This window comes from Malus domestica, chromosome 13, assembly GCF_042453785.1.
Source record: "Malus domestica chromosome 13, GDT2T_hap1".
NCBI lineage: Eukaryota > Viridiplantae > Streptophyta > Magnoliopsida > Rosales > Rosaceae > Malus > Malus domestica.
This window is the reverse complement of record NC_091673.1, coordinates 10,877,681-10,949,769: the sequence shown is the minus strand read 5'-3', so window position 1 is coordinate 10,949,769 and position 72,089 is coordinate 10,877,681. Positions and strand designations below refer to the sequence as shown.

The window sequence follows — 72,089 nt, the reverse complement described above, 5'->3', positions numbered from 1 at the left end:
GAGATCCAGCATGATCTCCGCAGACTCCTTCATGTATTTTCCGAATGACAGTTTCCGCATCCGCGGGTGTAAGGCATCTTAGGTATGGTAGGTTAAAACCCCGCTTGTAGAGTTGGTCATTAATGATCAAGTAACGGGTAGCTTGTATCGAATCTGCTTAGCTTGGACTTTGTCATTTAGAAGGGTGACATGAGCAAAGAATCTATAAATCGGGGTAATCCAACTATCCTCCTGTTGTAAGTTGCTCGAGGCATTTGGGTGATCTGGTAGTGGAAGTGTTTGAGCAACAATTGTGTTTATGCCAGATATGCTGCCATGGAGCTATCCTTAGCGTCAAAGTTGTTGGTTACCTGGTTAACCACCAATTGGGAGTCACTGAAGATATCAATTTGTTTAACCCCTAAGGTGTTTGGCCAAACGTAAGCCTGCTATGAGGGCTTCATATTCGGCCTCATTGTTCGACGCCTTGAATTGAAACGAATAGCATACTCCATCGCCACTTTGTCAGGGGTCATAAGGACTAGTCCTGCTCCACAACCCTGTTGGTTGGACGAGCCATCAACATATAGACTCCATGTTGGGGCTGTTGGTTCTATTTTTTGAGCTTCCAAGGGTAATGAAACCATTTTTTTAGGCATAGAAACAATGTCAACAGGATATGTGAAGTCGGCGATGAAGTCTGCCACTGCTTGGCCCTTCTCAGCTAGCTTTGGTTGGTAGGAGATGTTAAACTCACCCAATGTTATTGCCCATTTGATCATTCACCCCAAAGTGTCAGGACTTTAGAGTATCTGTTGAAGATGATGATTGGTAAGCACGATGATGAAGTGTGCTTGGAAGTAAGGATGAAGTTTTCAAGCAGACATGACCAATGCTAGAGCCAATTTCTCAATGTTGGAAGTATCGTGTCTCTGCATCTTGTAAGGCCTTACTAGCGTAGTAGACAGGTCTTACTCTCATTCGACATTACTATCCTTTCGAATGAGAACGGAACTTACTGCTGAAGCCGATACCGACAGATAGATAATGAAAGTGTCACCAACCTCAGGTTTGGAGAGCAGATAGGCTTTACTCATGTAGTCTTTGAGGTTCTTGAATGCCTCGGCACATTCACCAGTCCATGTAATGTACTTCTTACTTCCCTTAAGTGCTTTGAAGAAAGGAGTACATATTTCTATGGCGTTAAAGATGAACCTAGTTAAGCCTGCCACCTTGCCAGTAAGGCTCTGGATGTCTTTTGAAATTACCGGTTCCTTCATGTCGAAGACTGCTTTGATCTTCTCGGGATTAGCCTCAATGCCTCGTTGGTTTATCATGAAGCCTAAGAATTTGCCAGAGCCTACGCCGAAGGCACATTTGTTGGGGTTCAACCTCATTCGATACCTCTTCAGAATGGTGAAAGTTTCAAATAGGTTGGTGATGTGTTGGTCAACATGTTTGCTCTTGACTAGCATATCATCAACGTAAACTTCCATGCTCTTCCCAATCTGTTCAGCAAACATTGAATTGACCAGTCTTTGATAAGTCGCTCCAACATTCTTTAGGCCGAAGGGCATGACTTTATAGCAATATAGTCCCCTGTCAGTAATGAAGGTTGTGTGTTCTTGGTCCGGAGGGTTCATGAGGATTTGGTTGTATCCTGAGTAAGCATCCATAAAGTTCAGGAGTTCACACCCTGCTGTAGAGTCTATAAGTCTGTTTATGAGAGGAAAAGGAAAGCTATCATTCGGGCATCCTTTGTTTAGGTTGGTGTAATCGACACACATTCTCCACAAGACCTTTTGGAGCAGGAGACTTTCCTTGGTCGGATTCTTCTTAACAAGGACAACATTTGCTACCCAAGTTGGATAATTGACTTCGCGGATGAAGCCTATGCCTTTGAGTTTTTCAACTTCTGCCTTCATTGCCTCATACCGTTCAATGTCATACGATCTTCGCTTTTGTCCCACTGGTTTGGTCTTGGGGTCAATACTTAAGCAATGACAGATGATATCGGGAGAGATGCCTGGCATGTCCTCGTATGACCAGGCGAAGACCTCAGTGTTTTCTTGTAAAAAAGATATCAATGCCAACCGAATAGGTGCTGACAATGTGGTGCCAATCTTCACCATGCGATCTGGATAATTGTTTGAGATAGAAACCTTCTCCAACTCTTTAGTGGGTTGTGCTTGTTGGGTGAAAGAGTGATATCGAGGATCGTTAGGTTGACTGTTGCCATCGTGAAGATCCAAGTTAGCTTCGTTCAGGCTGGTCTTTATGACTTGGTCATGTATAGAAAAGGTTTCCTTGGGCACAGGCAGGTGTTGTTGCTTGACCGAAGTGTTGTAACATGATCGTGCACTAAGTTGATCACATCTGATGTAACCATTGTCATAGGGGGTTGGAAATTTCATCAACAACATATGTGTGGATACCATGGCCTTGAGATCATTGATGCATGTGCGTCCAAAGATGACATTGTATGCTGTTGGACAATCAACCACCAGGAAGTTAGTGGTAATGGTAGCTGTGTAAGGGCCTGTACCAATGGTGAAAGGTAAGTGTATGCTCCCTAAAGGTTGCACGATATCACCGGAGAAGCTTATCAGAGGAGAAATCGAGCGATCGAGCAAGTGTTCAGCTATATTAAGTGACCTGAAAGCTTCAGCAAACATGATATTGACCGAAGCCCCCGTGTCTACCAGGATTCATCGTACTTCAAAGTTAGCTATGTGAGCTTCCACGATCAGTGGGTCGTTGTAAGGGTAAATGATACCTCTTTCTTTCTCAGGGTAGAAACATATTGGATCCCAGTTAGGCTTTTGATACTTGCCTCCCCTGATGTCTTCCACGTGAAACACTTGGTGGCCAGGCCTTAAAGCTCGTTTGCTGTTTTTCATGGCCCTGTTGGAAGATTTAGATATGGGTGTGCCGCCACTTATGGAATACATCACATTCACCTGGCATTGGTTACGGTTACCCCTTGGAAGGTGAAGGAAGAATTGATTAATTTTTCCTTCACGTGCCAAAGCTTCAATATGATCATAAAGGGTGATACACTTCTCGCCGTCATGGCCGTTATGCTCATGGTAGCAGCAAAACATGTCCGTGTTCTTCATGGGCTTGTAATTTGGGTGCCTCGGCTTTGGCTTCGGTATCAGGTGTGTTATGCTGAGGTAAATGGCCACGCATGTGGCGTTCAAAAGTGTGTATGCCTTATACCTTGGGGTATGACATGTCCTGACACGTGCTTGACCCACTATATTGACTGCCTGGGGTCGGGGATTATCATAGCGATACCCTTGGTTATCGCGGTAGTGTCCCTTACTCCTTTTACTAAAATGAGACTGGTGAGGATGTAAATCTTTCCTTTTGCCCTGAGATTGATATGTCTGTTGACCTGGCAAAGTATTTAGTAAGGTAGGGGGAGGTACCGCTGCTGTTTGGAAGATTGAGGTCTTCTCATTTGGGTGGGTCTAGCTTCCACTCCCCACTTGCTGATAGGGGATGGTGGTTGGTGGTAGGCATAAAAGCACACCACAAAGTAGCACACAAATATCCTATTGATTTTCCTTATTAACACTAATTATTAGACTAAGGGTCTTTCCCGCAGAAGATTGTTTTATCCAAATACTTAAAATGTCACAAAAACAGGGTGGCTGTCTCCACTGACCAGCCACCGAACAATAATTATTAGACTAACTTACACTTATCCAAATGCAACGAAATTTTATACACATAAACTAGACACACCAAGCTATGCTCACACAAATTTTTGGGATTTTTGGAGTTGATTAGCTATTTAAATTAAATCGGACAAAACAGGACCTCAACAAGTTTTAAATAATACCAATAGATTTTAATTCACAAGTTAAGAAAACGAGTTAGGGGAAATGCTATCCACCACCAAATAATCATGCAAACATGTTATGTTTCATTCAAATTCCTTTTATTTTTGGATGAAGATGCTCAAGTTGGCTCAATGTTAGAACACAACCTATTACTCTTTCTTACGTAGTATGTTAAGAGAATGACGTTTTCAACTTAACGTAGTCCCTAGCATGCAATCTAGAATGGCGTTTTCATAGATTTAACAAGTAGAAATCATTAAGAACGAAAAGAGTTTGAGTCATCACAAGGCATGGTAAGTACTGACGTTGTCTTACTTATCCTAGAAATCGGTTCACATGTTAACCACAATTAACAAGTGCTACTCTAGAACATATGTAGGTCCTCATTCAACAAGGGCAGGTAAACATATATTCATAGCATTAAAATCCTAGATATGCTCACTATGTATGCATCCATAGAAACACATAAAGAATTTATCAATGACATAAGTAGTGAAACAATTTTCATCATTTCATAAAAGTAATTCAAACAAAATATCACAACAAACTTGCAATCATATTTGGGGCTTCAAAACAGCCCCTAACTACTAAAAATTAGTTACACATTATTCTCAAATTAAACCAAAAGTAAAACATGGGTTTGAGAAGATAAAACCCTTTTCTTCTGTCGCTCTCTGCCCTCTCCCGTCAGTCTCTCCTATTTTTTTCTGTTTTCTTTTTCTGTTCTGCCTTCTCTCTGTGTCTGTCTTCTGTCTTCTCTTTTTTTTTTCTGTTTTATTCCCGCACTCCCTGTCCGTCTCTCCTCTCGCCCCCTTTTCTATTAATTCCGTTTTTTTCTTCCTTTTCTGCCGTGTGCTCTGCTGCTTCCGTGCCTCTGTCTTTTATTCCTCTCTCAGTGTGCCATCCACTTCTTCTTATTCTTCTTTTCTTTCTTTTTGCCACCAGTCCGTGTCTCCACTCTGCTTCATTTATTTTCTGTCAGTCCCCGTGTCCTGCACTCTGTTTTCTCAGTGTCTCCCCCACTTTTGTCTCCCACTTCCTAGTGCTCATTTTATTCCTTTTCTTTTCTTTTGTCCTTCCACTTTCAATTCTTTTCTTTAATCTTTCCCCACAGTCAGTGTTGTACTCCCTTCTTCTTAAGCCTTAAGATGTACTTTATTGTAGTGGTCTGCAACTTTGGATAAAGATAATTGAAACCGGTATATTTTGGACCCATCTGCACATAATAACGGACTGGATTAGGTTCAATTATACAAAACACAAAGTGTCTTGTCTCTTTCTTTTTATTTTTCTCCACTTTGCTTTGAAATTAATCTTAAAGCAAATTTAATTACACATTAACACAAGGTAAGGTAAAGTGCCACAATTTTAACACAAAAACATCACAAAGACTTTAGAAATTGATGGTATAAATGCATGAAATATATGAGTGATCAAATACCCCCAAACTTACATTTTTGCTAGTCCTCTAGTAAAACAAAACACAAAACAAAACCACTCAACTAAAACTAGACTCAACAACTTAGTAGCCAACTTCTAAATTTCGATTTCAGAGATAAGTGCTAATCATGATACAAACAACCAAGAACTAATCAAGAGCTCAAAACATCATCCAATAGTTAACCAAATTTCCTTCAAACAAAACGTTGAAATGCCATGTGTGAGCTAGCCATGTCAATGCAATTCCAAGCTCCTTTAAATCATCATATGCAAACATGTGAGTTTCTCACAAGACATACGCTCATTCACTCATAAGTTTTGGTTAATGTATTTCACTCAAGTGATCTCATTGTACATGCCGCCATATGCTTGCTTGTCCACCTAACTCGCTTATCAATATTTAAGTAATACCTTGGATCAATAGGACTTTATTACGGTTGTAATGGGGCTAAAGGTGGTAGGCTAATGAAAGAAATGATATGGAAATCAAAAATTTTGAGAAAGTACACTTTGGTAGTTTTCCAACACCTCAATATCACAACACCTCAAATTGAAAGCAAAATAATAAAACCTCGAGCACCTGTTACTCCCCAAAGTTAACTTCAAAAGGAAATTTATACTCTGCAGACACATTTTCAACAAATCAACACTCTCCAATTTTCATATATTTCAATTTTTTTTTAATTTTTTTAATGAAAGAAACAAATTTGCAAAAGCTACATCACCCATTAAATTCACATTTCATTGTAATACACATGCTTCATCCATCTTTCTACATAAATGAAAGCCCCAAAAGCACAACCCATGTAATACTTTCTCAAAACAATAAGGAATCGATTTTTGTGTATGGGCTCAACTCCAATATTGGAGCAAGGTAAAGAGATGTGGCTAACAAAGAAATGGCTTAGTTAAAAGCTCAATGGGCTACTACGGATAAACATAGCATATAAGGTAGGCATGAAAGGTTCAGACGATCCAAAGATGGCCTATATCACTTCCAAGTTATTACATGAATTGATTAATGAATCGAGTAGTATAAAGCAAGTTCTAGAGATACATGTACAGTGAGATCATACGCATAAGAAGGAATGAGATTGATGCATAATGGTTCAATCATGTATAGGCTCAAAAACTCACAAGGTTTACATAATCTCACATGATTCACATATGAAACGCTAAATCATGCTCAAGTTTCACATTGACAAGACTAGGCACATTTATTTTTCAAGTTGATTTCTGGCGCCGTTGCCGGGGATTAGCAACTTTGCTAATCCCCCATTGTTTCTTTTGATTTCTTTTTCGTGTCTTTTGTTTTAGTTACTGACTTTATTTCTTTTCTTGTCTTTTGTTTTTAGTTTCTGTTTTTGTTTTGTTTTGTTTATTTTACTTTTGATATTTGATTTAGTTTTCTTTCTTTGATTTTAGGTACTAGAGAAGTAAGACATGGATTTTGCTAGCATTCAAGCTCAATTGGCAAATCTTACTTCTCAAATGTCGCAGTATGCCGAAAGGACCACAATGCAAAATGTCCCTATATTTGGTGCATCTTATAGGCAAGGATATCAAGCCAATCAATGTTCACAAAAAGATTGGAGTGATCATTCAAACTCTATGTGGTGGGAAGCTCAACAAGTTCAACATGAAGGATATTGGCAGCCATATGAGGAGTTCTATTCAGGACCTATGCAGCCACCACAACCTCATATACAATATGCCCAATCAAACTCAGATTCGTCAATAGATTACAATCAAATTTTTGATGAATTAAATTCTTTGGTGCAGGGCTCACAAAATCAAGCCAAGGAGGCTCAACAAGATGGATATTGGCAGCAATCTGAGGAGTTTTATTTAACGCCTATGCAGCCACCACCGCATACCCCACAACAATTCCAATCAAATTCAAGTATGTCCATGGATAGTGATCAAATTCTTCAAGTACTAACCTCTTTGACGCAGGACCAACAAAATCAAGACAAGAAGTTGGATAAATTGATGAGTCAAATGGGAGAGATTATGGAATTCATGGTACAAATCCAAGAGCAAAGTGAACTCTCCAGCTCAACTGTTGAAAATTCGAAGGAAGATTTTGAAATCCACGATGCTATCACTTTGGAAGGTAACATGAAGGATGAAGCTGTCCCAGAACTATCCAAACACAGCCCGAACATGGATGAATTGCTGCTGCAAGCAGAAGAGGAGGAGGACGACCTGGGCAGTTTAGAAGAATTCTTGCTGCAAGCTCCTCAAATCCCTATGTCATCCAACTCAGGTGAGGAAGTTCTAAATTCACTTCATTCTAACATTATTCCACCGAATGTCCTTTGTCCTTGCAGGTTTTTGATTCCAAATATCAAAGAGAGTGAAAAAGACATTGTGGAAGCTCTTCCAAAGGTGCAAAGTGATATCCCAATTCTTGGTGCACCAAAACAAGTTCCCGATGGTATTGAAACGTTCAAAGAACCTTGCACACCAAGAAAAGGGATTCAAGAGAATGAAGTGATTGAAGCATATCAAGAATACATCCAAGAGGTTGTGCATGAGACAATCAAGCCCAAAGCAGTTGAGTTTGATGACACAGGACAAGCCACAACCATCATAGTAAACCTGGCCCAGTTCAAAGTCCCGGAAATGTTCAAAGATGTGGTGTTTGTCATTGAGTTTGTGTCGGAAAAAGAAAGTAAACCATCTTCTCCAATTTCAATTTTAATTTATACTAACATGTTTCTGATTTTGATGATTCAGGCACCCACTCTTGAATTTAAACCATTGCCGAATCATTTCAAGTATCACCTCCCATTAAAAGATAAATTCCATGCTTTGGAGCCGAGTGGAGTTTAAAGGAAAGATTCGTCCGGCTAAAGACGTTAAATCAAGCGTTTCTTGGGAGGCAACCCAAGCATTCAACGAAGGGAGACTTTGGAATCGCTAACCAAATCAGATTTGCATTCTTACACCCTTATCTTTACTGCTTTCATTTTGTTTTGTTCAGTTAGTTGTGTTATTTGGTTGATTTCTGTGAGTTTGTGTTATTTAGTTTAAGTGTGGGGGAAGGTTAAACAAAGTCTTTTTACATTGATTTAAAAAAAAAAAAAAAAAAAAAAAAAACACACACACCTAAAAAAAAAAAAAATAAATAAAAAAAAATAAAAAAAAAATAAAAATAAAATAAAATAAAATAAAAAATAAGCAAGTGATATTTTACAATGATGTGTAAACTAATAGCATTCATTGGTCAGGTGGTGCTTCAGTAGTCGGCGGAGCTTCAGCAGTCGGCGGGGCCACGGAAGGAGGAGGTATCGGAGGTTGATCAGTTGGAGCTTCACTACGCGGTGCCGCCCCAGAAGACGAAGGCAGATGCGGTTGAAACAAACCCACAAACCTCCGGTGATCAAGTAAAATCTGACCATCATTTTCCTGCAGCTGGTCAATTTTCCTCTTCATGTTTGTGGCATAATTGTATGCAAGCTTGTGCAATTGTTTATTTTCATGCTTGAATCCTCTAATCTCCTCTTTGAGACTCTGTATTTCAGCCACCAACGATTCGACGTGACGGGTTCGAGCAAATAGGCGTTGGGCCATGTTGGACACAGAACCCGCACACTGCACGCTAAGAGCCAGAGACTCCTTAACCGCCAATTCATCAGACCATCTAGCGAGCAGTCTGTTATCTCTGGGGGTGACAAGGTTCCGGGCCACCACCGCAGCGGTCATGTCATTTTTCATCACCGAATCCCCCACGGTAAGGGGACCGGTAGGGGATATGAAGGATGGGCGCCATATGTTGTCTGGTGAAGGCGGAGCTGCCTCTTCACCAATGTTCAAGTCAAAACGACGATCGGAAGGGCCAGACATTTTTCAGAATGGTAAAGAAAGAAGAGATCGGACAGATTCAGATTTCGGAAGTGCAAGAAGGGAGTGTTTACAGGAGGGAGTTCAAGTGTGTTGTGGAACAAAATTAACGCCTCTATAAAAAGAAGAAATCAAAGAGGCGCTCCTCAGAGAAGCGTCCTCTCGCAAATCGAAGAGTCGGGGCTCCTTTCTCAAAAGTCGGATTCTTTTCTCAAAAGAGGCGTTTCATTTCTTAAAGGCTGGGCTTGCTCAGAAACCACGAGCCGAACCCCGGATTTCAAAAGATCAAGTTGTCCAGACGTGTCGTCACTTGTCACATGCAACTGGCAGCTTTGCGGAAATTACGGGCAGCTTTGTCAGAAAGCGCGTAATTTATACTATTCATCCATCCACCGGCTGCCGACAATGAGTGAGGGAATAGTTCCGGTTGTGAAGAAAAGTCCTATAAGTATCTACCTTCGCCTTCCACAGCAAAGGCACACCCTCTCAACACTTCTTCATCTTCGAGAAATGGCTTTCCAACAAACCCTCTCAAGTCACTCTGTATTTTTCATCCCCTGGGATACCCCTGCAAACAACCCATTCAAAGCAAAAGTGTTTCATATCATAAAGGTTGAAAGCAAGAGTATCTCATATCATGCTTTCTCCCTGTCTTTTTCCTTGTCTTTGTTTTACGACAAGGAGAAAGAGAGCAATCAGCCAGCATTTGGTATCAATCTTCCAATCTTGAGCCAACTGCCTGGAACCCCTTCCTGATTGCTTACCTAGCCTTGCTCTCGAGTACTCATCTTCATCATTTTGTGCTTTCTCTTCGTCTACCACATCTGCCTGGGGGACAGTAAGGGAAGTGAAAATGATACCTCGAAGCATGTATAGACAATTCAGCTAGGGACAAGGAGAAAGAAAGCAAGAGGTGGGCACTTGGAAAGATTGAAGAAAGAATCAGACCAACACAGCTACCTCGTGCCCGCCCGTCGTGCAGAAGAAACAAGCAGAGAAGAATGCAGCTTGCACAATCAACCCAGCATAAGGAGTCTGAGTTGAAGAACTAGAGAAGCTGCCACATCTGCTTGGAGAACAAATAAGGAACTGCAACATCACCAAAGAGCAAAGCTTCGCCATACAATATCATCAAATCATCACTTGCAAGTAAAAAGCTAAGTGTCACCCCGTTCAAGAGGAAAGCTGTGGAAAGTCAACAAGCACGACCAATGATCACTTATTAGTTCTATTCATTGTCTTTTATAGTGATTTTCAATTTTTCGTTTGTTTTTTACATTTTCTTGCGTTACTTAACTGAATTATTTCTTTTCTTTGCAGGAACTTTTGGTTATTTCCACCCTTGAAGTTGATTGCAGAATTTTAGCTTGGGGGGTCATCGCTTGGTTTTACTGCAAACTAGGGAAGTTTTCAGTCCAATTGCTTTATTTTGTTTCTTATTATTTATTTATTTTATTTTTATTTGCATTATAGTGTTTTCTGACATTGGGGACAATGTCCAGTTTAAGTTTGGGGGTAAAGAGTATAAAAATGACCAAATTGAAATTTTTTTTTTGTACCTTCAACTACGAACGAGTTTCATTTGTTTCCATGTTGTTGCTTTTTGTTTTCTTAATTAGTTTTGTTTTCTTTTAAAAAAAAAAAATTTAAAAAAATTGGAAAATTTAAAAATCCAAAAATATTGTCTTGTTTCCCTTATTGTTATGAATTAGATTTTTGTTAGTTTCCCGACCCAATGATATAATTGGATCAAATTTGAACCATGATCATCAAGAACTTAGTTAACATGTGTTTTGTGAAATTCCTAATTCTCTTGTTAGTTTTGTACATGTTTGACCATCTTTGAAAAACCAAATGCACATAGCCTTGTTAATGTGAAACTAAAGTATGACTTAAAGCTTCATATGTGAATTTAGTGACCATATACATCCTATGTGAGTTTTTGAGCCGATTGAAAGTGTGTGCATTTTTCATACACTCCTATTCTTTCATGTGTGATGAACTTATGTGAGATACATCTCTAGAACTTGCGTAACGATCTTTCGAAATGCTTGTCATTGATTGCATGAACTTGGAAATGATAGAGGCATTAGGTTTACCACTATGGCCCAAATAACCATGTTTCCCAAATAAAAATGATATCATTAGATTGCCAATTTGAGCCGTGTATGTTAAGCCTTTTATTTCTTATCACCAGATATGTCTACCCTTATACCTGAAACATTTTTCCTTACCCTTTCCAAGCAAGCTAGTGAGCAATGTGAGATTGTCTTATGAGAAATGTTTGTGAAGTACTTTGAAGGTGTTTGGCAAAAGAATAAGTGTGGGGGTATTTCATGTTTGTATTTAAAAAAAAAAAAAAAAAAAAGAGAAAAAAAAAGAAAAGAAAAAGAAAGATTGTATACAAAGAAAATAAAAAGTTTTTCAAGTTTCAGTTAAGGGTGTGGTTGGAGGTGCTAGAAGAATCGCTGGAAAGATTGAGTTCTTATAAATCTAAACAAAAGAATTGCTTGCAATGTAGCTTGGAACTTGTGTTTTCCTATTCTATCGTTTCAATAACCCTATCCCTAAACCTCATTACAACCAATAAAAGTCCTCTTGATTTAAGTTTTGCAATTATGACTGTGGAGAAGTGATCTTTATGTAAGCTTATGGTAGAAATTTCACATTTGATTTTTTTTTTTTTTGAGCGAAACACATTAAAACTAAACACATGTGTGATTGAGTGCATATCCCGTGAGAAGGTCGCTAGTTTGCATATGATGATTTTAAAAATAAAAACTTAAAATTGCATTAGCATGGCTATCTCACACACTACACTTTAAGGATGATTTAAAGATTACTGCTTATATTTGAATAAGGAAGATGAACTTGGATTAGCTTGTTTGGTGCTAGCTATGGTTCTTGTTGATTTGTGTTCTCAAATGAAATTCTATGAGGGTCACATAGGGGGAAGCTAATGTTTTTCTTGTTACTACTTGTTCTTGTTTTCTTTGTTTTGCTCGAGGACTAGCAAAAGCTAAGTGTGGGGGAAATTGATAGGAGCATATTTATACGACTTAGTTAGCTTGTTTTCTTGCTTTTAATTAGCTAAACTATGATAATTATAGTGTTTAAAGTTATTTTCGTGCAATTTCAGGTTTTATTGTCAAAGTATGCAAAAAGAAGCAATTTGGAACATTCTAGAGCATTTTTGGGCCAAGATTGGATTGTGCAAGCATGGAGGCATGAGGATGGACGAATTTGAAGACAAAAGAGGCTATGAACATGCTAAAAATCTGGTGAAACAAATATAAGTTGCAAGAAGGGATAAATTTCTAGAAGGATTGACCAAAACTTCACTCAAAACCAAGAAATTCTTCAATGCCGTGGGCATTGATTCACTTTCACCAGAAATTTGAGTGATGATGCAATGCTTAAATCACCATGACATGTGAGTGGATGATGCAATGCTTAACTCACCATGACATGTGAATGGATGACTCAATACCTAACCCACCAACAATTCCCACTCTTTGCCATGCTCACCTACTCAATTCCACCAAAATTTTGTGTTAAACAAGTCCATCCTTTTCCTATAAATACCATGGCAGCAACCTCATTCAAATCATCCAGAAATTAACCATTCTCCAAGCCTTCCCTTGCCTCTCCTTACATATCTAAACCTTCCCCATCCATTCCTCCATATAACCAACCATTCAACCACCATAACCACCTTGTGCCGCCACCATTGAAGGAGAGGAGAGGTCAGAGGCAAAGGGGCTTAGAGTGAGAAAAGGCAAGGAGAAACTGACGGGAGCAACACAGAGAGCAAAGTTTCACTCCATTTTTCTTGGTTTTATCTTCTCAAACCCATGTTTTACTTTTGGTTTAATTTGATAATAATGTGTAACTAAATTTATTTTGGCTAGAGGTTAATTCAAAGCCATGAATATATTTGTAATATGAATTGATTACCTTCAGTTGTGATTTCTGAGTTGTGATTTAATTTGCTTAACTGCTTGATTGATAACTTATTTTTGTATGTCGATTAAGAATGCATACTTAATTTACATGCATGAATTTGATGCTAGAATATAAGTGAATTTCACCTAATCGTTATGAACTTATATTCACAAGTAGTGAAGGTTGTTATCCACAATCGTGTTAAGTGAATTCTAGGCTGGATTAACATGCGTATTCCATAGTTATGAATGCCTAGTCAATGTTTATGATTTCCGTTGAACTTAATGATCTTTGTTGAATGTCTCTATCATGCGTATTCCATAGTTAGGGACTTTGATGAGGAATAATTTGGTTGTAATGCGTATTCCATTCAATCCAATGAATCTAGGGAAATCTAAGAGTTAATTTAAGCGGACCTAATTAACTTGGAACATTGTCATTCACAATTTATTGAAAGAACAACTGAAAATCAATTTAGGTTGCATATGTGTCATGTGTGGAGAAGAACCCTCTAGCTAGTCCGTCACCTATCCTTTCACCTTAATTCATGCTTTTGTCAATTCTGTAATTTATTTAAGTTTAATTTACTTCTCGTCAAAACCAAACCCTCCACCCCCATTATTAAATTATATTATTTAGTTAGTTTTCATTGTTGTTAGTCTTTTAATTCAATTTCCGTCCATTTCAGTTCCTAGTGTTTAATTTGATTGTTTTCATTATTTTGAGTCATTCTAAGTGTGTTTCGAGTTATTAGAGTTTTTAGCCTAGTTTTGTGTCCTTGAGTCTTGTTTAATATTTTTAAATTAATTTAGAATAGATTAGCAATCCCTCCTAATCCCCGGCCTAGAACGATACCCTACTTACATCTATACTACAATTGTCAAAAAGAGGGTTTAATTTGTGTGTCAAGTAATTCTCACATCAATTTCTGGAAATCACAGTTAACACAAAGACAACGAAAAGAACTTAGACTTCTTTCAAGTAAGAAGGAAATTAAGATCAAATCTCATCATTGAATTGAGAAGTAGCTACAAACAACAATAAAAATGCAAAAAATTTTTTTTTTTTTATTTACATTTTTTAATAGAGAAATAAACTAACGAAATATATTTCCACCCCCAAACTTAATTATAGCATTGTCCCCAATGATAATGAAAGGAATTTTTTGATAAAATGGAAGGAAAGAAATATAAAATGAAATAAAGACACATAAAGAAAAGGAAAGAACACACCAATTTGTGTAGGCGAATCTCGGAGTCTGATTTGAAACCAAGGAACTCTGAATTGTGCAGTCTGCATTCTTCTCTGCTTATTTCTTCTGCACGGCGGGCAGGCACGAGGTAGAGGTATTGGTCTGTTTCTTTCTTCAATCTTTCCAAGTGCCCACCTCTTGCTTTCTTTCTCCTTGTCCCTAGCTGAGGATGAATTGGCAAATTGTCTCCACATGCTTCGAGGTATCATTTTCACTTCCCTTATCTGTTCCCCAGGCAGATGTGGTAGACGAAGAGAAAGCACAAGATGATGAAGATGAGTACTCGAGAGCAAGGCTAGGTAAGCAATCAGGAAGGGGTTCCAGGCAGTTGGCTCCAGATCGGAAGATTAATACCAAGTGCTGGCTGATTGCTCTCTTTCTCCTTGTCGTAAAACAAAGACAAGGAGAAGGACAGGGAGAAAGCATGATATGAGATACTCTTGCTTTCAACCTTCATGATATGAAATACTTTTGCTTTGGATGGGTTGTTTGCAGAAGTACCCCAAGGAATAAGGAACACTGAGTGACTCGAGAGGGTTTGTTGGAAAGGCATTCTCGGAGATGATGGAAGGTTATGTATGTCTGCCTTGCCATGTAGGGTGAAGGTCGACATTTATAGGAAATAATAACCGGTACTGTTCTTTCACCCTTGTCGGCAACCGTTGGATGATTGAACAGTAAACTTCACGTGCTTTCTACTTTACCAGAAATCGTCGACAGATTGCCCGTGATTTCCGTAAGCTGAGTGTGCATGTGACAGATGCTGACACGTCTGGATAAAACAGATTCCTCTCCGATTTATGAGCTTGCCTCTTCGAAATCTGAGCTCTGTCGAGTGCAGAGGTTGCATGTGACAAGTGCGGACAAATCTGGAAAATAAGATTTGCCGTGGTTTCTGAGCAAGCTCAGCTTTTGAGAAAGCTAGCGCCTCTTTGATTTTTTTAGTTGGCCTCTTCGATTTCTGAGCTCGCCTCTTCGATCTCTGAAATCCCATCGCGTGCTGCTTTTTATAGAAGTATGCAGGACGTTCAAAGCACACTTGAATTTCTGCCTGTAAAAATTCCCTCTTTGCATTTCTACGATCTTGACTTGTCCAACCTCTTCTTTTTTTAACACCTCTGAAAAATGTCTGGCCCTTCCGACCGTCGTTTTGACTTGAACCTTGGTGAAGAGGCAGCTCCGCCTTCTCTAGACAACATATGGCGCCCATCCTTCATATCCCCTACTGGTCCCCTTACAGTTGGGGATTCGGTGATGAAGAATGATATGACAGCTGCGGTGGTGGCCAGGAACCTTGTCACTCCCAAAGATAACAGACTTCTTGCTAAACGGTCGGATGAGTTGGCTGTTAAGGAATCTCTGGCTCTCAGTGTGCAGTGTGCAGGTTCCGTGTCCAATATGGCCCAACGCCTATTTGCCCGAACCCGTCAAGTTGAATCATTGGCGGCTAAAGTGATGAGTCTCAAGCAGGAGATTAGAGGGCTTAAGCATGAAAATAAACAATTGCACAGGCTCGCACATAATTATGCTACAAACATGAAGAGGAAGATTGACCAGATGCAGGAATCTGATGGTCAGATTTTACTTGATCATCAGCGGTTTGTGGGTTTGTTCCAACAGCATTTGTCTTCGTCTTTTAAGGCTGTATCGCGTAGTGAAGCTCCAAATGATCAACCTCTGATGCCTCCTCCTTCTGGGACTCCGCCGACTGTTGAAGCTCCGCCGACTGCTGAAACTTCTCCTAAGCAGCCTTTGTGAAGGCTCCCTCTTGTATTTATATGCTTAATGTTCCTTTCGTTTTTATGAATGTAAAAATACCTTGCAAGAAGTTGTGGTAGAGATTGCAAAATCATTACATGCATAAAGGAACAAAAGTAGGACTTAAACACAAAAACCAGAAAACAAGAGAAAAACAGAACAAGAACATTTAAAATAATTCAAAATAAAGATGAAAGATAGAAAGCTTGGGTTGCCTCCCAAGAAGCACTTTCTTTAACGTCTTGCAGCCGAACGATGCCTCCAGTCACACTCCCCTAGGTTCCATGGCATGAAAGTGAATTTCGAATGGAAGGTGATACTTGAAGTGATCCGGCATTTGGACTAAAAACTTCCCCAATTTGCAGTAAAATCAAATGATGAACCCCAAACTTTAATTCTGCAATCAAATCCAAGGGTGGACATAACCCAAATACAAAGAAAAGAAATAATTCAGTTTAGCATGCAAGAAAATTGAAAATGACAGAAAAAGGCAATGAATGGAAATATTGGGTTGCCTCCCAATAAGTGCTTGCTTTTACGTCCGCAGCCAGACGGTACCAAGAGTAATCATCCAAAGGGAATTGGTTCTTGGAGAGGTACAACCTCCACATCATGCTCCGCAAAAGACTCGTAATATGGCTTGAGTCTATGCCCATTCACTTTGAACATGTATCCGGTCTTTGCACTTTGGATTTCCACTGCACCATGAGGAAAAATATTTGTTATAACAAATGGACCAACCCATCGAGAACGAAGCTTACCTGGAAATAACCGAAGGCGAGAATTAAATAGAAGAACTTTCTGTCCAATGACAAAGCTCTTCCTTAAGATCATCTTGTCATGAAATGCCTTTGATTTCTCCTTGTATATTCGACTAGACTCGTATGCATGATTCCGGATTTCGTCTAACTCATTTAATTGAAGCTTCCTTTGCTTTCCGGCAACACTCATGTCCATGTTGTAGGCTTTGATCGCTCAATAAGCTTTGTGCTCTAACTCTACTGGAAGACGGCATGGTTTCCCATAAATTAACCGAAATGGGAACATTCCAATAGGAGTCTTATAGGCAGTCCTATAAGCCCACAATGCATCGTTCAAGCGCATGCTCCAATCCTTCCTACTAGGACTCACAGTTTTCTCCAAAATTTGCTTCACCTCACGATTTGATACTTCTGCTTGACCGCTAGTTTGCGGATGATAAGGTGTAGACACCTTATGTGTGACATTGTACTTCCTAAGCAACGCTTCAAATGTTCGATTGCAAAAATGACTCCCTCCATCGCTAATGATTGCTCTAGGTATCCCAAATCTTGCAAAGATGTTACTCTTAATAAAATCTTAAACAACTTTTGAATCATTAGTTTTGGTGGCTTTTGCTTCCACCCATTTAGAAACATAATCCACAGCCAATAAAATGTAAAGAAAATCATTTGAAGATGGAAAAGGTCCCATGAAATCAATGCCCCACACATCAAAGATCTCAACAACCAAAATAGGGGTTTGTGGCATTTGATTTCTTGGGCCCAAGTTACCTGTTCGTTGACAACGATCACATGTTGCACAAAACTCGTACGCATCCTTAAACAAACTAGGCCAATAAAAACCACTCTCTAACACCTTCAGGGCTGTCCTCTTTGCTCCAAAATGGCCACCACATGCATAAGAATGACAAAAAGTTAGAATAGATTTAAACTCAGATTCGGGGACACACCTTCTAATCAATTGATCAGTGCAATATTTCCACAAATAAGGATCATCCCGCTCGTAGTATTTGGCGGTTTTGACAAGCTTATCTTTTTTAGTACGTGTAAAATCATCCGGAATCTTTTTGATGACCTTATAATTGATAATATCTGCATACCAAGGGTCAGTAATCTTTAATGAAAACAGTTGCTCATCTGGAAAACTTTCACGTAAAGGGATGAGATCTTCCTCTGTGTTTGAATGCACAAGTCGGCTAAGATGATCTACTACAACATTCTCACTCCCTTTCTTATCCTTGATCTCCAAGTCAAACTCTTGAAGCAGAAGTATCCATCGAATGAGTCGTGGTTTTGCATCTTTTTTTGTGAGTAGATACTTCAAAGCTGCATGGTCAGAAAACACAATAACTTTAGTCCCAATCAGATAAGATCTAAATTTTTCTAAAGCAAATACAACAGCTAGAAGCTCCTTCTCTGTTGTTGAATAATTCAACTGTGCTTCATTGAGTGTTTGAGATGCATAATAGATGACATGTGGCAATTTGTTAACACGCTGCCCTAGAACTGCACCAACAGCATAGTCTGAAGCATCGCATATTAACTCAAAAGGTAAACTCCAATCTGGTGGCATGATTACAGGAGCCGTGGATAACAACTCCTTAAGCTTATTAAATGCTACCACACACTCTTCATTCATATCAAATGTTACATCCTTTTGAAGTAAACGACACAAGGGTCTAGAAATCATTGAGAAGTCCTTCATAAACCTACGGTAGAAACCTGCATGTCCAAGAAAAGAACGAACCTCCCTGACAGTAGTAGGGATGGGTAAAGAACTAACAAGTTCTACTTTAGATTTATCAACTTCAATTCCCTTTTCAGATATGATATGCCCTAGAACTAATCCATGCGAAACCATGAAATGGCATTTTTCCCAATTTAACACTAGATTAGTTTCTTGACAACGTTTTAAAACTAGGGACAGATTATGTAGACATGTATCAAAAGAATCACCATAAACTGAAAAATCATCCATGAACACTTCAATTATTTTCTCAATCATATCAGAAAAGATACTTACCATACACCTCTGAAATGTGGCAGGGGCGTTGCACAGTCCAAACGGCATCCTCCGGTATGTAAATGTGCCAAATGGACATGTGAAAGTCGTCTTTTCTTGATCCTCCGGAGCAACTGCAATTTGATTATACCCAGAATAGCCATTAAGAAAACAATAATGAGAATGACCAGTTAGCCTTTCTAACATTTGATCAATGAATGGGAGTGGAAAGTGATCATTGCGTGTGGTGCTATTTATCTTTCGATAGTCTGTACAGACTCTCAAACTATTTTGCACACGTGTAGGCATTAGCTCATTAGCTTCATTCTTAACAACTGTGACTCCAGATCGTTTAGGGACTACTTGGATAGGGCTTACCCACTTGCTATCCGAAATAGGATATATGATTCCAACATCAAGAAGTTTGATAACCTCTTTTTTTACGACTTCCATCATGAGTGGGTTTAAACGGCGTTGAGCTTCCCTAGTTGGTTTTGCACCTCCTTCCAGCAGAATCCTATGCATACATGTAGCTGGATTTATACCTTTGATATCTGCAATGCTCCAAGCTATGGCAGTTTTGTGATCCTTCAGTACCCGGATTAGTTTCTCCCCCTCTTCTGCTGTGAGTTGTGACGATATGATGACTGGTAATGTTTCATCCTCTCCCAAAAATGCATACTTCAAATGTTCAGGAATTGGTTTAAGCTCCAATTTGGGTGCCTGAATCACAGAAGGAAGAGTTTTTTCGTTAGAAGTAGGAAGAGAAATAAAATAGGAAGAACACTTACCACGAATTGGTGAAAGAGACTCAAGAGAGGCCACTGTTTGGATTAATTCTTCTTCAATGTGCTCTGAATAATTAAAATTTCCATGTGTAATGCTATGCACTAATGCCTTCTCTAAATTATCTTGTCCCACACCTTCATTAAAACAATCCTGCACAAAATAGTCAAACACATCAATAGACAAACAAGATTCTAATTCACTAGGATACCTCATAGCATTGAAGATTCTGAACTTGACGCTTTCCCCATCAATTTCCATGGTTAAGGTACCATCGTAGACATCAATCTTCGTCCGTGCTGTTCTAAGGAATGGTCTTCCTAATATAAGAGGAAGTGCAGTAAGCATAGGATCATGTTCCATCTCAAGAACAAAAAAGTCAGCGGGAAAAATGAGCTCATTCACTTGCACAAGTACATCCTCCAATAGGCCTTTGGGACATCTATTTGAACGATCTGCCAACTGGATTACTACCTTTGTTTCCTTTAAGTCTCCAAGGTTCAATGAATCATACACTGAATATGGCATCAGATTGATGGATGCCCCCAAATCACACAATGCTTTCCCAAACTCTTTGCCTCCAATTACACATGGAATGGTAAAGCTACCGGCATCTTTCAACTTCAGTGGCAGCTTTCTCTGCAAAACAGCTGATACTTCCTCGCTTAATGCCACAGTTTCTTGATCATTGAATCTCCTCTTGTTCGTACAAAGCTCTTTAAGGAACTTTGCATACTTGGGCACTTGTTTTATGGCATCTAAAAGAGGTAAGTTCACTTGGACTTTTCGGAAAATATCCAAGATTTCCTTATCAGTTTGCTCTTTCTTAGACTTCATAAACCTACGAGGAAAAGGAATATGGACACATGAGTTAAATGAATTTTGAACTTCTTTACTTACCTTAACAGAATCTTTTTTGTTTAATTCTGTATCTTTAGGAGACTTTTCATTTTCTGTTGAAGCCTCATCTTGCTCAAAAACTTCTTTTCCACTCCTTAAAGTCACAACATTCATCTGCTCCGCATTTGGATTCACCACGGTTTGGCTAGGCAACCTTTCTGGTTGGTGTTGTTGCCCCATCAAACTTGCTAACTGACTCATTTGGCGCTCAAGGTTTTCAATTGCTTTGTCTGTTTTCTGTTGATGAGATTGAGTAGAGTTAGCTAAAGAAGCAATTAAATCCTCAAGAGACTTACTTGGAGCTTGTTGTTGTTGAGGCTAAAATGGTGCATGCGGTCTTGCTTGAAAGAAGCCAGGCGGACGGTTATAGTTGTTGGGAACAGATTGTTGTCCGTTGTCTTGATTGTTCCACTTTAAGTGTGGATGATCGCGCCATCCTGCATTATAGTTGTTGGAATAGGGATCATACTTTTGCCTTTGTTGCCCTTGAAATCCTCCTAATGCATTAGCTTGCTCAAGACCACCTTGATCCATCGACGAAGGGCACATGTCTGTGGCATGTCCCATCATTGAACATACACCACACACCTGTTTTGGAGCCACAATAACCTGTTGCACAAGATTAGTCAAGTTAGCTAATTGTAATTCAATACTAGAATTAGCACTTACCTCGTTAACTTTCTTAAAAGGTAGCTCATCTCTCCCTCCAAATTGTCGTGTGTTGCCAGCAATGTTCTTTAGCAATGCCTTAGCATTAGTAGGCGTCTTGTCCATGAATGCTCCGCCACTTGCTGCATCAAGCATTACACGATCAGTACCATACAATCCCTCATAAAAGTATTGTATTAGTAAATGCTCTAAAATCTGATAGTTAGGACAAGATGCAACCAAATGTGTGAACCACTCATAGTAATCTCCAAAGGGCTCTCCATGTTGTTGTCGGATTGCACATATGTCTTTCCTTATGCTTGCAGCTTTTGTGGTTGGAAAATATTGCTCCAAGAATGCGTGCTTCACCTGGTTCCATGTGTTCATTGATCCCAGAGGTAAATTGTAAAGCCACTCATTTGCCTTAGCTTCTAATGTAAATGGGAATGCCCTCAACTTGACTTGCTCCTCATCCACATTTGCTGGTCTCATTCCTGAGCATACCACGTGAAACTCCATGAGATGCTTGTTGGCATCCTCTGTTGAGAAGCCATGGAACTTAGGCAAGTAGTGAATCATGCCGGACTTAAGCTCAAATCATCCTTCTGCATTTGGATATGTGATGCACAATGGTTGTTGATCCATATTTGGCATTGCCAACTCCCTCAATGTACGGTTATCAGCCATGCCTTCTTGTGGTTCCTCCTCCTCTTCCGAACTTAAATGTGGTGGAGAAGATGGTGGTAAAGACACCGATGCACACTTTTGCTTGATTTTTCTCTGAAGCTTTCGAAATGTTCGTTCAATCTCTGGATCGTAGGAAGCTAGATCAATGCTCTTAGACTTTCGAGTATGCATGTACTACAAAGAGTACCTGAAATAAAAACAAAAACACTAATTGGACAAGAAAATAAAACAATAGAAAAATAAGTAATTTAGAAATAACAATCTCCGGCGACACGGCGCCAAAATTTGGTAGGCATAAAAGCACACCACAAAGTAGCACACAAATATCCTATTGATTTTCCTTATTAACACTAAAATTTTTCGATTGTAGCATATGAAAATAAGGGTCTTTCCCACAGAAGATTGTTTTATCCAAATACTTAAAATGTCACAAAAACAGGGTGGCTGTGTCCACTGACCAGCCACCGAACAATAATTATTAGACTAACTTACACTTATCCAAATGCAACGAAATGTTATACACATAAACTAGACACACCAAGCTATGCTCACACAAATTTTTGGGATTTTTGGAGTTGCTTAGCTATATAAATTAAATCGGACAAAACAGGACCTCAACAAGTTTTAAATAATACCAATAGATTTTAATTCACAAGTTAAGAAAACGAGTTAGGGGAAATGCTATCCACCACCAAAAAATCATGCAAACATGTTATGTTTCATTCAAATTCCTTTTATTTCCGGATGAAGATGCTCAAGTTGGCTCAATGTTAGAACACAACCTATTACTCTTTCTTACGTAGTATGTTAAGAGAATGACGTTTTCAACTTAACGTAGTCCCTAGCATGCAATCTAGAATGGCGTGTTCATAGATTTAACAAGTAGAAATCATTAAGAACGAAAAGAGTTTGAGTCATCACAAGGCATGGTAAGTACTGACGTTGTCTTACTTATCCTAGAAATCGGTTCACATGTTAACCACAATTAACAAGTGCTACTCTAGAACATATGTAGGTCCTCATTCAACAAGGGCAGGTAAACATATATTCATAGCATTAAAATCCTAGATATGCTCACTATGTATGCATCCATAGAAACACATAAAGAATTTATCAATGACATAAGTAGTGAAACAATTTTCATCCTTTCATAAAAGTCATTCAAACAAAATATCACAACAAACTTGCAATCATATTTGGGGCTTCAAAACAGCCCCTAACTACTAAAAATTAGTTACACATTATTCTCAAATTAAACCAAAAGTAAAACATGGGTTTGAGAAGATAAAACCCTTTTCTTCTGTTGCTCTCTGCCCTCTCCCGTCAGTCTCTCCTATTTTTTTCTGTTTTCTTTTTCTGTTCTGCCTTCTCTCTGTGTCTGTCTTCTGTCTTATCTTTTTTTTTCTGTTTTATTCCCGCACTCCCTGTCCATCTCTCATCTCGCCCCCTCTTCTATTAATTCCGTTTTTTTTCTTCCTTTTCTGCCGTGTGCTCTGCTGCTTCCGTGCCTCTGTCTTTTATTCCTCTCTCAGTGTGCCATCCACTTCTTCTTATTCTTCTTTTCTTTCTTTTTGCCACCAGTCCGTATCTCCACTCTGCTTCATTTATTTTCTGTCAGTCCCCGTGTCCTGCACTCTGTTTTCTCAGTGTCTCCCCCACTTTTGTCTCCCACTTCTTAGTGCTCATTTTATTCCTTTTCTTTTCTTTTGTCCGTCCACTTTCAATTCTTTTCTTTAATCTTTCCCCACAGTCCGTGTTGTACTCCCTTCTTCTTAAGCCTTAAGATGTACTTTATTGTAGTGGTATTGTAGTGGTCTGCAACTTTGGATAAAGATAATTGAAACCGGTATATTTTGGACCCATCTGCACATAATAACGGACTGGATTAGGTTCAATTATACAAAACACAAAGTGTCCTGTCTCTTTCTTTTTATTTTTCTCCACTTTGCTTTGAAATTAATCTTAAAGCAAATTTAATTACACATTAACACAAGGTAAGGTAAAGTGCCACAATTTTAACACAAAAACATCACAAAGACTTTAGAAATTGATGGTATAAATGCATGAAATATATGAGTGATCAGTTGGGGGTTTCTCTTAGTATGTCATTGCCTCGGCGGAGGCATGGTTATAAGCATGCGCCATCACCTCAGAGTAAGTCTTCCAAGTGTTGGCATTGATCATGTACTTAAAGAAATAGTCACGTGGGCCTGCCGTGAAGGCTTTGAGGGCAGTCATGTCGTCTGCCTTGGCACAACGGGAATATTCATGGCTGAAACGGCTAACATACATACTAATGACTCATCTGGCTTCTGGCGAATAGTGTACAAGTCATCTGCAGAGTATAAGCGATCGGTTTGGAAAATGTGTTGAGAAACAAATAGTTCCCTCAATTCCTCAAATGAGTCTACCGTCTCAGGTGGAAGACGGCAATACCATTTTAGAGCTCCGCCGAAGAGGGTGGAGGGGAAGAAAATATATCGCTCTTCGTCGGTGTGCATCCGGTATGCCATGGTGGACTCAAAGAGGTTAAGGTGTTCAATCGGGTTCTCCTTTCCAATATAGAGTTGCAAGCCAAGCTTATGCTTCGTCTTTGCTTGGAAGGGGGTGTCGAGGATCCTCCTTGTAAGAGGGCCAGGCCTAGGTTAGTTCCAATCAGGTATCTCAGCTTGTCATTCAGCCTTCAACTTGTTTACTTCCTTAAAGAGTTGGAGGACAAGAGGGTCCTAAATGGAGTTAGGTACCACTGGAGCTTTCTTTCGTAAATCTCCATCTCTTCTTGGAAGTAGGAAGGTTTGATCAAGAGCATGTGATTTTTCCCTGGACTCGCCATACTGACTTCCAAGGTATGTCTGTCGGAACATCTCTGAGTCCCCTACACCTTCGTGTTTCTCTAAGACTTATTGCTTCTTCCCCAAATTGGTAGCCGACCTGGGACATGGGAGGGGACCGAGTCTTTCAAAGACCCTTGGGTCATTGATCTTCAAGCTTATATGCATGAGATTGTCTCAACGTTGCTTTAGGAAGTCTTGACAGTCACGAAAAACGGGTTTCGATCCTTCCACTCCTTCTATAAGGAGGTGCTTTCCACCACTTCTCCTGCTTCGGGTCAAAGCAACTGGGTTGAGAGAAGTCTCATGTTGGTCGACATTTCGATGAGTAGCTCACTTTTCAACAGGAATACCCATGTCGAGGGCAAATGACCCTCCGTGTTGGGGGGCACCCAGTTGATGGTTGACTTTCACAGGGGTGATGAGCTCGTATGTTTTAGTATATCTAGCCTCGTGGAGCATCTCAAAGACCTTCTCATACTACTTTTGGAGGATCTCATTCTTTATCATTATCTTGTTGTTCTAAGCCTCCAACTCATCGACTTTAGCCTAAAGAGCAAACTTTTTTTGTTCCTTCTTTCATTGCTTCGCACCAGATGCGAGGAATGTGTCATTCTGCGTGCTGTGGCTTCCTTCATTTCCCATGTTGGAGAGGGATGCATGGTCAAAAGAGAGTGTACGAATGGTGGAAACCAGCTTGACAAAGCTGAAAAAAGTAGGAATAAGTGCGTTTCCCACAGACAGCGCCAAATGTTGATGCACAAAATCAGTGGGGACTTTGGTACAACAGAAAGTGTCAAGTTTGTGACCTTCGCTAGATTACTCCGGTCACTGGTGTGGATAAGTATATAAATGGATAAAGACAGGGAAGCGAACACAAGATGTACATGGTTCACCCAGATTGCCTACATCCACGGAGTAGAGGAGTTCTCATTAATTGTGAAGGGTTTACATAAGTACATGGGTTCAAGCTCTCCTTTAGTGAGTACTAGTGAATGATTTAGTACAAATGACATTAGGGTTTATTGTGGGAGAATGATCTCTACTTATAGAATAGAGTTTCTAGTTTCATTCTGACATTGACACGTGTCATGCTGTGATTGGCCTCTTATGTCGACACGTGTCGCATTATGATTGGCCTCTGATGTTGACATGTGTCGTGTTGTGATTGGCCTCCTGGTTGGAGGGAGACTCTTGTGGGTCCTTGGAGGTATAATGTTGACCGGTGCTTAGTAGTTTTGGGGTTGATCAAGTATGGTACAAACAATTTCTACTATCTAGACGACTAAATTGATGCATAAAGGATATGTGGGATTCTTAGCCCACGTAGTTACGAGGGATGAGCCATCTTTGTTTCCTAAAAATGTGCCCGTGGTGAAGAAATTCACTGATGTGTTTCCTTATAATTTGTCAGGGTTACCACCTGCGAGGAAGATCGAATTCACCATCGATTTACCTTCAGGTACAAATCTTATTTCCTTAGCACCATATCGAATGGCACCAACAGACTTAAGAGAATTAAAGATTCAACTCCAAGAGTTAGTGGATAAGGGTTACATCCAGCCCAACATGTCTCCATGGGGTGCTCATGTCTTGTTTGTTAGAAAGAAAGATGGGTCAATGAGACTTTGCATCGACTATAGACAGTTGAATCAGGTGACGGTGAAGAACTGTTATCCTTTACCTCAGATCGATGACATGTTCGACCAGCTGAAGGGTGCACAGGTATTCTCTAAGATCAATCTTCGCTCAGGTTATCATTAATTACTGATCGGTGAAGAAGATGTGCCGAAGACTGCATTCCACACTAGGTATTGCCACTACGAGTTTCGTGTCATGCCTTTTGGATTAACAAATGCACCTGTAACATTTATGGATTTGATGAATAGAGTATTCAGACCGTATTTGGATCGGTTTATGATTGTGTTAATTGACGACATTCTAATTTATTCCAAAAGTGTTGCCGAGCACAAGAAACATCTGAGGGTGGTGGTGCTGGAAAGGTTGAGAAACAATCATATGTATGCTAAGTTCAGTAAATGTGAGTTTTGGCTGAACCAGATTAGTTTTCTCGGACATGTAGTGTCTGCTGAGGGAATTAGTGTGGACCCTCAAAAGGTTTCAGAAGTGTCTACATGGGAGCAACTGAGAAACGTTATTAAAGTGAAAAGTTGTCTAGGTATGGCTGGCTATTACAAATGTTTTGTACAAGACTTCTCGGCAATCGCCTTGCCTTTTACTAAGTTGACTCGTAAGGGGGTCAAGTTCGAGTGGGATAAGAATTGTGAATAGAGTTTCTAGGAGTTTAAACGGTGTCTTACTCAAGCTCCCGTCTTTGCTCTTCCAAACAACGGTGGTGATTTTGAGATTTACACTAATGCATCTCTGTCAAGTTTGGGTTGTGTTCTGATGCAGCATGGGAAAGACCACATCTCTCCCTACTTGGTAATGTTTGGAGCAACTGCTCCCCAGATTTCTTCAGAAGTGTATGCTGTTTTCAGGTTATTTATACTCGATCAGAACAATGAAATTTACTTCGTTCTTCAAGGTACCATTTCTTTCTTTTAACTCAATGAATAAAAAAAACTTATAGTTCTCATATTTGGGAACCTTTGTCTCATTTTCCGATCTTTTTAAATATGCATTGCTCAGAACCAAAGGAAAGGCGGTTTCATGGGATGAAACTCGATTGGGGATTCGATCAATTTCTCTCCCACAAAGCTTTCACTGAAGCTTCGAATGGATTTCTCATAGATGACACTTGTGTGTTGGGAGCAGAGGTCTTCGTTCCTAAAGAGAGAAGCACAGGCAAAGGAGAGTGTCTATCATTGGTAAAGGATCCTGTTATGTACAAGAATACTTCGAGGATTGACAATGTATCAAAGCTAGACGCGAAATCCTACGACTTAAAAATATTCATTGCTAGAGACCAGAAATGGTATAAACACAAACTTGTTAAACTCCGCTCTTAGTATAAGAAATTTCTCTCGAAGATATCGAAAATTTAAGCACAGTTTATCTGAAAGTGTTGTAAATGTGGTGGTGGTTGTTGCAGGAAGATGCAGCTCTATACCAAAGGAAAAGACAATGGAGTTGGAACCCATCTGGCTTTTTATCTGGCATTAGCCAAACCGAATCTCTTTCTTCATTCTGTGTTTGCATGAATTTGCGAGGGAAAGGTGCATTTGGTGGAATAACGTTAGAATTAACCGAATTGGAACCTTTCTTACATGTGGTGGACAGATTGGATGGATTAGGGAGTGTAGGAGTGCATGGCAAGGTTATTTCCTTCCTTACCGTGGGTGTGTGTTGGACATCCTCCTCTTGTTGTAGCTTCTCGTCCTCCGTTTGGGCAGATTTTGATGGTTGGGGGTCCGTTCCAACTTCTTTTCCACTTCTCAAGGTAATGGCCTTTACGGATTCAAATCCTCCCCTTGGATTCACAACGGTTGTGCTAGGCAGTTTGCCTTGCTCTTTGATTTGCCCCATGAACTCCGCCATTTGGCCCATTTGTTTCTTCTATTCATCCACCTCCTTAGCTTGATTGAGCATTGTTTTATTTTGATTTTGCTGCCCCTGCACTAAAGAATTTAGTAATTGAACAATTTGATCATTATCCATAGATGTACCTGAATTGGTTTGGGTAGATTGTGGTTGAACTTGAGTGGGTACATATGGCCTTTGATACATCCCAGGGGGTTGTGGCCGAAATCCTCCTTGTTGGGCAGATTGTTGTGGTTCTTTCCACTTGAAATTTGGATGATCTCTCCACCCTAGATTGTAAGTGTTGGAGTAGGGGTCATTATGTTGCTGATTATGGCCTTGAAAATCTACGACATTGGCAGATTCCCACCCTCCATTCTCGATCAATTGAGGGCACTTATCCATGAGATGTCCTTGCATTGAGCACACACCACAAGCAGCTACATTTTGTACCTTTGGTATTTCAACCACCTGCGAAAGAAGAGTAGTAAGATTAGCCATTTGATTTTGAAGTTCGAAAATAGCACTTACCTCATTAACATGTTGCTGCCGTGGAATGTCCCTTTGACCAACGCCTTCATATTGTTAAGCATTCAACGCACGGTTAGCAATTAAGGTCCTGGCAGCCATGGGTGTTTTGTCCACCAAAGCTCATCCCGCTGAGGCATCTAGCATCTGACGTTCTATTGGTAGAAGCCCTTCGTAGAAATATTGAAGAAGAAGCTCCTCCTTCATTTGATGCTGTGGACATGAAGCAACAAAGGTTTTAAAACGTTCATAGTAAGTGGGAAAGGATTCACCTTAGTTTTGCTGAATGCCACTAATCTTTTTGCGTAGTAGAATGACTCGAGAAGTTGGGAAAAACTTCTCCAAAAATGCCTGTTTCATACTCTCTCATGATATGATATTTTCGGGGGCTAGTTCATACAACTAATCTTTAGCATTTTCCAAGAAAGAAAAGGGAAAAGCCTTCATTTTCAGAATGCTCCCATCAACATTCACAGGGTCATGCTCGAACAAACAACCTCGAACTCCTTCAAATGTTTATTAGGATCTTCCATGGACAACCCATGGAACTTAGGAATATGGTGCAATAAACTGGACTTTAATTCGAAGTCATCGGTCTTTCCTTGGGCAGCCACAGGGTATTGAATGCAAAGTGGTGCGGCATTGTCCAATCCCGAAGCAGAAAGCTCCTTGATTGTTCGATTGTCCACTGTCATGTCTTGTACTTCTTCAAAAATCTGAGCCGATTGAGGTGGTTGGGGGTCTTGTTGATTCCTTGCTCGTCTCAAAGTTCGTTCAAAAGTGTCGTCAAAGTCAAGGATGTGCTTATGAACCGGTTGAGAACTTCGAGTCATAAACCACCTAAAACAAGAAAACAAGTAAAGTCATCAACTAGGAACAAAAACACATGAAAATAAACAAAAAGAAATAACAAGGGATTAGCAAAGTTGCTAATCACCGGCAACGGCACTAAAAACTTGATGCGAAAATTAACTTAACACACAAATTTAACTCTTTTTTTACAATTGTAGTATAAGTATAAGTAGGGATCGTTCTGGACTGGGGATTAGGAGGGCTTGCTAATAACCTCTAGACTGACTCAAAAACATAAAACTAAACTTAAAAATACTTAACAAGACTCACAAGACTCAAAGCAAACTTAAAATACTCAAAACAACTTAAAACAACTAAATAAACTTAAACTAGACACTAGGAATGACTTTGGACGAAAATTGACTTTTACTTGAATCAAAACATTTAAAAACACAAATTAAAACAGATTCTAGCTAATTAGACACTCTAAAGTAAAGGGGGATTGAGTTTTGGACGAAGTTGAAACAAACAAACAAGTATGAAAAACTAGACAGATTGTAAAACAAATTTGAGAAATAAGATGATGGATGGGATAGCTAGAGGCTATTTCTCCACACATGACATGTATGCAAATAACTTAATTTCCAGTTACTACTTCATTGAATTATGAATTACAATGCTCCAAATTAACCGTGACATCACTAATTAACTCTCAAATTTTCCTTGTTTTATTGGATTGGATGACATCATTCGACAACCGAAAACATTCTTCAAAAGTTCCCTACATGACATCATAATAGAGATACAATCAAAGATCATTACGTTTAATGAAAATCATAAGCATTGACAAAGCACTTGCAACTATGACATCATGTCACTCATGCTAGGAATTGAACTTAACACGATCGTTTATAAGCGACCTTCACTACATGTGAATATAAGTTTGTAACGATTATGTGAAACTTCCTTATATTCTAGCAACGGATTTATGCATACCAATTAAGTGTCGACCCTTAATTAACAAATACAAATAAGTTATCAATCAAATAGTTAAGCCAATTGCATTCACGATTCAAGAGTTTATAACTGGAATTTATCAAATTATATTGCACATAATCATGGCTTTGAAATCACCCCTAGCCAAGAGGGGTTTAGCCACTCATATTTACAATAAAACAAAAGGAAATGAATTTAAACATTAGAAACAAAAGAAAGAAAACACCTAAACGCTCCAACGATCCAAGTTGGACAGCAAACACGTCCAAGCACTTTCCTTCCCTTCCTTTGCTACGGCACAAGGTGTTGGTGAGTGTTTGAAGGTTTGTTTGTATGGAGGAATGGATGTGAAGATGAATGGATGTGTTTGGATGAAGGTTGTGTTGAAATGGGAGTGAATGATCTAACCAAGTATGAACTAAATTTATGTTACACACACTTCCTTTTATAGAGGAAGTGCATGGCAATGGAGGGGAACATGGAGTGGTGTAGCAATTGAGTGCAATGATGCAATGTAATAATGCATGAAATTTGAAATGATGGAGGGAACAAAGAATGGTGTCGCAATTGAGTGCAATGATTCAATGTAATGATGCATGAATCTGAAATGATGGAGGGAACAAGGAATGGTGTAGCAATTGAGTGCAATGATTCAATGTAATGATGCATGAAATCTGAAATGATGGAGGGGACAAGGGTGATTATGCATGGCATGGGTGGAAATGTGAGTAAGTGGTGAATCAATGAGTGCAAGGAGGTGAAAGGATATTGTGCACATGGTAGACAAAGGAAAGGAAGTGGAATGATGCAACAAATGAGTCAATGGAGGGAACATGGATGATGATGCACGACATAGGAATCCAAAGGGAGTGCAATGGTGGTGCATGGCAATGATGGAAAGATGAATGATGGAGTGACACCCCTTTGTGGCTGAGCTCTTTGTCCTTCTTACATTAATTCTTCTTTCTCTTTAACACATTCCTAGCCTCTTTAGTCTTCTATTTCTTCCATCCACCTTGCTCCATGCATGTGCTATTCATTCCAAGCCCAAAATGCACCAAAATGCATCTTATTGCTTTATAAGGCCTATGGACCTACAAACACACGAAAATAGCTTAAAATACATAATTAACTAAGAAATAACAACATAAATGCATGAGAACAAGCTAACTCAGTTGCATAAATATGCTCTTATCACTCCCCTAAATAAAACAAACTCCTAAACAATTAATGACACAAACTAGGAAAGAATCCTACTTGGCTTGGGAAACACTTCATCTGTCTTGCACACCAGTTTTGAGGTCGATTTATCTTCTGGAAAATTCTGTAAAAATATGGAAAATGTAGCTTTATCTCTCATCTTTCCAAGCATATATAGCACGCCACTAGAAATAATCGGGAAAGCCTCCAAATCTTCATTCTCCCACAGCTGAGCAATTCTGACGGGAAAACAACTTCTGCGGGATTGATTTGTAAAACTGGAATGAATGGCTCCATGAAAAATTATGAAATTTGGACACAACGATCTTCAGCCTCTTGGCTTCCTTCTCCAATTGGCCTTGCATCAGAACTCCTCCGGAAGTCGAATTATCACCAAAAACGTTCTAAGTGGGCAGAATGGCTGAAACTGAGAAAAGGAAAGTAATAAGGCTCTTTTATAATCAATTCCTTAACAAAATTTAGGGATAATTAATATGAAAATATGATAAATAATGCAACTATCAAGGGTTAAAGATCCAAAAGCAAAAAAATGGCTTGATTTGTCCAAAAACTCATCTCAAACCGATGACTAGGCTATAATTATATGGAGCCCACCATGCCATTATTTGGCCAAATGGGCATCAGGCTAGCCAAACATAACCTCCCTCTTAGCCCCTTTTTTTGGCACAGCTCCTCAAATGCAATAATTAATTCAAATTTAACGACTTGATTTGAAAACGTTTAGGGCCTGTTTGGTATTGGATTTGAGTCCAAAGTTTTTAACTCAAAAACAATTTTTAAGTTTTGAGGTAAAAATACATGTTTGGTAGGCCCATTTTACAAAACTGGACTTAAAAATTTTTAAAAACAGTCCATTACAATTTGAAAACAACAAAAGTCAGGTTTTAGGGTTTTTTTTCTTTTCACGAATTCAGTTTCTGTGCCGCGATGGAGGTCTAAGCTGTGCTGCGCAGACCATGATCCGGCATTGCGCCTCACCAACAACGAACTACCAAGGATAAAGACGAACAGGTAATCCCTTTTTTTGAGTTTCTGGGTCTTTGAAACTGCAATTCCTCAATCCAATTCGAAGAGACCCATTTCACCTTGCATATTTGTGACTCGATTTCAGATTTAATTTTCTGTAACTCTCTCTCTCTTGTTTTCTGTATTATCTGTTTGTGTTGAATTGCATGAATGTTTGATTGTTTATATAATTGGTCAATTTTGTGTTTTTATTGGTGGTTTTGGAGGTCTGTTGCAGCTGGGTTTATTGGGTTTCTTTAGAATTAGGCAACTATTGGGAAAATTGGGGGAAAATGTTGCAAAATTTCTTTAGAATTAGCCACCTTCGGTTCGAGGTATGGAAATCTCGAACTTGGAATCTACTTGGAGTGATGGGTTTATCTGGAATTTACTTGGAGGCCCTGCAATTTTTTTTTTCTCTTTCAATTTTGTTAAAAAAAAAAACGTATTCATATGATTTTTCTTGGTTTTCTGGATAATCCCATATCGAGAATTGTTCTTCATGAACCAAATATAATCCAGCCATATAAGCTAACTCCACTATTTTCCATTCACTGAAGGGAAATGTTGTCTTGTGTGTCACATGAATTTCTCCTAATCCGGTCAGCATTTCCCTTGCATTCTCAAAGAATCCCCTGACCAAATGCTAATGAAACTTGAAAAATGCATGAATTTAGTCTAGAATTTGAGTCATAGGTTTACATTGTTGTGCTAGTGTTCTGCTTGCTATCGAAATTGAGTCATTCCAGTAGCTTTTCCATTGGTTTGTTTTGGGTGTTTCTTCCTTTTTAAATTTTTTTTGGGTGGTTGAAAACATAAGATCATCCATAGTACTGTTAATATTCATTAAGATATTAACAGCTTGCTGATTGAAGCACCAAACTGCAGGTTTGTACTTTGAAACCCAAATTCAGAACTGTCATAATTTTGTTTTCTTTTCTTTACCATTCTCTTGGATATCTGAATGAGTGGCCATGAATTTTGGTTGTATTGACCAAGATTGGAGATTTGAATTTGTATAGTCAAGTAGTCTCTGTTCCATTTGAAATATGAGTGGGAAGATTCTTTTCACTTGTGGTAGTAGTGTGTGTCAACCTAATTGTCTCTGTTCCATTTGAAAAATACAAGGTGTTTGATCTGAAATGGGTATTGACATTTGAGAATTTTTAACATGTTTGTTCAGCACACATATTCAATATGGATTGGCTTCACTGGCCTTTCCTTACTATTTGATCTGCTTTACCATCAATTTTGATCACAGTTTTCATATTTGATGATTGGTGTGTAATTTGTGTCTTATGCATCAAATACCATTGGTGTTTACGATTACTGTAATATTATACTTCAGCATTATCATTCATAAGTGAATGTAGATTTTAGCTTTGTATTGATTTCGATGTTTCTGTTTACATTGTTCTAGTACGTGTTTGAGATGTCAAACAAGGACTTTGAAAATGACCTTGATGATAAAGCTAATTGGCCAAAACCTATTGAAGACTACTTTATTAGTATGTTGTATGAAGAGACAAAAAAAGGCTTGCAAACCAACACTTTAGAAAAGAATCAGTGGGATGCGATTAGCATGAAGTTGTTTGACAAATATGGTAAGAGATACACTCGTGAAAAATTGAAGCAAAAATATAATCGGTTGCGGAAGATTCACCATGAGTTTGCCAAGCTTGTTAATCATACTGGGATAGGTTGGGACCCTGTTGCAAACACTATTCAAGCATCGGACGAAGTTTGGGCAGCTTATATTAAGGTATTTATTGTATTATATAATGTATTTTCTTTATAGATATGCATTATATAATATTATTTTCTAAGTGTGGTCAACCTATATTAAAATTTTACAAAAAAAAAAGTTTGCTAGCCGTTTCCATAGCAAAGGGTGTTCTCATTATGAGGTGCTTGGACAGATTTTCAATAATACCACTGCTACTGGCCAAATGCAGTATGCATCCACTAATTCTCCTCCAAATTCTGATTCTGAGAGAGAATTAGAAGCTGAGTTTCTTACCACTGGTGCACACATTAGACAAAGTACTGGAAGTGGTTCAAAGGCTTTTAGTGAGGGACATGAAGGAACCAGTACCAAGCGTTGTGCTCTTTTCCCTCCAAGTGATCTTTCCTCAAAGTCAAAATCATCCAAGTCAACCAAAATGGACGAAGCTCTTGCAGCTTGGGCAAAGTCACTTGATGCCAAGACTGAGGCTACATTGGAAAAGGTTAAGTGTAAAAGAGAAAAGGAAGTATCCTCCCCATTGAAAGAGTTAAGTACCATTGAAGATTGTATGGAAGTACTTGAGGGCATGGAAGATGTTGATGATACCGCTTATTTGAAAGCTTTGGAGAAGTTCACTAGCTCGGATTGGAGGAGGATGTTTATGAAGATGTCTGAGTCGAGGAAAAAATTATGGCTCAATAGTCTAAAATGAATAGTTAGAGCCCTAATAAGAAAACTCAATAGTCCAAGTTGGTTGTTAGTTATTGTGTTGGTAATATGATGAGGGTTAGTAAGATGACTATGGATATGCTTTTGTGTTTGGTATTGAGATCTTTTGCTTTATGATGAACTATAATTAAATGAGTATGGAAATGACTAGTGTTGGTAATATGATTAATGTTATGTTATTATCCTATAGTATTGTCTTGTTACTTTGTTTAGCTATTAATTACATGATAGTTGTAGAATATAATTATTTGTTTGTCTATATAGGATGGATTCAAATGAAGTAAACAACAATGATTCAAGTTCAGAAAGTGATTCATCATCTGATTTGGATGATTCACTTGGAGAGTTGCTTTTAGTTACAAGACTATATGAACATTACTCACGTTTAAATAAAGAGCCATGCATAACTTCACATTTTTCAGGCCGCCAATATGTGATAGATTTATTGAATGGACATCCACATAGGTTATTTGATATTATTAGGATGGATAAAAACACATTCAAGAATTTGTGCTCGACATTGAGAGAGATGAACTTTCTACAAGATGATAGATCAGTTTGTGTGGAGGAGGCCGTATGCATGTTCTTGTTTACTATCAGTCATACAATCCGCAACAGGGTAATTGCTGAAACTTTTCAACATTCGAAATAGACCATGTCAAGACAATTTAATCGAGTTCTCAAAGCAGAAAGAGATTGTGTCAAGACAATTTAATCGAGTTCTCAAAGCAATATATCGACTTGGTACTCATATAATTCAACCTCCAAATATGGATGCGACACCTTCTGAGATTTTGGGAAATCCAAAGTATGACCCATGGTTTCAGGTAATATATTTATAAAGTACATTTTATTATTTAGTTAGATCATGACCATTTTTCTACAAAACCTAGAAAGATACATGTTTAAAGCTCTAAAATAACAACTTAGGTTGAAGTAAACTATATTTTGTGTACTAATATGTTATGATTTGAACTATTGATGTGAAAAATAAGTTAACACACAAATTAAACCCTCTTTTTATCAATTGTAGTAAAGTATGTAAGTAGGGACCGTTCTAGGCCGGGGATTAGGAGGGATTGCTAAATCACTTGGAAACTGACTTGAAAACGTAAAAACAAAGTTTAAAACACTAACTAGACTCAAAGAATGCAAAACTATACTTTAAAACACTAAAACCAAAATACTCAAAACAGCCCCTAAACACTCAAAACTACCTTAAACACACAATCTGGGCAGTTTTGGGACTCTAACACAAACTTGGACGAATTTTGGTTTTCTAATGAACTAAAACACTTAAAAACATAATCAAAGACAAATTCTAATTAATATGACTCAAAGAAATAAGATAGGGTTGATTTTGGACGAAAATAATTAAATTAAGACAAGAACAAAGTAAACAAATTCTTAGACAAATTTAAGTGAATCAAAACAGATTGTAAAATGAATTTGAATGAAACTTATGGATGGAAGGCTAGCTAGGAGGTTCTTCTCCACACATGTCACACTTGCATACAAAACGATTTCCAGTTGCTTTTCGATAAGCTATGAATACTCAACGCCCCAAATTAACCGTGAATTGCACTAATTAACCCTCAGTTTTTCCACAAGTTATTGGATTGGATGATTGCATACGACAACCCAAAACATTCCCTACAAGTTCCCTACATGAATTGCATAATAGAGATACAAGCAAGAATCATTAAGTTCTATGAAAAACATAAGCATTGACGAGGCACTCGTTACTATGATTTGCATGAAACTTATGCCAAGAATTTACTTAACGTGATTGTGACTAGCAACCTTCACTATTTGTGAATATAAGTTCATAACGATTAGGTGAAACTCCCTTATATTCTAGCGTTAAATTCATGCATGAAAATTAAGCGTGCACTCTCAACCAACATACACAAATCATTTTTTATACGATCGGATAAGTAAATTGAATTCACAACTTATGAATCACAACTGGATGTAATCAAATCATATTGCAAGTATGAACATGGTTTCGAATCACCCCCTAACTAAGAGGGGTTTAGTTCCTCATACTCACAACGCAAAGATACATAAAATTAGACATTAAAATCAAAGGAAAGAAAACACCTAAAATGCTCCAACTTGGGTAGCAAGTGCATCCAAGAATTCTCCTTTGCTTGCTTACGGCAGATTGCTTTGTGGACGGATTTTTGGGTAGTTTTATGATGTAGAATGGATGGGGAATGGTATGGAAAGGTTTAGGGTAAGTGTGGAGGAGTGTTTGAGGGTTGGAGGGTGGTGGAGAACTAGGCAAAGAGGGTGGAAGAAGGTGGAGTGGCTGTTATGTTTTCTAGGCACTAGAATGGTGTTTTTCGGGTGTTTTGCTACCTAGGGTGAGTATGGACAAATTTCTGTGATGAATGGTGAATATCAGAGTGTGAACCCTTTGCCAAGGGGTGTAAACATGTATATATAGGCCCCAAAAACCTTAGAGAATCAGGTTAGGCTAGGGAGAATGCACGGCAAAGAGTGTATGTGGTGTGCAATGGTCCAAGGGTGAAAATGAAGTGATGATGCAAAGTGTGAAGGGTAAAATGGAGTGGTCTTGTAGCTAGGGAGCATGAATGATTGTGTACATTGCATAGAGATGGAAAGGGAGGTGAAAATGTGTCAATAAATGGGTCAAAGGTGCAGCAACATGTGGTACACAAGGCATGGGATTCCAAATGTGAATGATGGAGCATCAATTGGTGCATGTTATGGTTGTGAAAGTTGTATAAAATTTTGTGGGTGAAGGGAACAAGAGGTATCAAGCAATTAAGTGTAATAATTAAATGAATTGAAGCATGAAATCAGAAATTATGTAGGGGACAAGAGTGATCAAGCATGGCATGGGAATCCAAAGGGAATTCTATGTTGTTTTGCATGGCAATGAAGGCAAGTTGGGGTGACAAATTTTTGGGCTGAGTTCTTCATCTTTTGGACCATAATTCTTCACATTCTTGGCCTCTTTAGTTCTCAAATTCATCCATCCACTTTGGCCCAAATATGTGACATGCATTCCAAGCTCCATTTTGCTCCAAAATGCTCCAAAATGCATCTTCTTGCCTACTTTGTCCATAAAATCTGAAAACACACGAAAATGACTTTAAACATTAAAATAACTAAGGAAACACGACATAAATGCACAAGAACAAGCCAACTAAGTCGCATAAATATGCTCCTATCACACACCGCGCTTACGAGACGATCTGTGAGACGATTGATGTTTTGATTTCCACGATGTTTTTCTGCGATATGTCTTTTGAAATATTTTTGGCATGCTAGGGTTTTCAGTAAACATATCACTTATTATGCTAGTAGTTTTCTTTATATAAACTTGGGGGTTAGTATGTTGATAACTGTTTTATTATATATATATATATATATATATATATATATATCAACTTGGTCCACTCACCTTTGTTTTGTGCCAGGACTTAAAAATTGAGGCCTACAATCTCGACATCCAGGCATTTTCGCATCGGCATCTTCGAGTCCTCTCGGTGTAGGACCCACTCCTTTGTTCAACTAATTTTTATATTAATTTTTTTAGTGTTCTAGATTAGATGTGTGCTCTGAACACATTTTAAATGCATATTCTTTATTCTTTTACATTCATAAACCTTATTTATTTCTTTATTCTCAGCATTTGCACTTAATAAATGGCTTTCGTCACCCTCAGGTGTGAAATCCCGTCCTCAGAATTTCACTATTCAGTATGTATCTCGTAATTTAAGTTCGTATTTCACGTTTACGTCATTTTTATTACTTAATTTTAATTCCGTAAATTTTGGGAATTAAATCGAATAGTTATCGGGTTTGAATTTTCGTAATCAATCTTTATCTTTCGTTGACTTTTCAAAGTTTTAACTAGTGTTTTTAAATAGATCTCGAACCCACGAACGCATAGGCGAAAGCTGTTTGTGAGTCCGAGTTATAACGGTATAGTTACGGACATGATGCGAAAATTAACTTAACACACAAATTTAACCCTCTTTTGACAATTGTAGTATAAGTATAAGTAGGGATCGTTCTAAACCGGGGATTAGGAGGGCTTGCTAAAACCTCTAAACTGACTTAAAAACATATAAACAAAGTTAAAAACACTAAACTAGACTCAAAGAACTTAAAACAAACTCAAATGACTCAAAACAAGCTAAAAACGCTCAAATCTGCCTAAAAACACAAACTGGGCAGATTTGGACTCTAACTAGGGGTGGATTTTTTTGCCAAATTGTCATGTCAACCGAATTACCAACCGTGCCATACCAATTTTGTGCCAAATTTTTTGTGCCAATCGGTAATGGTACGGTATTGTACCGTACCGAAATTTCTTGGTACGGTATTGGTAATGGATATCATTACCACGGTATTACCTTACCGTACCAAACATATAATATAATATATAATTTATAAATGATATAATATATAATTATATAACACATATTTATAATATTCTAATAATTTGATATGATGAAAGAGGCTCAACCTCGGTTCAAGATTCCAAATAGGAAGAAGATTGCGGCCAATGTGTGAGATTTATATGTGTTGGAGAAGTCTAAGTTAGTTGAAGCAATGCATAATCAAAAGGTAAGTATCACAACCGATACTTGGACATCGGTACAAAACATTAACTACATGGTAGTCACCGCTCACTTCATGGATAGTGAATGAAAGTTGCACAAACGGATCATAAACTTCATAAAGATCACGGGTCATAAGGGAGAAGACATTGAGAAAGTTTTAGAGGTGTGTTTGAACCAATGGAGGATAGAGAAGATCTTTAGTATGGGGGAAACTTCTATTTGTTTTGGTTCATAACTTCTATTTGGATTGTAAGCTTAATTTTCATCATGAATCTTGATGCATCGTTTGAATTATTGTGTGTGTGAATTGTAAATGATGAATAATAGATGAATTTAGGCTACAATGTATGAGATAAAGGTACAATAAAAAAGTTTGCCCTTGAATTGGGTTAAAAAAGCAAAAACAAATTTTGTCCCAAAACAAAGTGGCAATTACCATTGCCATACAATGCCAACCGAACATTTGGCAATACCGAACTTCGGTATACCGAAAGTTTGGTATGGTAATGGTAATAAATTTTACCAAACCGAAAGTTTGGTATGGTAATTGGTATGAGGGTTTTGGTACGGTAACCGTACCGAACCCACCCCTAACTCTAACACACTTTTGGGACACTTAAAAACACAAATCAAAACAGGTTTTGACTAATAAAACACTTTAAAGTAAAGGGGGTTTTGGTTTTGACGAATTTGAAAACAAAACAAGTAAATTAAAGAACTAATGAAATCTGCACGAATTTGAGTAAATTGAATGGATGGAATGCTAGCTAGGAGGTTCTTTTCCACACATGACATACTTGCACATGAACCCATTTCCAGTTGTTCTTTCGATCAATCATGAAACTTAACACCCCAGGTTAATTAAGTCCGCTTAAATTAACCTTCAAGTTCTCCTTAAGTTATTGAATTGGATGGGAAAGCGATACAACAATTCAAGCATTCTTCAAAAGTTCTTTACGTGAACAGCACAATAAAGATACAATCAAAGATCATTAAGCATTATGAAAACTACAAGTATTGACGAGGTATTCGTTACTATGATGAGCATGAAACTCTTGCCAATAATTTATTTAACGCGATTGTTTATAATCTACCTCCACTACTTGTGAATATAAGTTTGTAACTATTAGGTGAAACTCCCTTATACTCTAGCATCATATTCATGCATGCAAACTAAGTGTGCACTCTTAATAAACAAACACAAATAAGTTATCAATCAAGTAGTTAAACAAATTGAATTCACAACTTATGAAATCACAACTGAAGGTAATCAAATCATATTGCAAGCATGAACATGGGTTCGAATTCCCCCCTAGCTAAGGGGGGTTTAGTTCCTCATACTCACAAAGCAAAGATAAACAAATTTAGACATTGAAAACAAAAGAATGAAAACACCTAAAAACGCTCCAACGATCCAACTTGAATGACAAGCACGTCCAAGGGTCCTCCTTCTTCTCCTTGTTGCGGCACAATGTGTGGTTTGATGGATGAGCGGTAAATTATGGTGGTGGATGGATATAGGTGAGTTATGGTGAAGGGTGGATGGGTGGATTGTGTTCTCCCGGTCAAGGAATGAAAGTGTAAGTGTATGGAGTTGTGAGATGTGAATGTAGTGTCTTTTGATGGATCTTTTTTCCTCTCCCTTGTTATGGTGAAGGGTGGATGTATTTATAGGCTAGAGAGAGGACCACCATCTAATTAAGGTGGTGGTGGTGTATGTTTGGTAATGAGTGGATGTAATGGGTGTAGTTGATGAATGTTTGGTAATGAGTGGATGTAATGGGTGTAGTGGATGAGTGTTTGGTAATGAGTGGATGTAATGAGTGTAGTGCATGGGTGTTTGGTAATGAGTGTAGTGGATGGATTTTTGGTAATGAGTGGATGTAATGGGTATAGTGGATGGATGTTTGGAGTTGTAGGTCAACACACTTGCACACACACATGCTAATTTCTAGCCTTCAAATCTTCAAAAACGTCCATCCTCATGTCTCCATGCTTGCACTATCCAACCTTGGCCCAAAAATGCTCCAAAATGCTCCAAATAGCACTTTGTTGCTAACTTTGTTATTTGAACCTACAAACACACGAAAATAGCTTAAAATACATAATTGACTAAGAAATAACAACATAAATGCACAAGAATAAGCTAACTAAGTCGCATAAATATACTCCTATCAGGACATTTGAAGTTGTGAACTATAAATTGTGGGAATTATTTAATTTCCACATGTAGGTTAAAGGTTAATTTAGTTTAAAAAGGGAAAGGGACCAACTAGAGGGTGGAAAAGAAAAAGATTAGGAACAGCCAATCAAAAAGGGAAAAAAAAAAGAGTGGGAGAACTCTAGAAGCGGGATGATGGCAGCAGGGGAGAGAAAGAAAAGAAGAGATGCGGGAAAGAAGAGGAAATTGGGGGGAAAGGAGGACCAATAAGAAAATACAAGGGGGAGAGACGGGCTAGGAAAGGAAAAAATAAAAAGGAGGACCAAGGGAAAAGGAGAAAAGGAGGGAGGGGAGAAGAGGAAGAACCCTCGAACCCTCGATTTGGTCGACTCTGATTTCAACGCCTCAAGGAGAACGCTTTCTTCCACATTGGTTTGTTCCTCTATAATACCCATATCTCAAATTGTGATTATATGTGATTTTTGATGGGTTTGGTTACTTTGGTAGTTGAATTTTTTTTAACAAGAGTATGAATGGTGGTATGCAACTATAGTTTTCGTAAGGATTAAAGTTCCAATGAAAATTCATGTGGTGGTGGGTGCTAGGTGTAAATGTGCAAATTGTAGGAGAGATGGTAGTTCAATGTTTAGCCAAAATGTGATTTTCGATCCTCAAATCGTAGATTATTCAGTTTGATGTTTAGTTGTGGTTAAATAGCCGAGATGTTGTGAAGCATTCTATATTTTTCTGCCTGAAATATGAATGGGTTACTTCCGCTTGAGGCCACATTTTCGTTAACATACTTTGGTGTGTTGGGTGTTAGCTTCTGGTAATTTGCTACTTCGGTTCTCAAAAGCAGTATGATTTGTCAAGTTCTGTGAATCTGCTAAACAAAATTATGTTTTGCCTAACATATTCTTTAATCAATAGAGAAGTCAAAGGATAGTAGAATACTGTCTTTCTTTTGAATCTTTGTGAATAAGCGTAGGAATGGTGGTATGGTATTATGGGTCTCGGGATGCATTTTTGTTATGGAATTTGTGAAGTTGGATTACTTGGTCAAATTTGGATTTTGGGCCAATATTACGGTTTTCTTAATTGATTGTGCTTAAGTTGATGCATCATGTTTGATATATAATATGTTTGGAAATTAATCTTTAGCCTTAGGAAGTGTGTGTTATGATTAGAATGGTGATAGCGTCTGCCCACAAGACTATGAATGAGTGTGTCATGTCTTCTCTGTAGATTTGTTCGGATCTTATGTCTTGAAACTTTGTTTGGATGTTGCATCTTAATCAAAATATATGAAGCCTCCGAGAAGCACTACGGGATACTAAGTGAAGTCTAGTGGGCCTGCATTGATTAGAGAGTGACTTGAATATATGTGATATGGTTATTACCTTGAATTCTTATATTAATATCATTTGTAAATGTGACTTGGTTTTATAAATGTGATTTCTATATATTTAGCCATTGATTTATGTTATTAAACATGAATTGACGAGTCTACTGATGATAATTGTGAACTGTGATTGACGTGCATATTTGAAGTGTGGTTGATTGGCATAATTGTTTTGCTGTCATAAAATGTGAAGGCTAGCAGTGGACCGTTAACACACTATTATGGGGATTTGTTGCTTCGATATTGTTTCAGATCTTGCTTCGTTGAGTCGCTATAAACTTAGTACTTGCGCTTGTTTCATTTCGTTCAGCTTTCTAAATTGAGTACTTGGTCCTTGTATTGTTTCTTCGGACCGTTGCTATATTCCTTGGCCCTCTGCTTGATTCCGTTAAGTGAGGGTCTGGAATCGTAACCACTCGGATTCCGTTGAGAGATGGTCCGGAATCATTCCTACTTCGTGATTCCATTGAGTGATGGTCCGAAATCGTATCCTAATTTGGATTCCGTTGAGTAGTCCGGAATCCCTACTCTTGCTCATTTTGAAACACCCCAACCCCTTTTATTTTAAAATAATTGTTTGGACCTAAATTGGTGAGCCCAAGAGGCCCACCCCCTAATTTTGTCCCCGAGCCCTCATCTCTCTCAGCCCTCTTCTCTTTTTCTTCCTCTTCTTCTTCCCTTTCCCGTATACCTTTCTCATTCTCTCTCTCTCAGCACCGAGAGCTTCACCTAGCCCTCACCTTAACTCCCTCATAAAATCAAACCCAAAAATTTTATTTTTGGAATCCCAACGACTAGAGAAACCTCTGCAGTTTTCTCTCCCATTGTAGAAATGATGATGAAATCCCAGGGCACTTTTCGAGGCCATTTCCGACCAAAACACGGCGAGTTGGCTGGCATGCAAGGTATCAATCTCTTCGTCTCGCTGAGAATTACAACTTTCCTTTTTGTTTCACTCAATTTCGTTGAGTATTGAAAAAGTTATACTCATTTAAATCTTACCCAGTTTCTGGCAACCTCTGAGGCTTTCGAGGCATTTTCCGGCCAAACCACGGCGAGTTAGACGTCGCGTGAGGTACCATTCTCTTCGTCTCTTCAAGAAATACAACTTTCGTTCTTGTTTCATTGGATTTCGTTGAGTTTTACTTGATTTCGTTGAGTTTAACCTGCACAGATTTCGCACAAAAAATTATACACTGCTGTGTTGTTTTTTAAATGAGAAGATGCAATAGTGCCACTAATATCAAGTTTATTATCACCTTTCAGAATATTAGAACAAAATCCTACCATTTAAGAAATTAAACCATATGAGCTAAAGCTGGAGACTCAAATGGAGAACGTACAAGCTGAAATCTCTTCATACAAAGGAACGTGAAGATATTGATCCAGATGCCCGTCCATTTGCGAGGAAAGTCAAAGAAATTCATCGTCAGGGGTTAAGGGAAGGCGCAAGTCTTGTGGAAGTGATGACTTTGAAAGCCGGTAGACTAGAGATGGCCGAGTAATACTTATACTCGAGGAAGATGAGCTACAGACACTTATCCAGGGATTTTAAAGTTGAGCACAAGGTTTTCATTTTAGAGATTGAAGAGAACTCTTTTGGCGAAAGGATTCGGGTAACAGAGAGAACGAGAACCAGAGGATATCAGATATCTTTTGATCTGGGTTGTGCAGCGTGGATCATTGAGCAGTTAAAGGCGGTCATTGCTACAGGTGGTTTGAACTTTTTCAGAAAATACAAAGGTCACAACTATCAGTTTTGGGTTGAAGGATTTCAGAACAGAAATGGGGAGGTCCTTGTCCTTTCCAAAACTGAAAAGGATGGTTTTGTCAGAAATATTTTCGTTCCAAAAGGTGTTAAAGGTATCGGATGGAGAAATCTGGAGGAGCTGATGAATGAAATATTGCAAGGGGGAAAGAAGACGGGGACTACAATGAGGAAGATGAATCGGGTGGGAACTGAGCCTAGAAGAAATAAGTCGGGAGACGGTGTTCAAGGTTCATATAGGGATGCAGTCACTGGAGGAAGGCAGACGACAAAGGAGGAATCCAACCGGAGAGCCAGAGAGGAACTTTGGAAAGAATTCACTTGGAATCAGAGGAATTGCTCTAAAGAATCTTACAGTTGGGGAAGTGTTATAGTATGCGAGAGAAAGGTGGTGCATCAACCATGGAGGGAGGTGGAGGCCTCACTTCGAAATCTTCTGGGAATGGACATCAGACTCTCGCCATTTCAATGCAACAAAGCACTGTTTGTTTGCCAGAACGAGGAGGAAGCAAAAAAAATAGCACTACTTGGAGCAATAGGCATGAAGGAGTACCCCGAGGTGAAATTGGCGGGGTGGTGGGAGAGTTTGAATACAAATCAAAGACTGGCGGTTAGCTATGGAGGTTGGGTTGCACTGGAAGGTTTACCACCGCATCTTTGGACCAAAAAATTCTTCCAGGATATTGGCGAGGCTTGCGGAGGCCTGGCGGATATTGATCAAACAACCACTAGATTCGGTTTCTTGCTCGAAGCAAAGATAAAACTCAAAACCAACCTAACTGGTTTCATCCCTGAGGTAGTAGAAGTGGCGGACGGAGATCTAGTCTTAAGGGTCAGGATCCGGCAGCTTTCGCCAGCGATGAGACCCAGGATTTCGGCTGAAGATCGGGGTAGACCGGAAGCTTTAGTTGGGTCTCTGGAAAAGGAACAGCAATTACAACGGACTTCTGGATTAACTCATCCGGCGACGGCAGAGCGCGGGGAGGTAACCCACGCGACGGGGAAATGCGTCAGCTTTAGAATCGGCGCCATCGACTGCCCAGTCACTATCGGAGGTGACAGAATGTTTGGTCACGACGGGACTGAGACTGCGGACGCGAGTTACGAGATGCCTGCAAACCAACTCTCTGACATTATTGTCTCTGAAAGAGAGTACGTGGCGCCACTTCAAACACAGGGTGGGAAAGACGGGGGATGCTCTAGAGCAGAGGGGGCACAGATTTCATCAAGCAGGGAGTACTTTAACGGAACAAGCGTGGAGATATGCACTAGAAATGTTGCATATGTTTCTCTGGGTAAAAGCAAAAGGCTGGAATTAGATGGGAAAGATGGCGGTTGCTCGAATACAGAGGGGGCACAGACTTCATCAAGAAGGGAGTTTTTTAATGGAACAAGAGTGGAGATATGCTTTAGAAATGTTGTAGAGGTTTACGATGGGAGTGAGTCCAACTTTATTCCAATTATACTTGATGGAGGGGTGGGCTTTGAAACACAAAGCCCAAGTAGTGGAGACAACATGGTGGTGACCGGGCCTATGGGGGCTAAAAATTTATTTACAACTACAAATGGTAAATCGATGGGCTGTGAATCTCATTGGGATGGGTCAGGCCGAGGCCCACTTATTCAAACAATCCATGGGATAAGACATCGGTTTCAATCCGAGAAGGAACTTTTGTCTAAGTCTCGAACGTTGGCGAATCCATTGGAGAATCTAAGGTTGCCGAAGCACACCGTTGGAGGATGTACGGCATTGGGCGATACCCAGCAACCACGGGCCACGGAGTTTTATACAGCAGGCATTCCAATTAGATCTTCCTTGAGCACATGTTCGAATTTCTTTGGGAGATTTGGCCAATTGCACAGGGGCGGATTGCGGCTAAAGATTCTTTCACCACAAGATTTTGGCTCTGGTCAGAATCAACTAGAAGGGCCTAGCCTGACGAAAGGCTGGCTTTCTAACCTCACTTTCACTGATTCTGATAGTGAATTAGAGGAAGATCTAGAGAACGAGACCGATGATGACCGTGCCCGATCACCGAGCGGGTCGACCGAGAAGAATCCAGCAGATCAATGGTGGAGAAGGATGGAGGCTCTAGGCATGGATTCGGCTCAATTGTTAGACAGCGACGACGGAGATTTCTCAGCCCAATCTTCTGTTGCTGATGGGGAGGCGGAGGCTTACTCTCAAGAGGAAACAGAAACATCTGAAGATTTTGAATTATCCTGTGAAGACCTCCACAACCTATTCAAAGATTCAAATTTGGAAGCAGTGACAACGTTGGATGAGGCATCTAATCACGAGGAGAAGTCTGTTACTAAGGCAATAGGAAAAAACAAGGAAGTATTAAAGTACAGAAGAAGGAAAAAACTGGCAGGCCAATTAGCCAACAGTGAGGCACAACATCTAAATTCCAAATTTCTGTCTAAAATGAAGATTTCATTGTTTCCGTTGAAAAGGTCTCTGTTACAAGAAGCGAAGAAAAGGAAAGTCAGAAGAGGCAAGAAAGAGGATGGTTTTAAGGGAGATAGTAAACTTCACAGGGGCAATACCAGTTTTAATGAAGATAATTAGCTGGAACGTTAGAGGATTGGGAAGTAGACGGAAGAGGCTAACTTTGAAAAAGCAATTCCAACGGTTACAGCCCGATATCATCATACTACAATAAACTAAGAAAGCTATGATTGACAGAAGCCTTGTGGCCAGTGTGTGGGGAAGCAGATATAAAGACTGGATTTATGCCCCTGCACAAGGAAAATCTGGGGGCATAGCAGTAATCTGGAATACAAAACACATGTCAGTAACCGAATCCCTGATCGGTGTTTTCTCTGCATCAATAAAAATCATGGCTCCCAATGGGATAGAGTGGTGGCTATCTGGAGTCTATGGTCCATGTAAAAATAGAGACAGAAGGGAGTTTTGGGAAGAACTGGCGGGACTCTATGGTTTGTGTGGACCAAGATGGTGTGTAGGAGGAGATTTTAACGTGGTTAGATTTATAAATGAGAAATCAAACGGGGGGAGGTTGACTAAAAGCATGAGGGATTTTAATGATTTCATTAGAGAGACAGAACTCAAGGATTTGGAGCTGCTCAACGCACAATTTACTTGGTCAAACCTCAGAGAAGAACCTGTGTGTAGGAGATTAGACAGATTCTTATGCTCTACAGGTTGCGAAGATATCTTCCCTGAGGCTAGACAAACGGCCTTGGCTAGGGTCATTTCTGATCACTGCCCAATCCAGCTAGACACCAACAAAGTGAAATGGGGGCCATGCCCTTTTAGATTTGAAAACATGTGGCTCCAAGATCCAGAATTCAGGAATAAATTCAAGGATTGGTGGCAATCGGAACAAGTGGAGGGGTGGGAGGGTTATAAATTTATGATCAAGTTAAAAGCCATGAAACAAAAGGTGCAAAGCTGGAGTAAGGAGAGCTTCGGCGAGATCGAAAAAGTATTGAAAGAAGTGGAAACAAACATAGAGGAGTTGGACAGGAGAGAGGGGTTGGAAGGCTTAGATTTTGAAGCTAGAAGTAAAAGGGAAGAACTCCAAACCCTTGTAGGAGACTTGGCTTTCAAAGAAGAAGTGAAATGGAGGCAGAGAAGCAAAGTGGAATGGGCAAAGGAAGGGGATGGTAATACAAAATTCTTCCACCGAGTTGCAAATGGGAGAAGGAAGAGAAATTATATTGAGAGGTTAGAGTCGGTTGGAGGGGGAATAATAGAGGATGCAAAAGAGATCGAAGAGCATATTGTCAATTTTTTCAGATCCTTATTCAGTAGCAACGATGAGGCATGTTGGGGTTTGGAAGGGATAAATTGGGCTCCAATAAGCGCCCTTCAGGCAAGTTGGCTTGAGAGGCCTTTTGAGGAAATAGAAGTTCAAAGAGCAGTTTTCGATTGTGGAAAGGATAAATCACCAGGACCAGATGGTTTCTCTATGCAAATGTTTCAACATTGTTGGGATATTTTGAAGAAGGATATAATGAAGATCATGGAGGAGTTCTTTGAGAAAGGGATAATAAATGCAGTGACGAACGAGACTTTTATTTGCCTGATCCCGAAGAAATCAGATTCTTTGAAAGTGACGGACTATAGGCCAATAAGCTTAGTAACGGGATTGTATAAAATTATAGCAAAAACTCTGGCTTCAAGATTGAAGGAGGTTTTGGATACCACTGTCTCTCCGAATCAGGGGGCGTTTGTTAAGGATAGACAAATTTTGGATGCTGTCCTCATTGCAAATGAAGTGGTAGAAGAGGTGAGGCAGAAAAAAGAGAAGGGATTGGTGCTTAAGATCGACTTTGAAAAAGCGTATGATCATGTTGAATGGAGATTTATGGAAGAAGTACTTCAAAGAAAAGGATTTGGCAATAGATGGAGGAAATGGATGCAAGGATGTTTAAGCTCTGCAAATTTCTCCGTTTTGATCAATGGAAGGCCAAGGGGAAAATTTCAAGCTTCAAGAGGTTTGAGACAAGGAGATCCACTGTCACCATTTCTTTTCACCTTAGTAGTCGATGTTTTGAGCAGGTTAATGGAGAAAGCACAAGAAACTGATCTCATCAAAGGCTTGTGTATCGGCCAAGAAAAGGTGGAGATATCTCATCTTCAATTTGCCGATGACACCATTTTCTTCTTGACGGAAGACGAGGAAGTCTGGAACAACCTAATCCAAGTGCTTAATTTATTCTGTTCGGTCTCAGGATTGAAAATCAACAAAGCTAAGTGCTTTTTGGCTGGGATAAATTCAGAGAGTGAGAAACTAAACAGGTTGGCAGTTTCTTGGGGGTGCGAGGTAGGACGCTGGCCGATAAAGTATTTGGGGCTTCCCCTTGGAGGAAGGCCAAGAGCAATAAAGTTTTGGGATCCGGTGGTCGAAACAATGGAAAGAAGACTTCAAAGTTGGAAGAAGGCTTTCCTATCCAGAGGAGGTAAATTAACTCTAATTCAATCAGTCTTGGGAAGCATGCCGATTTACTATATGTCCTTGTTCAAAATTCCATGCGGGGTAAGAGGACGTCTAGAAAAATTAATGAAGGGGTTTCTATGGGAAGGCATGGAGGAGGGTAAGAAAACACATTTGGCCAAGTGGGAGTTAGTTACTAAAAACAAGGAGGAAGGAGGTCTAGGGGTGGGGAACTTGAGGAATCAGAACGAAGCATTATTGGCTAAGTGGTTGTGGAGACTCCCAAGGGAATCACAGTCTCTGTGGCACAAGGTGATAAGAAGTAAGTATGGGCTACAAGCTAATGGATGGGATGCACTTCCTCAAAGGAGGGTTTCAAGTCGAAGTCCATGGAAAGACATTTCGAGTGGCTCTCATCAGTTTCTCAGTTGCTGCACGTTTGAGGTGGGCAACGGAGAGAGGGTGAGGTTTTGGGAGGATGGGTGGTTAACAGGGGGACCGCTGAAGGAGCAATTCCCTAGATTATTCCTACTATCGAGAAAGCATAATCAAAACATCTCGAGCTTCGTGGAAGTTTCATCAAATCTTTTGAGTTGGAACTTTGATTTTAGGAGAAACTTGAATGAGATGGAGATAGTAGAGGTGGCCACATTATTACAGAAACTGGAAGAGGTTCGATTGTCTCCATTAAAGATGGATATCAGAAGGTGGAATCTGGAGGCTTCAGGTTTGTTCTCATGCAAATCTTATCGTTCATTACTGAGCAACAATGGGAGTGTGCACTATTTTCCACCTTACCCTCAGATTTGGAAATCAAAAGTTCCTCTGAAGGTTAAAATACTTGTATGGCTTGTGGCCAACGGGAATCTAAACACATGCGACAGAATTCAAAGGAGAAACCCTCTTATGTGCTTATCACCACATTGGTGTAGCTTGTGCAAAGCCAAGGAGGAGAGTGTAAATCACATCTTTCTTCATTGTTCCTACTCGATCCAACTATGGTGGAAATTGTTACAGGAGGTTAAAGCAAGTTGGGTCATTCCTAAAGGGTGTTTCGAGCTACTAAGCACAAACTTTCAGGCACTTGGAAAAAGGAAAAAATCCAAAGTTTTGTGGGGTTGTCTGGTATCGGCAATTTTCTGGCATATATGGCTGGAACGCAACAAGAGGATTTTTGAAGATTATACTGGAGTGGGGGCAGAAGAACTTTGGGGGAGAGTAAAATATTGGGCAGCTCTTTGGGCCTCGGTCACTAAAGAGTTTGATAATGTTTCTCTATCTCAAATTCTATGGGATTTATTAGCAGCAGTTAAGTGAGCTAGGTCTAGAAATGGCTGCTGTAGCCAAATCCTAATGGTTTTTCCTTGTTATACAGTTAGTGGACTTCTTATCCACTTCTGTGCTGTTCTCTATTCTTTAATAAAATTGTTTCTTCTCAAAAAAAAAAAAAAGGTTGTGCAATTTCCGGCTTTCTCTCCCATCGGGTCCAGCGACCCACCAAACCCAAGGCCTTTGGGCCTTCCCTGTCGAGCCCAACCCTTTTTGGTTGTGAGGCCTTTGGGCTCGTGTGTGTGTGTTTTGGGCTGGGTGTGTGTGTGGGTTGTATGGTGTATGTGTGTGTGTGTGTGTGTGTCCGTGCATGTGTGGTGTGTGTGCGTGTGTTGTGCATGTGTGGTGTGTGTGCGTGTGTTGTGCATGTGTGGTGTGTATGTATGTGCCGTGTGGGTGTGTTTATGGGCCGGTGTGGGTGTGAGTGTAGGTTTGGGGTTAAGCCCAAACCACCTCTTTTCACCCTAACCCTTTTTAACCAAAAACCTTAGGACCCTAAACCCAAAACCCAATAGGTCCTAACCCTATTTAACCTAAACTTAAACCCTAATCTGGATTCAAGCCTAAAACCCAATTGACCTAGTTTGACTGTTGACCCCCGGTCAACGTTGATTTTAGGGTTGACATTTCGGGTTTTCATTCGGGACCTTTTTTAGGGTAATTCGACGTTCTGAATCCATTTTCAATGTCCGTTTTCCCTAATTCAATTGTTTAAGTAGAGTTTGACTAAATGTGCTATTTATGTGCTTAGGGGCAATTATTGTGACGTTTCCGTCTTCACTAGTGGCGCAGCTTTTGGCAACTAAGTACTGTGAGTAGACCTCTTCTAAAATTACATGATTTTATAAATTAATTGCACAAATGATTAGCATGCCTACGAATTTATGATTCGATTTATGTTAAGCTTGTTTACTGAATTTGTTGATTTCGTCTCGTGTTTTTGGTGAGGAATTAAACGTTAGCCTATTTTGAGCTATATTTTTTTTTATATATCATATTTTCAATAAAAATCATGATCTAGTAGACTATCTGATGGATGACGATAGGATGCTAGAACATGTTTTAGAAACCCCTATAGATGATGGATGACTTTATATTATGAAGTGGTTATTTATAAGAGGCGTAACTATTTGTGCTTACCCAGAGGACATTATGCCGCCTGGGGCGAGGATCTGGTGTTGGCATTTAGGCCAGAAGTTGGTAATCCCTAGCTACGGGTTGAGGGACATGGAGCAAGTATTGAGCTGGGAGGTGGTAATCTCTGGCTATGGGCGCAGAGACCATGGAGCAGGTATTGGGCCGAGAGATATATTTATTCAGTGATCTTTCTAGCAGCACACCGCGCTTACGAGACGATCTACGATACGTTTATTGTTTTGATTTCCGCAATATGGTTTTGGAGATATTTTTGGCATGCTAGAACTTTGATTAAATCCATCACTTATTATGTTAGTAGTTTTCATTATATATAAACTATGGGGGTTAATACATTGATAACTGTTTTATTATTATTATATATATATGAACTTGGTCCACTCACCTTTGTTTTGTGCCCCCATTAGGGACTTAGGATCAAGGCACCTAATCCCGGCGTCAAGACACTTCCGCAGCAACATCTTTGAATCCTCTCGATGTATGACCCACTTCTTTATTCATTCAATTTTATCTTAATTCTTTTTAGTGATTAGGTTTAGTTGTATGCTCTGAACACGTTTCTAAATTTTTAATTCATTGTATTTAAATTTATAACCCTTATTTATTTCTTATTCTTAGCTTTTGTATCAATTAATGACTTTCGTCACCCTCAGGTGTCGGCCAGCACATGTCTATCCTGGTATTCGGGGAATATCAGAGTCGCGGCGTATCACATTTCCATAAGTTAGACTTATTCCCTGGATTCGAGTGAATGAGATTTACCCACAATAGATCTTATGAATATAAATTAGAATTATCAAGTTATTACTTGAAATCCAGGCAGGGAATTATGTAGAAGTCCTTTATTAATTTTGTGCATTGAGGTGTGATCTGATTGACTGATTAACATAATTAAATGTTAATATCGTGCCTCCTTGATATCATGGAATGGGTTACTTGAGATGATTGTGGAAGGATGTTGAATATGATTGTTATTAACATGATTAGATCAGTGATCAATGCACTAGAGGATACTATTGTGCTGTGTTGATTCTTTGATATATTACATGATATGAAAGCGATTTTATGTTGAAACATAATGATTTATATGATGGATGAAATAGAAACATTGATTATCATGCGGGTGGTTATGTATTTTGAATTATAATAATTCATGTTTGTTAAGTCCAAATGTTTGATTGAGGAATGTTATGCATTTTGGCTTGAACAGACTGTGTTATATGTCGAGTTATAGTGAAATTGAACTATGAATGGCTTGATCCCTATTGAGGGTACGTAGGCAGTCTAACGAAGAAGTTAGATACAGTCATGAAGTGTACGAAAAAATATTATACATCTAGATCTTGAATTATACTTTGTACATATTCCGGAGGCGGGGTATGTTGAGTTACGGGTATTTGATGATGTCACGTGTCAAACCTGGAAGTATGTCGAGATTGGGGCATGACATCAGGTGTCGGCCAGCACGTGCCTTTCCTGGTATTCGAGGAATATCGGGATCAGGGCGTGTCAATACTTCAGGTGCTTTAACCGTTTAGATCTTTGTTTAAAAATAAAGAAATCAAAATCTAACGATTAAAAAGTCTGGAGTACTTTATGCTCTCGAGCACCATGGAAGGAAAAATGAAACCGAAAACAAAGAAAGGTATATGAAGAGCAGACAATGATGTATTTATTCACCACGTAGTCACAAATGATACAATGGTATTCACAAGTGAAATGAATGTGTTTTTAACACCTCATTCGACTGTCTTTACTATTTTACACCCCCAAAGTTTCACACAGCATGAATTTTGTACTATTTTACTATTTGGCTACAGTGCATCAGTAATTCCATGGATAGTGACGTCTGCCTCCACAATGCAAGTATCATTCAACACAATGTATGACTGGTTGAATGATCCCAGAGAAGTAAATCTCATCCATCCCCTCACTGAATTTGAGGCACTGAACCAGTGATTTGCTGCAATCACCAAAAAGGATTATCAGTTCAATAGTATATTGGAAAAAAGGGTAAAAGGGTGACTCCAAGCTAGCAGGACTCTCCAGGAAGGAACATCTATCGTAAACAGCTTTACTCTTACGTTGCAAGGAGTCTGTTTCCATAAGGGTAAAACATGCAAATAGAGTTGGCTACAAATTTTTAATAAAAGATATAACTAGATGAGACTAAACAAATTAAATTGTTGTCTATATACGGTTTATTCTCATGTTGCTGAAAACATTCAGTTGCTTTCTGCTAAATACTAGAAGTTCAACATTTCAAGAGTGCACCAAATGGGCATGCCCTGGACACTGCAGTCTTCAAGTTCAACACATTCTTGAAGAAACACTCAAATGTTTTCAGAAAATGGACAGTGAGGATGACTGATTGGGCTACCCGAATCCCAAAACGAATTAAACCATAAAATCTTTTGCTATGACAAACCTAAAATTGTGAACATTTTCAGTAGGTTGCAATCAGAAATTCTTGATATTGGCTTTCCACTGAACGCAGGTTCAACAGTAAGTATCACCAACATGGTACGCCATCACGACTCAAAACACCTCCAAGAACTAGTCTCATCGTAGTTCGTGGTGGGATTTTAGCATGATGGCGGCAGTAAAACCACCCTTAAATTTTGAATGTTTGTTAGATGTTCTAATCCTTTTTGCTCGTATGATTATGTAGCAGTAGGATTAGGCAAAATCTTTACCTTTACCGGAGAGATGATACTGGCGATACTGCTGATCTAGGATCCGTAGGGTAAACTCTGCATATATTTGACAACCAGGAGGAAGAGATTTCGGTTCGGCTAACGCCAGAAAAAAAGCAAGATGGGTTCCAACACCATTGCCCTTTCCCTTGGGATAGAGCTGCATCTTCCTGCAACAACCACCATCACATTTACAACACTTTCAGATAAACTGCGCTTAAGTTTTCGATATCTTCGAGAGAAATTTCTTATACCAAGAGCGAAGTCTAAAAAGTTTAGTGTTATATACCATTTCTGGTCTCCAACAATGAATGTTTTTGAGTCGTAGGATTCCGCATCTAGCTTTGATACGTTGTCAATGCTCCAAGTATTCTTGTACATAACAGGATCCTTTACCATTGATAGACATTCTCCTTTGCCTTCGCTTCTCTCTTTAGAAACAAAGACCTCTGCTCCCAACACACTAGTGTCATCTATGAGAAATCCATTTGAAGCTTGAGTGAAAGCTTTGTGGGAGAGAAATTGATCGAATCCCCAATCGAGTTTCATCCCATGAAACCGCCTTTCCTTTGGTTCTGAGCAATGCATATTTAAAAAAGATTGGAAAATGAGACGACGCTTCACAAATATGAGAACTATAAGCCCTTTTTATTCGTTGAGTTAAAAGAAAGAAATGGTACCTTGAAGAACGAAGTAATTGCCGTTGTTCTGATCGAGTATAAACAACCTGAAAACAGCATACACTTCCGAAGAAATCTGGGGAGCAGTTGCCCTAGACATTACCAAGTAGAGAGAGATGTGCTCTTTCACATTCCTGTTCTTGTTTCCATTCGGATAGAAAACCAGTTTCCTGCAGCAAAACATCAATTTATAGTACTTAGATTCATATTCCCAAAAAAATAAGAAAACACTAGCAATTAACGCAAGAGCTTATGAGAAAAGGAACAGTAAGAACCTATGCTCAGAAATAGAGAGAAAGGATTGTACCATTTGTATCCTCCGGCTTCAAAGTCCCCAGATTCATATTTCTCCAAGTTGTGTTTGGTGAGCAACGAAATCGATTGTACTTTTACTGTGTAATGGGTTGGTGGTGCATCCGAAATAGTTCTCAGTATCCCTGAAAAGAAACGTGTACATTAGCTACTAATTTCCAACTTCAACACACTCAAGCAAACAGATAAAGTATCTTACCATCTTGGTCATCGAAGTTGAGACTCGTCATATCAACAAACTTGATTTTCCGATAATTCAATACAAGTTACAAAGGATTCAATCGGGTTTTCTGTTCTAGAACCAAATATGTTTTCCTGCTTATAAGGAAAAATTAAAGGTGTATTATTCCTAACTTGCAAGCTTTTAAGGATAGAAATGTTATGCTTTGCTTCAAAAGGGTTGCCATTGTTTCATTTGAAAGGTATCCATCACCTGCTTGTAAGGAAAAATATAGGTGTTATTCCTAACTAGAAAGCTTTAAAGGATATAAATGTTGTAGATGATGCTTTACCGCAATGGCGGAAAGCAATCATGCCTATGTGCCTTGGTGAGGGTTTGATCTCCCCTGAACACTAACAATTGAACCTAGCAATGCTATTGTTTGTCAAGGAAAAAAAAAAGGGATAGAATAGAACCGTCATGCTTTGCTTCAAAGGGTTGCCTTTTTTCATTGAAAATGTATCCATCACCTGCTTTTAGGTGCTTCAAAACACATTGTCCAATTTTACACATATTCTCCAAAAATTAGAAATCAATTAAATGGCTTGAATCGATGAACATATGTTTCTAAATAAAAATGAAAATATTTATCAAATTAGCTTATTAGCAGACTGATGCATACTTACATACATATATATGTATGTATGTATGTATGCATGTATGTATACAAGAATATTAATTAACCTACGACCATGCATGATTCTTGTAATAGATTGACGGTCAAATAATTGGGAGACATCCCATATATTCATAAATAATATTGCCGTTAATACAAAAATTCATGTTAAATGTATTTATAACGATATTTAATTGTTAGAAAAAGAAAAGTATGACAAATTTCTTTTTAATTTTCAAGTTGTTAAAAAAATAGGTAGACAGGTGAAAAAAAAAAGAGTAAACAGGTACACGATTATGGTTAAATAGGTATGCGGTTATGGGTATGGTTAACCGTTTATAAACAGTTATGAGTATGAGTATACCCGTTTATGTAAATACCCAACGGGTAAATGGTTATGCGGATAAAAACTTTAACGGTTATGAGTAAATAACCGCAGTTACCCGCCCGCCATAACCGTTGCCCATCCCTAGTTTAGCATTGTCAAGAGGGTTAAGATTACACAAACAAAACAAAGTTTCGGCTATAGACAAGAGATGTTAGTCGTATGACATTACTAGTCAAGACTCGGTATATTTGGCGCTCAACCATATTTTTGAGCAAAAAATGCATTTCAATCATTTTTTAAACAAAAGCACAAACTTGAGCCCAACATAAATTCAAAGATAAAAATGCCTTTCAACCACAAGTCATTTGGTGGGAAAGGATTGCTGCTCTAGGGTTCTATAGAAGCGCCACATTTAGTACAAACCATATCGTGGACGCAGAACTTTCATTCATATTCATAAGTCAGTTAACATCATTTTAGCAACATTGAAACTGAAGACAAGTAGACTGCAGTGCTTTTGCAGCTCCGAGGACAGTGACATTGGCCTCCACTATGCAAGTATCATTCAACAAAAACCCCTTGCCTGCATGTTTGAAAGTGTCCAGTGGAATGAAACAAGACCAACCAAAACTTTAATCCGCGACACTGAACCAGCGACTAGCTACATGGACACGGAATAAATCCTCATGTTATATGAGACTATATACATAATTAAACATTGAAATAGGACAAATTTACCTTCAGAAGACTTGTTCAAGGAAGGGATTTATCTAGAATGCGCAAGGAAAACTCAGCAAACACTTTAGAATCACGAAGGTCTTCTGAACCATCCAATTCCAAGTAAAGTGAAATACGAGTACCCTTCTCATCATAATTTCCTTTCGGACAGAGCTGAATCTTCCTCCAGCGACCATCAGAAGAGGTATATGAGAACATTTCAAGATTCCATTAACCTTTCAAGTTTAAGAAAAAGGAGCAATTTTTTACATTAGAAGCAAAACTACAACTTGACACCTTAAGGGATAATGTAAACATTATGTACGTACAAATTGCATATGTACTTCAAACCTCTTAAAGTATATCCATCTCTTTTCAGTTAGCTGAAAATTGACTTCAGCAAAGAAAAGGTATTGATAAGATAGAAAATTGAAAAGCTATTGGAGATACGATTACTGGTCTTCAGCAATTAAGAGTTGTGAGTAGTAACTCTGAGCATCTAACATTGAAAAGTTCTCAACCTTCCAACCTTCCAAACATGCTTGCACTTAACAGCATCCTTGATCATTGATAGACGATCTCCATTTCCTTTTCTTCTTTCTTTACCAACAAAAATGTCAGCTCCAAATACATGTCTTCCATGAGATATCCGTGTTGAATTGTAACCTTGTCTTGGCCCAAGACAATTGATCCGGCCCATACACAAAGAAAGATCCATGCACATGCTACAGAGTTCTAGCAAAGTTCAAGTTGGTGGACTGCATGCATAAATATCTAAGGCTTTTGTAGAAAGATCTAGAATCTTGTAAAAATGTGTTGTTGTTAAGCCTTAGCTAGAAAGTTCTAGCAATGCCAAAGTTGGCAAACCTTGCCTATGAATAGGTGAGGTGCTAAGCTATGTGATGTAACAACTAAGAGAGGAAGTGAGAAAAAGAGTGAAGTGAGGAGTAAGAAGTGAGAAGAACTAACAAAGCTTCTAAGAGTGAGTGTTTCCTCTTGTACTAAGTTTGTGTGAGAATAAAAATTGTGTAATACTTTGAGTGTTTTTTCTTTCTCTTGCCTATCAAATTCCGTTGCGTCATACTCTTCTTTGTGAGACAAACATCTCCAAAGTAGTGAAGCATTTTTAAACCCCAACAAAGTGGTACCATAGCTATGGCTAGCAACGCTATGGCAGTCTTCCAAGTTCTAGTGCTCGACAACAACAACTTCGATAATTGGAGTATCAAAATGAAGGCCCTTTGGGGAGCACAAGGTGTATAGGAAGTTGTGGAGAAAGGCTACACTGAGCCAAAAGATGAAGCTGCTATGTCCCAACCCTAGAAGGTGAGTTTGAAAGATTCAAGAAAGAGACACAAGAAGGCTCTCTACCTCATCTGCCAAGCATTATATGACAATGGCTTTGAGAAGGTCTCGAGTGCAACCTCTGCCAAGCAAGCATGGGAGAAGCTTCAAACCTCTTACAAAGGAGCCGAACAAGTGAAAAAGGTTCGTCTTCAAGTATTAAGAGGTGAGTTTGAATCTCTACAAATGAAAGGGTCTGAATCAATCTCTGATTATTTCTCAAGAGTCTTAGCCGTTTCCAATCAATTAAGAGACAAAGAAAAGTTAGAAGATGTTAGAATTATGGAGAAGATACTACGCTCGTTGGACCCCAAGTTCGAGCACATTGTCGTGACGATTGAAGAAACTAAAAACTTGGAAGAAATTAGTATAGAGCAATTAATGGGTTCGCTACAAGCATATGAAGAGAAACATAAGAAGAGGCAAGGAAATGATGAGCAGCTCCTTAAGACACATGTCTAGCCAAAGAAGAAAGAAGAAAGCTTCGACAACGAGAGAAGCCAGTATAGAAGAAGTCGTGGCCGAGGTCGGGGATGTGGACATGGGCGTGGACGTGGTTGGAACTTCAACAACCATAGCAACTACGAAAGAAGAGAAAGCTCAACAAAAGGTAGTGGAAGAGGTCGCTCAAACTTAAGGTATGAAAAATCTCAAGTTCAATGTTATAATTGTCAAAAGTTCGGACATTATGCTTGGGAATGTAGAGCTCCAAACATCACACTTGATGCGAAGGTCAATTATGTGAAAGAAGAGAAAGAAGAGAATGGCGTTGTAAGTATCTTTGATATGCATAGAACAGTGCCCTACACACACCCGCCTGAAGGTAATACAGTGACCACTAGATACGCACAAAACCATTGAACATAGTCTTTCTAAAACATAGATACATATATTTCAAAAGCATCTTTATAGTATAAAGTTATCCATCATCTATACTATAAAGAAGGGTGTGAAAACATGTTCTAAATAGTATATCGTCATCCATCAGAAACTCTACAAAGAACATGGGTTTGATAGAAAATATGGTATTCCAAAATATTTTAAGTAAGCAGAATATCTTATAAAACGTTTCATAAAATATAATCAATAAATCATGTTTTTCATGTATGCATTTCTACTATTTAAAACATGCAATTTAGAAGGGGTCCACTCACAGATACTCCATCATCGTAAAGCCGTACGAAATAGGAATGTCCGGGATGATATTCGATAGTGCAGTCATAATCACTGATGAGTTCCATCCATCTTCTCTGCCTCAAATTCAAATCCTCCTTAGTGAGGACATGTTTTAGGCTCTTGTGATCAGTGAAGATGCGGCACTTTTCGCCGTACAAATAGTGTCTCCAGATCTTTAGGGCAAAAACTACTGCTCCGAGCTCCAGATCATGAGTAGGATAATTTCTTTTGTGATTCTTGAGTTGTCTAAAAGCATAGGCGATAACCTTCCCATGCTGGATCAGAACCCAACCCAAACCTGACAGAGATGCATCAATGTAAATCTCAAACTCATCACCATCGTTTGGAAGAGCAAGGACGGGAGCTTGAGTAAAACGCCGTTTAAGCTCCTGGAAACTCTGTTCACAATTCTCATCCCATTCGAACTTGACCCCCTTACGAGTTAACTTAGTAAAAGGCAAGGCAATTGTTGAGAAGTCCTATACAAAACATCTTTAATAGCCAACTAGACCTAGAAAACTTCTCACTTCAGTAACGTTTCTCAGTTGCTCCCAAGTAGACACTGTTGAAACCTTTTGAGGGTCCACACTAATTCCCTCAGCAGACACTACATGTCCAAGAAAACTAATCTGGTTAAGCCAAAACTGACATTTACTGAACTTAGCATACAGCTGATTGATTCTTAGGCTTTCCAGCACCATCCTCAGATGTTTCTTGTGCTTGGCAACACTTTTGGAATAAATTAGAATGTCTTCAATAAACACAATCACAAACCGATCCAGATACGGTCTAAAGACTATGTTCATCAAATCCATAAATGCTGCAGGTGCATTTGTTAATCCAAAAGGCATGACACGGAACTCGTAGTGTCCATACCTAGTGTGGAATGCAGTCTTCGGCACATCTTCTTCACAGATCAGTAATTGATGATAACCTAAGCGAAGATCGATCTTAGAGAATACCTATGCACCTTTCAGTTGGTCGAACATGTCATCGATCCGAGGTAGAGGATAACGATTCTTCACCGTCACCCGATTCAACTGTTTATGTCACATCCCAGACCGACTCCGCCGTAGCATGATATTGTGCGCTTTGGGTCACGCCCTTACGGTTTTGTTTTTGGGAACTCGTGCGAGAATTTCCCAATGGGTCACCCATCCTAGGATTACTCTCGTCCGAACTCGCTTAACTTCGAAGTTCCGATGGACCAGTGATTTCCCAAAATGCCTCACGTTATAGGAGGTGGACATGTACATATAAGGCACATCACCCTCTCTCCGTTGGTATTGTAACATCTCACATTGACCAATAGAGAGGGGGTGATATACCTTATATGTACATGCCCACCTCCTATAGCATGCAGCCTTTTGGAGATTCACTGGCTACGGATCCCATGGGAACTCCGTAGTTAAGTGAGTTCGGGCGAGAGCATTCCCAGGATAGACGACCCAATGGGAAGTTCTCATGTGAGTTCCCAAAAGCAAAACCATGAGGGAATGGTGAACCCAAAACGGACAATATCGTGCTACGGCAGAGCCGGTTTGGGATGTGACAGAATGGTATTAGAGCCATTCTGGGTGGATTGTAACATCCCACATTGACCAACGGAGAGAGGGTGATGTGCCTTATATGTATATGCCCACCTCGTAACTACATGGGCTAAAAATCCCACACATCCTTTATGCATCAATTTAGTCGCATGGATAGCAGAAATGATACTGTTAGGAAGGATTCGTCGCTCACCTTGAAATGTGACTGACGGTCGTCCAGGCCGATTGAATGTCACAAACTTCTTCTCGGCATATGCATTCATTAAATGGCTTACGTCACACTTGGATGTCGGCCAACACGTGGCCATTCCGTTGTCCTCCGGACATCGGGGTTGGGGTGTGTCACGATTTCAGGTCTTCAGCAATTAAGAGTTGTGAGTAGTAACTCTCAACATCTAACATTGAAAAGTTCTCAACCTTCCAAACATGCTTGCACTTAACAGCATCCTTGATCATTGATAGACGCTCTCCATTTCCTATTCTTCTTTCTTTACAAACAAAAATGTCCGCTCCAAATACATGTCTTCCATGAGATATCCGTTGGAAGCATTAGTAAACGCTTTAAGAGGGATGAATTGATCAAAACCCGAATAAGGCATAATCCCATGAAAACACTTTTCCTTTTCATTGACGTCTAGTTAAGAAATGCAACATGAAAATGGATCAGCAAATTAAAAGCAAGACTAAGAAAATATGAAAAAGAACGAGTTGTCACTCCACTAGATGAAATAAACATGACGATGCAATACCTTGAAAAGCCAAGTACATCCTTTCTTCTGATCAAGCAAAAAGAACCTGATATCAACATAAACTTCCCAACCAGTCAGGAGAGATTTGGCCTGCCACATTTCTCGTCTCGTCTTGTTTCCATTTGGGTACAGCACTAGTTTTCTGTGACCAAACAAAATATAATTGCAAAATATTGTTTTTTTTGGTGCTAATTATTGGGTTTTTTTTTTTTTTTTTTGATGAACGACTTGAAGAATAAAAATATATATATAATTGCAAACTACCCAGATCGAGTTCCGGTGAGGTTTTTTTTTTGTTTTTTTTTCAGTGATTTTTGTTTTTGGAAGTGCCATTATACTGGGAATTTAATAATGCACTTGGAATTTGGAAATATGGAAATTTATCCTTGTTTATGATCTTTTGGTTGATTAGAATTTCTTAATTTGTTTAATTTATTCACGCATTTCTGTTGCTTAATATTTGTTAAAGATTTAATTATTATTCTATTACAATTTGACATTGACCCTATTGAGAGGTGATAACGTTTTAGTGGCTGAGAGATTTTGATGGATGCATGCTTTGAAATGACAAATTTTTGGTTTGTGTGGCGAAAGAAGGTCAATTTTTAATTCATGTGGATTACGTATGTGAAGAATCTTCGACATTTTCTTTCTGAAGTTGTTATTATCTTATGTGGTTTGATATTCACTTTCAGGCAATTCTTTTTTTTTTGTTCAAAACTTTCAAAACACGGAAATAAATTTAAGTTTTAACATGATGGTTCCCATTATCACCTCGAAGAATTGTGTATCATTGATCGATGTTTTTTTCATTGCATTTCGTGTACAGATCTGATACACTCGGGAAGAATTGATTATTTTAGGAAGATTTTATCGTATAACCTCACATGTGCAATCATAAAGTGGCTTAATTTAAGTACAAGCGACACGGTTAGACTTGATTGGAAGCATTTTTGAGAGGGTGGATAAGATGTCAAAACTGATTAGGGTGTTCTTTTTATGTCTTTCTGCAGGGGAACATTGAAAGATATTCCTGGATAGACCTGCCTGAAATGGAAAAGAAAAAGTATGTTTTAGTTGTCACAGTTCTCTTCATTTTCTACAAGGTCAATCTTTCCTATGTCAAGAACAAACTTGAATGCAATATGGCACCCTAGTTTTACAATTTCACATCGACATTTGTAAATGAAACTTTCTAGGATATAAGAATTTCGATATTCTTATAGGTCAGTAAAGTTTCCGTCTCTAGGTCCTTCTTCCTGGTTTATGTGACATAATTATAGGAATCCTGAATATATAACTCTTCGTTCTTGTATAACAGAGAGCTTGGCTTCTGTTACTCGCTCTGTGTTCTGAGGATCTTTTTTGCTTGGATGAATTTCCTTTATCTGCAGCTTTGTATAATCCCAATGTTTTACTTCTTGGACAATTTTAGGGGTGGTTTGGGAGTGCTGCTTATTCTCACAGCACAGCCGCTTATTCTCACAGCAGCTTTTTTTCAAAGCACAGCAATACCAAACTAACCCTTAGTGAACGACGATCCTCTCCGGATCCTCTTTGTGGGGATCCTCAAATCGTGTCTGTTCATCGTATATCGTACTGTTAGAAATTATTTTAATACTTTTATTTAAAATTAAATATAAACAGTATCTAACGAAAACTGACCACACGATGTACGATGAACAAATATGATTTGAGGGTCCCCGAAATTCTCACAAAGAGGATCCGGAGAGGATCCTCAGTCAATTTTAGCTGCTTGTTTATGCATTCTCACTTTAAGGAGAATAACCTCTATCCCGTGTTTCCTTGTTTCTTCTAAATTCCTAGTTCCTAGGGATATGTCTGTCGGACAGTTTATCCATATCTTAAGCAGTAGGCTTCACTTGACCCCAAGGAACGCTCTTTTTGTTTATGTGAAGAACACTTTACCTCAAACAGGTAAAGAGCGTGTTGTCATCCATTCGACCAGTACAATTTCGCGCATGAATCATGTTTTCGGAGTCACTTTAACACTTTATTATGTGTATTTCTTTACGGCCAGTCGCTTGGATTCCATCTATGAAACTTACAAGGAGGATGACCGTTTCCTGGATGTGTTACAGCAGCGAGAAAACCTTTGGCTAATCTTGCCATCTCCTCCCCTAATTATCTAATCGCCTCGTCCCTATCAGAACAGGCATGTGAGGCCCGCTTCACTCTGTATTATCATGTTCTTTGTATATTTGATTCATTGTGAATTCTGTAAAGTTCACAACTTTTATTAAATGCAACATTTTCCAATTCAGTATTGTCTCATTTATCTTTCATGTCCCAATATATTTCCAATCTTTTCCTCTGTAAACAACCAAATCGAAGTTCAACGAAAAAAGAAAGGATTTTCTGCGATGTCCCAGAGTATGGGATACTGCGTGTGCTTTAACCGTTCAGATCTTTGTTTAAAAATAAAGAAATTAAAATCTAAAGGTTAAAAAGTCTGGAGTATTCTATGCTCTCGAGCACCATGGAAGGAAAAATGAAACCGAAAACAAACACTACTACAAAAGAGGATATCACTGGCGGTGTAAAACCAACAAGAAACACCAATTACTGTCGGATTTTTGGTAAAAATCTGACATTAAATCATGCAATGTCGAATAGAGGAACCGACACCAATACTACCATCACCAAAAGGGTAATGATGTCGCTTAGCCCCCTTAATCCGCCACCAAGAAGCAAAGTAATATAAAATAAAAATGAGATATTAGCTTCACATCCTTCTTTTTGTTACTCCATTGATTAAACATTTTTAATTTTTTTATCAAGGTCCTTAGGTATTAATAACATCATTAATTATTTGAATAATAAAATATTTTTATTTTTAAATATATTCCTTTAGTGTTAAAAATGTTACAATTAGTATATTTATATTTATGGCTAAATTCTTAATCATATATTTTTATTTTTAGTTTGTACCTATTTTTAATTTGCAAATATGTTTTAATTTGTACCAATTTTCTTTTCATTTTTTATTTGTACCCATATATTAGTTTCTTTTTGTGCCCATCTTTTTTTTAAGTTTTATTTGTGTTTGTACCCATGTGTATACCGTCACGTGACATTGTATATTTAATCAATGATAAAAGAAAAATTACATATGGTATATTTATGTTTTATGCCTAAACTTTGTATCATATATTTATATTTTTAGTTTGTACTCACTTTTAATTTGCAACATTTTTTTAAAATTTGTAGTATTTTCTTTTTAGTTTTATTTTGTACCCATGTTTTAAATTCTTTTAGGGCCTATATTTTTTGAAAATTCATTTGTACTCATAATTTTTTAATCTTTTATATATACCCTAATTTATTTATAATGTACCCATTCTTCTTTATTAATGTACCACTTTGTCATATGTGAAATGTACCAATTTTTTTGTAAAATGTACCAATTTTTTTAACACTATGGATACATTCTTTTGCCATTTATTATTTCTTATTTTTACATAGTTTTTATCCATTTATTCAATCAAAATGTTTGAACTCTTTTTATTGTAACCGTTTCTAATAGTATTATAATGAGGGATTTTAAATTTATATGATTTTGAATCTCATAAAATATCAAACAATTAATGTCAAAACTATAAAAATATAAATATTAATAGTAATATAATGAGGTGTACAAAGTCAATGGACTTTGATCAAACTTTGAATACCATTAAGATTTTAATCAAATAATGTTAAGGATTAGGGACCGCATCCAAAGTATCCCAAATAAAAATGAACAACAGCGTCGCTTAAAAGCGACATCGGCTCTTACGTCGCTTATAAGCGACATGAAAATCTGATATGATAGCAGTCAAAACCGACCTTAAGTAACAAATACACAATAAAAATATCACACTTACTGTCAGTCCAAACCGACATCACGTAAGTTAAATAAATAAAATAGTAGATCTATTGTCGGTCGTAACCGACATTAACTAACATCTCCATAAATAAAATAATTATGATGTTGTCCATAAAATCACCAAAACTTCACTTCTTTGAGGCTAGCTCTTCACTTCTTTTTCATTTTCTTCTTAAACAACCAAAAAAAAAAAAAGGATCATCATCACCATACGCTGGATTTGACCAACCATTTACCAAACCTAGTAACCTCCTGACCACCTGAAGCAATGGATTACAAAGAATGTGATTGAAAAAATAAACAAATACACAAAATGTCAGCCAACTCCGGCATGAAAGCACATAGTCGTTAATACAGTTTTATCCGGGTTTGGATTGCACTTCGGCATATTGGGCACGACTGAAGATCTTGTCTGCATTTGCAGCATGTCTGCACCGAAAACATAACACTAAGAACACGGTACTAAAAATATGATCGTCTCAACTCATCTTGAAACTATAGTTCAAAAATGTACTTGATGCCCGCAACCAAAGGCCATGTCTTTCGGATTCGTAAGGCAAATGGGGCAAATGTCACATCCCAACCTAGCCCCCATCACATCCTAGGCTCTACTCCGCCGTAGCACGATATTGTCCGCTTTGGACCCCAACCATGCCATCATAGTTTTGTTTCTAGGAACTCACACGAGAACTTCCCGAGGGGTCACCCATCCTGGGAATGCTGTGGCCTTTTTCTCGTTTAACTTTAAAGTTCCTATGGAACCCGAAGCTAGTGAGTCTCCAAAATGCCTCGTGCTATAAGAGGTGGGTATGTACATATAAGGCATAGAAGATCCACTCCCTTAAGCGATGTGGGGTCTAACAGCAAACCTGTTCATCACCATATAAACTGTTAACCCTCAAGAGCGCTACAAACCCATCAAAACAGTATTTAGAGGTGGCAACTGAGAAGTTTGCATACATGATTATCATAGGTTGAGTTGGGAGTAGGTGGAGCTGTACCGACGGAACTGCTATCTCCATAATAAGAAGGAACACTTGGCTCGTAACTGGTATGGGAAGGGTTCGTGAAAGATGGCAAACTGAAACTGGTAGCACGGGAAGTTTTTGAGCTGCTAAAAGATGATGCTCCATACACAGGAGGGGGGGAGAGGAACCCTCTGGGGAATATTGCCCTTTCGGCCACTGCCCATTTCAAGAAGAAGAAATTTTGTAAAAAAATTACGTAAATACAGGTTTTCAAAAAGGGTTTAGAGATGAGAAATAAGGACTACATTGTTACCCCAATATATTGAGCTCTATTGCTGCTTTTCTCTGACACACTGATTGAAACGCACTTGGCATCGAAATATTTGGACTTCACGTCGGTTAAAACCGACACTAAGTCAAGTAGTCTGACACACTTACTAAAAGGCAAGTGGTGTCGAAATAGGAAAAAAATGTGTCGGTTAAAACCGACGTGAGCCTGATAGACTTGATGAAAATGGAGTCGAAATAAGAAAATTATGCCTCGGTTCAAACCGAAGCAAGCCTAATAGACATGATAGTGATTGCAAGTTGCGTGGAAATAAGAAAACATTGCATTGGTTCAAAGCGACACCAATACTTTATGTCGCTTAAAAGCGACACTATTTTTTTAAAGCGACACCATTATTTAAAAATTATTAAAATGTATGCCGGTTATTATAAGTGACATTAAATGTTTATGTAGGTTAAAAGCGACATAGACAGTTTATGATGCTTACAAGCGACAGTAAATCCGACGTCATGTTCAGTAGGTGTCGTAAATGTCTTGTCCGCCATTATATTATATTAAAGCGACATCACCTATGACACAATAACTCCATTTTGTAGTAGTCAAAGAAGGGTATACGAAGAGCAGACAATGATGTATTTATTCACCATGTAGTCACAAACGATACAATGGTATTCACAAGTGAAATGAATGTGTTTTTAACACCTTATTCGACTAGCTTTACTATTTTACACCCCCAAAGTTTCACATAGCAGGAATTTTGTACTATTATACTATTTGGCTACAGTACATCAATAATTCCATGGATAGTGACGTCTGCCTCCACAATGCAAGTATCATTCAACACAATGTGTGTCTGGTTGAATGATCCCAGAGTAGTAAATCTCATCCATCCCTTCATCGAATTTGAGACACTGAACCAGTGATTTGCTGCAATCAACAAAAAGGATTCTCAGTTCAATAGTATATTGGAAAAAAGGGTAAAAGGGTGACTCCAAGCTAACAGGACTCTCCGGGAAGGAATATCTATCATAAACAGCTTTACTCTTACGTTGCAAAGAGTCTATTTCCACAAGGGTAAAACATGCAAATAGAGTTGGTTACAAACTTTTAATAAAAGATAGAACTGGATGACACTAAACATATTAAATTGTTGTCTATATACGGTTTATTGTCATGTTGCTGAAAACATTCAATTACTTTATGCTAAATACTAGAAGTTCAACATGAGTTTCAACATTTCAAGAGTGCACCAAATGGGAATGCCCCGGACACTGCAGTCTTCAAGTTCAGTACATTCTTGAAGAAACACTCGAATGTTTTCAGAAAATGGACTGTGAGGATGACTGATTGGGCTACCTGAATCCCAAAACGAATTAAACCCTAAAATCTTTCACTACTGACTAATTGTGAACATTTTCAGTAGGTTGCAATAAGAAATTCTCGATATTGGCTTTCCACTGAACGTAGGTTCAACAGTAAGTATCACCAACATGGTATGCCATCACAACTCAAAGACCTCCAAGAACTAGAGTCTCATCGTAGTTCATGGTGGGAATTTTAGCATGATGGCGGCAATAAAACCACCCTTAATTGAATGTTTGTTAGATGTTCTAATCCTTTTTGCTCGTATTATTATGTAGCAGTAGGATTAGGCAAAATCTTTACCTTTACTAGAGATATGGTACTGGCCATACTTCTGGTCTAGGATCCGTAAAATAAACTCTGCATATATTTGACAGCCAGGAGGAAGAGATTTTGGTTCGACTAACGCCAGAAAAAAAGCAAGATGGGTTCCAACTCCATTGCCCTTTCCCTTGGGATAGAGCTGCATCTTCCTGCAACAACCACTATCACATTTACAACACTTTCAGATAAACTGTGCTTAAGTTTTCGATATCTTCAAGAGAAATTTCTTATACCAAGAGCGAAGTCTGACAAGTTTAGTGTTATATACCATTTTTGGTCTCCTGCAATGAATGTTTTTGAGTCGTAGGATTCCGCATCTAGCTTTGATACGTTGTCAATCCTCCAAGTATTCTTGTACATAATAGGATCCTTTACCAATGATAGACACTCTCCTTTGCCTTTGCTTACCAATGATAGACACTCTCCTTTGCCTTTGCTTCTCTCTTTAGAAACAAAGACCTCTGCTCCCAAAACACAAGTGTCATCTATGAGAAATCCATTTGAAGCTTGAGTGAAAGCTTTGTGGGAGAGAAATTGATCGAATCCCCAATCGAGTTTCATCCCATGAAACCGCCTTTCCTTTGGTTCTGAGCAATGCATATTTTAAAAAGATTGGAAAATGAGACGACGCTTCACAAATATGAGAACTATAAGCCCTTTTTATTCGTTGAGTTAAAAGAAAGAAATGGTACCTTGAAGAACGAAGTAATTGCCGTTGTTCTGATCGAGAATAAACAACCTGAAAACAGCATACACTTCCGAAGAAATATGGGGAGCAGTTGCTCCAGACATTACCAAGTAGAGAGAGATGTGCTCTTTCACATTCCTGTTCTTGTTTCCATTCGGATAGAAAACCAGTTTCCTGCAGCAAAACAACAATTTATAGTACTCCAACGCAGCTCCAAAAAAAGAAGTAAACACTAGCAATTAACGCAAAGCTTATGAGAAAAGGAACAATAAGAACCTATGCTCAGAAATAGAGAGAAAGGATTGTACCATTTGTATACTCCGGCTTCAAAGTCCCCAGATTCATATTTCTCCAAGTTATGTTTGGTGAGCAACGAAATCGATTGTAGTTTTACTGTGTAATGGATTGGTGGTGCATCCGAAATAGTTCTCAGTATCCCTGAAAAGAAACGTGTACATTAGGTACCAATTTCCAACTTCAACACACTCAAGCAAACATGTAAAGTATCTTACCATCTTGGTCATCGAAGTTGAGACTCGTCATATCAACAAACTTGATTTTCCAATAATTCAATACAAGTTACAAAGGATTCAACCAGGTTTTCTGTTCTAGAACCAAATATGTTTTCCTGCTTATAAGGAAAAATTAAAGGTATTATTCCTAACTTGAAAGCTTTTTAGGATAGAAATGTTATGCTTTGCTTCAAAAGGGTTGCCATTGTTTCATTTGAAAGGTATCCATCACCTGCTTGTAAGGAAAAATATAGGTGTTATTCCTAACTAGAAAGCTTTAAAGGATATAAATGTTGCAGATGATGCTTTACTGCAGTGGCGGAAAGCAATCATGCCTATGCACCTTGGTGCGGGTTTGATCTCTACCCATCCCCTCCCCCTGAACACTAACAATTGAACCTAGCAACGCTATTGTTTGTGAAGAAAAAAAAAGGATAGAACCGTCATGCTTTGCTTCAAAAGGTTGCCTTTTTTCATTGAAAATGTATCCATCACCTGGCTTTAGGTGCTTCAAAACACATATTCTGCAATTTTATTTCTTATTAAACTGAACAATGTTTACGGTTTAGCAGGAAGTTAAGATTACACAAGCAAAACAAAGTTTCGGCTATAGACAAGAGATGTTAGTCGTATGACATTACTGGTCAAGACTCGATATATTTGGCGTTCAACCATATTTTTGAGCAAAAAATGCATTTCAATCATTTTTGAAACAAATGCACAAACTTGAGCCCAACATAAATCCAAAGATAAAAATGCCTTTCAACCACAAGTCATCTGGTGGGAAAGGATTGCTGCTCTAGGGTTCTATAGAAGCGCCACATTTAGTACAAACCATATCGTGGACGCAGAACTTTCATTCATATTCATAAGTCAGTTAACATCATTTTAGCAACATTGAAACTGAAGACAAGCAGACTGCAGTGCTTTTGCAGCTCCGAGGACAATGACATTGGCCTCCACTATGCAAGTGTCATTCAACAAAAACCCCTTGCCTGCATGTTTGAAAGTGTCCAGTGGAATGAAACAAGACCAACCAAAACTTTAATCTGCGGCACTGAACCAGCGGCTAGCTACACGGGCACGGAATAAATCCTCATGTTATATGGGACTATATACATAATTAAACTTGAAAGAGGACAAATTTACCTTCAGAAGACTTGTTCAAGGAAGGGAT

At 38.7% G+C, this 72,089-nt stretch overlaps 3 protein-coding genes and 1 long non-coding RNA gene across 9 annotated transcripts; 1 reads left to right on the top strand and 3 right to left on the bottom strand.

Moving 5' to 3' along the window:
* Positions 1-16,641: 16,641 nt before the first annotated feature.
* LOC103410949 (uncharacterized) lies at positions 16,642-17,031 on the bottom strand. Its single transcript, XM_008349596.2, has 2 exons — positions 16,836-17,031; positions 16,642-16,772 (listed from the first exon to the last, which is right to left on the bottom strand). Exons 1-2 carry the CDS (start codon positions 17,029-17,031, stop codon positions 16,642-16,644), a joined length of 327 nt encoding a protein of 108 aa, XP_008347818.2.
* Positions 17,032-42,118: 25,087 nt separating this feature from the next.
* LOC139190538 (uncharacterized) lies at positions 42,119-53,511 on the top strand. Of its 4 annotated transcripts, none has more exons than XR_011574821.1 (7): positions 42,119-42,366; positions 43,486-44,241; positions 44,343-44,411; positions 52,092-52,151; positions 52,485-52,631; positions 52,903-52,973; positions 53,149-53,511. It is a non-coding gene; the product is annotated as an uncharacterized lncRNA (long non-coding RNA). The 4 variants fall into 4 exon arrangements; XR_011574822.1 differs by having other exon boundaries at positions 42,120-42,366; positions 43,530-44,241; XR_011574823.1 differs by having other exon boundaries at positions 42,122-42,366; positions 43,589-44,241.
* Positions 53,512-54,145: 634 nt separating this feature from the next.
* Positions 54,146-56,782, bottom strand: LOC103452645 (BTB/POZ and MATH domain-containing protein 3-like). Its single transcript, XM_008392170.4, has 6 exons — positions 56,383-56,782; positions 56,179-56,308; positions 55,872-56,041; positions 55,481-55,766; positions 55,192-55,361; positions 54,146-54,458 (listed from the first exon to the last, which is right to left on the bottom strand). The coding sequence occupies exons 1-6, from the start codon at positions 56,411-56,413 to the stop codon at positions 54,310-54,312; spliced, it is 936 nt and encodes a 311-aa protein (XP_008390392.2). The 5' UTR covers positions 56,414-56,782; the 3' UTR covers positions 54,146-54,309.
* Positions 56,783-68,641: 11,859 nt separating this feature from the next.
* LOC103452644 (uncharacterized) lies at positions 68,642-71,039 on the bottom strand. Of its 3 annotated transcripts, XM_008392168.4 has the most exons (7): positions 70,913-71,039; positions 70,709-70,838; positions 70,405-70,574; positions 70,144-70,299; positions 69,981-70,110; positions 69,692-69,873; positions 68,642-68,953 (listed from the first exon to the last, which is right to left on the bottom strand). In XM_008392168.4, exons 1-7 carry the CDS (start codon positions 70,941-70,943, stop codon positions 68,805-68,807), a joined length of 948 nt encoding a protein of 315 aa, XP_008390390.2. In that variant the 5' UTR covers positions 70,944-71,039; the 3' UTR covers positions 68,642-68,804. The 3 variants fall into 3 exon arrangements, with proteins under 3 accessions (XP_008390390.2, XP_008390388.2, XP_008390389.2); XM_008392166.4 differs by having other exon boundaries at positions 69,981-70,299; XM_008392167.4 differs by having other exon boundaries at positions 69,692-69,861; positions 69,981-70,299.
* Positions 71,040-72,089: the final 1,050 nt, after the last annotated feature.

Excerpts from the sequence above, each read along its gene's own strand:
- LOC103452645 (XM_008392170.4), bottom strand. The coding sequence starts at position 56,413 with ATGACGAGTCTCAACTTCGATGACCAAGATG. Across the intron at positions 56,309-56,382 it reads CAACTTCGATGACCAAGATG|GGATACTGAGAACTATTTCG; the intron begins GTAAGATACTTT and ends GTTTCTTTTCAG. Across the intron at positions 54,459-55,191 it reads GTATCATCTCTCCGGTAAAG|CAAATCACTGGTTCAGTGCC; the intron begins GTAAAGATTTTG and ends TGGTGATTGCAG.
- LOC103452644 (XM_008392166.4), bottom strand. The coding sequence starts at position 70,943 with ATGACGAGTCTCAACTTCGATGACCAAGATG. Across the intron at positions 70,839-70,912 it reads CAACTTCGATGACCAAGATG|GGATACTGAGAACTATTTCG; the intron begins GTAAGATACTTT and ends GTTTCTTTTCAG. Across the intron at positions 70,300-70,404 it reads CAATTACTTCGTTCTTCAAG|AACCAAAGGAAAGGCGGTTT; the intron begins GTACCATTTCTT and ends TGCATTGCTCAG.
- LOC103410949 (XM_008349596.2), bottom strand. The coding sequence starts at position 17,031 with ATGGACATGAGTGTTGCCGGAAAGCAAAGGAAGCTTCAATTAAATGAG. Across the intron at positions 16,773-16,835 it reads TCGCCTTCGGTTATTTCCAG|TGGAAATCCAAAGTGCAAAG; the intron begins GTAAGCTTCGTT and ends CTCATGGTGCAG.